Here is a 72,089-nt window from a genome sequence, read left to right on the forward strand (position 1 = left end):
TTGATCCATGAATCTTTGACCTAAGGCTGCTGCAGCAAACTTGTACAGATATGTTTGGTAAACAAATTTTATTAGTCAAGGTTGGCCTATTATTGTTTGGAATTGTGAGGAGTAATGGAGTTAAAGGTGGGGGTTCAGTTTGGTGTAGAGTTCAGTTTCAGAATCTAAAATGTAATTCAGTTTGCTGAATTTTTAGAAACCGTGAATTCCTCTCAGTTTTGGACCATTCTAAGTCTCAATTCTTGAAGTTTTGGTGGATGATCATTGCATTAAACTTGAAGATCTAATATTGGGGAGCAATTTTTTTTGAGAAGGATCTCCCTATCCTTGCTTTGAATTGGGAGAAAAGGTTATTCCAAGTTGCTCTGTTAGGTAGAGGGTGCTGAATTTAGTTCAGTTAGCTGAATTGTGTAGTTTGGTGGATTTCCAACTTTGGAGCTCTCTAACCTGAAGTCTGTTGAGTTTTAGCTAGTATCCGTTAAAGTAAAGTTGGAGAGTGATCATAGAAGAGAAGCTCCTAGTAAGAAAGTGTATCAAGCCAGCATAGGGAAATGAGAGAAAATCTGATTGGAAGTTCTAGGTTTAGGCTTGGTATAGTGATTTGAGCACAGTTTAAAATTCAGATTGGGAGCGGAACGATCCTCCCGCCTCTGTTGTGTTCCAATGTGTCAATCCAAGCTGAGGCTGAGGTTTGATATTGGAAAAGCAGGTAGTTGAAGAGGATTATAAGCCGATCCTTAACTGGGCGAATGGAGACTGGACCGGTTTCAGATTGGGCAGAGGGGGCCGGCATGCTCAGGCTACAAGTCAGCCGAAGCCTGTTTGCTACTTCAAGTTTGGTTGCACTGGTTAAAAAAAACCACCACCTATCCCAACCCAGCTGTCCCTGAGCCATCAAAATGCGGCCACGTATCTGCTTGTGTTGTGCAGTTTCTGCTGTTGCCATGTACAAGAGCTGCCACACAGCTGCTGGCATCGTATGCCAAAACCTTTCTCTGTCGTGATATGCACCAACGCAGCAAAGTGCTCCTTCCTTTTTCCATTGCTGTGCTCCCTGCTCCAAGTGAGAACTTTCGGTGTTCTAGCGCTCTAGCCCCTGGCGTCACCAGCCTTGACCTCACGCTCTGCCCAGCAGCCCACCTCGCCGCTTGCCTCTTCGTCCGTTGGTCGCGGTCCACAGAAAAGAATCCCCATCGCCAGGAGCCCTGCTTGTATCTCCACTTAAGGCTAGCGTCCATCTTTGGGTGAGGTAGGAAGGGTCTTTAGGCTAGAAATACTTCCATACGTTTATTGTTCTACCGAACTTCTAGGATTGTAATTTGATGCGGTTTTTAGTCAAGAAATTCGGGTGGCCAGCGCCCTCGTTCTGCGTTTGTGTAGAGTATTGAAGTTCAGTAAGTAGCTTCCTGGTAGTTATATATTTTTTTGAAAACTTAGTGCAGGAGCTCTGCTATTTCATTTAAGGAGAGAAGGGAAACAAGAGTCTTAAAAAGTTGCTATTACATATAACGAAAAACACTCAAACACAATCCAAAAAAGAGAAGACATTATACTACACATGGATGCCCAACTGCAGCTCGTCTCAACGCCATTTCTTGTTTGGCCAGATGAAAGACCACTTGTGTCGATGCTTGCTTGCCCTAAAAAATACGCCGATTCCGCTCCTTCCAAATATTCCAGGTGAAGTACATAAGCAAACCCGAAACAGTGAGTTGATCTTCTTTCGATTTGTTTTGGAGCACAACAGCCCACCACGAATCGAAGCTCTGAATATCTGAGCTGGGCGGCATGATCAGATTATTGGTCCACGACCTGACTAACTCCCACACTTCCAAAGCAAAAGGGCACTTGAGACAAAGGTGAATCGCAGTCTCCGGCTCTTGATCGCAAAGGACACATAGAGGATTGCATGGCCAATTTCTTTGACTTAGTTTATCTGCTGTGAGGATCTTTGCTTGAATGAGCAGCCACACAAAGAACTTATGTTTCCCTTCGGCGTGCGCCTTCCAGATAGATTTTGCTTTGAAAGCACTGTAAGAGCCCTTGAATTGTGCAAGATAAGCTGATTTGGAAGAGTACACTCCATTCTCGGTCCATATCCACCGAATGCAATCTTCCTGGTCATTGAGCTGCACCCCTCAATATGGTTCCACAATTGTATGAATTCAGCCATCTGTTGAACATTTTCCATTCTCCAGAGACCTCTCGTCCAATTGAGGTTAACCAATTGTTCAGCCACCGATCTATTTTTGCGCCATGCCAGGGGGTACAAGCTAGGTGCAATGTCAATCGGAGCTTTGCCTGAGAGCCAAGCATCAAGCCAAAAATTTGTCTTCAGTCCGTTGCCAACCGTTACAGATGTTGATGCCCGGAACAAAGCTGCATCTATTTTATCACAGGGTATCTGAGAACCAGCCCACGGCCTATTAGAATCAGTCCAGTTGAGCCAAAGCCACCTGAGGCGCAAAGCACGGCTGAAACGCTCTAGATCCAAGATGCCAAGGCCACCCAAGGATTTCGGTCTGGCAGAATTGGTCCAATTCACTAGACAGTGCCCACCATTAGCATTTTCAGCACCTCTCCAAAGGAAAGACCTCCTAATTTTATCGATCTTCTTAATGGCCCACTTCTTCAAAGGGAAAACTGTCAAAAAATGCACCGGGACAGCCGTGAGCACTGAATTTACCAGAGTCAGTCTTCCAGCTTTATCAAGCAGCTTCCCTTTCCATGCCGATAATTTACCAGCCAATTTGTCAAGCAGCGGCTGGAAATCCACTCGACGCAATGGTCGGCAAGTTAAAGGCAGCCCAAGGTACTTGCACGGAAAAGCTTTGATGGCACACGGGAAAGGCTGCATGATATGCTCTAGCTGCAGCGAGTCGCAGCGGATAGGATAGACAGCACATTTACTCAGATTGACAGATAAACCTGAGGCTTCACTAAAAGCTGCTAGGATCTGATTAGTGACTTGAACTTCTTCTCTGATCGGGTTGATGAATATGGCGGCATCATCAGCATAGAGGCTGACTCTCAATCTAGCAGAGCGGTGAAGAATAGGGCTGAGCAGACCCTCCCGAGAAGCAATGTCAAACAGCCTCTGAACAGGGTCGATGGCAAGAATGAACAGCAAGGGAGACAAGGGGTCCCCCTGCCTCAAGCCCCTTCCATGGTTGAAGAAATTCCCTCTGACTCCATTAATCATTACTGCAGAGCTAGCTGATCTGAGCAGGATGGACACCCAAGCTTTCCATCTATTTCCAAACCCCAAATGATGCAGGACCTCAAGAAGGTAGTCCCATCTCACACTGTCAAAGGCCTTAGCAATATCCAATTTCAGGAACAAAGTAGGGATTTTTGCTCTATTCAGCTCTTTAATTAAATTTTGCGTGAACAGGAAATTATCATGTATGCTCCGCTTCCGGATGAAAGCACTATGGCTTCTGGATACTAGATGATCAAGACAGGGTGCCAGGCGGTTAGCCAACACTTTGGAAATTATCTTTGCTATGCTGTGTGTGAGGCTGATGGGTCTGAAGTCAGAAATAAGTGCTGCCTCGTTGTTCTTCGGGATCAGACAAATATGTGCAGAGTTAAGTTTGTTGAAGTGTTGGTCATGCATATGATAGAAATAATTCACAGCCAGCAATAAATCCTCTTTGACAATTGCCCAAGCAGACCGAAAAAACACTCCAATAAAGTCGTCTGGTCCAGGCGCCTTCTCAGCATGAAGATCATTTATCGCTGCTAGAACTTCCTCTTCATCAAAAGGAGCCTCCAAGTGGGAAAGGTCAGCAGCCTGTAGCCCAAGAAATTCCCAGTTCAAAGAGTTCGCCCGCACAGGAGAAATGCCCAATAAATTGCTATAATGATTGAAAGCGAGCTGCGCTTTATCTTCCTGAGAGTAAACATTCCCTGTCTCAGTTACAAAATGCTGAATGAAATTCCTCCTGCGCCTGCCATTTATTCTGAGAAAGAATAGCCTAGAATTTGTGTGGGCTGCTTTGATCATTGTCAACCTGGACGCTTGTCGCGCCCTGAGTTTTTCTACCGCTGCGAGTCCCAAAAATCTGTTTTGAGTTGCTTATGTAACGTAAGCTCAAGGTTGCTTAGGGGTATGTAATCTTGGACCACATCAAAAATCCAAATCAGTTGCTTAGCCGCAAGCATCAGTAATTTATTATTCCCAATAAGAGCCTTGGACCACTTCCTGAGCGCTTTAGCAGTCCTCTACAGCTTTGTGTGCAATCTTAAGAAAGGATTAAAAATTGTGAGCTGCCTGTTCCACGCATTTTCCACCACATTGCTGTAGCCACTAAGCTTTGGCCAAAAAGATTCAAAACGGAATCCCTTGTATGGGCGCCTCAAGGTGTCACCAGATAAAAACAGTGGACAGTGATCAGATACTAAGGAGGATAGAGCCTGAACGGAGCAGCTAGGGAGCATGAGGTCCCAGTCATTAGAGCAGAAAGCTCTGTCGATTCTAGTGTGAGTCCTAGAATTAGTCCAAGTAAACCTCCTCCCTCTTAGGGGCAGCTCCTTCAGTTCTAGATCATTCAACACAGATCTAAAGGCCCCCATTAACCTCTTATTTAAATTGTTGTTGCTCTTATCCTCGGCACTGATGATTAAATTGAAGTCTCCAATAATTAACCACTTCTCTGCGGAGATGCTACCCAGCTGCCTAAGCTCATGCAAAAACTCTAACTTATGAGCGTCGAGCTGCGGCCCATAAACAACAATAATCCACCACTCGCTAGGTACACAGTTGGACTGAATCAAGGCAGAAATAATGTTGCTTGTACAGGCTGTCGAGAGGATCCGGAAGTAACTGGCATGCACAGCTAGCAGAATGCCGCCCCTCGTGCCATCTGCGGGGAGAAAAGCAAAATTCTGAAAGAAATCAGGTCCAAGCGTCTCGGACACCACGACGTTGTCAACCTGCTGCAGTTTGGTCTCTTGTAAACAGGCAATAGTGCACCTCGTATCCCTGGCCATATCTAAAACCACCTTCCTCCTGGCACTGTTATTTAAACCCCAGACGTTCCAGTTAAGGATTGAGCAGTTTTGTGGATCCATGAGAACCAGAACAAACACAACACAACAAATGGAAAACCAGGGACCACCACAAACAGCTGAACAAAGCTGTCCACCTTGCCCAAGCAAGGCACACCAAAAGTAAAGATATCACAAAAGCAAGTACTGAGGGGGGCACATAGGGAAAGATTATTACACAGGTACACAACCGATCAGATTAGACCGTCCCCAGGACGGCTAACGGCGCAAGCGGGTCAGAGTCAATTGAATCTTCCTCTCCCAAGCTGAAAAGTGATTGATAGCCAGCAGCAGCTTCTACATTCAGCTCATCCACAAACTGTGCTCTGAACCTCGCATGATCTTGTTCATTTGGTTCAGCATGATCAGGAATAGTGCCACTGCGCTTCATCAGCAAAGCAGTGGCCTGCTCCTCCATTGTGAGGTTGGATTTAGGCTTGCTGGCGATTCTGGCACTGGAACGTGTTGCCATCTTTTTCATAGTCGAGGCACGCTTAGTTTTGTTGACAGGGGGCAGAGGGGTGGGCAGGACCGCCGATGGTACGGGGGAGAGTAAAGAGGCAAGCACATCCCTGTCCCCTTGAACTGCCACCGCACCAGCAACATCAACAGCAATAACACCAGCATCATTAGAAGGCCCGGACTCAGAATGTGGGGGAGCATTGTCAACCACAGCTGTAACCATGGAAACATGGGCAGGGGCCAGTGCAGCACCCCGCACCTCGTCCAACATGGGGTCGCAAGATGAATCCCAGATTACCGGAGTGCTTGAAAAAGAGAGCAGGATAGGGTCGTGTTGGAGGACCAAGCTTGACTTGTTATCAGTATGTTCTGCAGCCCTGCGAAGATTGCACGATTGAAGCACCTTCATCATAGCAGCGATGATAGCACGTCTGAGCAGATCATGCTCAACACAGACTTCGCAATGATCTGCACGACTGAGCAGATCATGCTCATAAACCGTCATAGCAGCGGTGCACAGGACGCAGGCCTTCACGCCCTTCGTGCGGAAACCGGCCGCTCCTGACGCAAGCTTGGGGTCCTCCAATGGGGTGGTGGTGAGGGGAGGCGCAAGCTGGGGAGATGCAGGCCGGCAGTGCGGCGAAATGCGTGGAGGAGAGCAAGGCGGAGATGTGCAGGGAGGTGGGGGCGACGGCGAATCTGAGCGAGGCGAGGCGGAGGAGGAGCGCGGCGGCAGGTGGCTAGGTTGCGGCGACAAGGGAAAATCGGATTGAAATGGAGGACGGGCACAGTAGCGAGCTTTGTGGCCAGATTGGCCGCACAGGAGGCAGCGCGGCGGGTCACGACAACCAGAGATGCGATGGTCACGGGCGAAGCAGTTGAAGCATCTCCTGACAGCCTTCGACTTGAGCAGGGCGTTGAAGTCTACAAAGCGGGGACCCAGGCGGTCCCGGACCGGCGTGGCCCGCCGTGCAGCAGGAGGCTCCAGCGGACCAAGCCGAGAATGCACGGGAAGACGCTTCTTCCTCCACCAGTAACACGGTCTGACCTCGTGCCAGGTAGCGCCGCCGCCCCGGGGCGGAGGCCGCAGGGGCTGTTGGCCGCCATTACTGCCGGAAGGAGCACCAGCAGCCACATCCTTGAAGGAGAGACCCCGGTTGTCAACCAGCACCGAACGGAGACGCGGGGCAGCCGGCTCCTTGTCCTTCACGTGCGCAGGTAGACGAGCAGCCAGTGCTTCATCCACGGATTTGGGGGTAACCCGAGCCGCGTTAGATCTGCTAGCAGGGGCGGAGGACGGTTCACCTGGGCTTGAGGAGTAGTGGAGGTCGAGCGCTTCAAGGTCATTTGGGGTGGTGGGGGAGCGGGAGGGTGAAGGCTGGTGGCGCTCGGGGCGACCTCCTGTCGCCGGCGAGCGGGGCGGGGAAAGGGAAAAAGCGAGCTTTGCGTTGCCCATTATCAGCCAGCTCCTGGTAGTTATAGCTTGTTATTGTAATTTTGTAATGCTTCGTAATACCTTCCTTGCTAGTAGCATATACACAGGCATTCATAATCATGGCATTTCATGTAGAGTACCAAGAAGAAGTGATTTGTGAAGGAGCCCGTTCCAGTTCTGCTGATCAAGTGAAGGAGCCATCTAACTGTGTATTGGATAGAGGGATCTAGAGCCTCTTCACTGCAACAAAGGCAAGCCCCGGTGCATTTACCCCTTCCTTGTATTTTTAAAAAGACTTTTATACACATAAGTCTAGTGAAATGTGCATTAAGTTTATAGGAATTGCTTGGAAACTATTTGATGCATTGACTACCTTGATATCCATTCCTGTTATAGGTACTTCTTTGGAAGTATCAAATATTATTTACAAAAATGCTTAGCCCTGGTTAGATCTTGTGGATAGAGGTTGTCCTTTGCAATAATGCCTAGCTCAAGGGTTATCCTGAGGAAGGATGGCTTCTACCTGAAAGAATATTTTCAATGGGAGCAATGGTGGGATCTTACTGCAAAGTTCCCTATAATGCTCTTTTCATCCTAAGGAACACAAAACAATCCTAAGGATGGAAGTACTTAAATCGAGACTTGGGCTAGGAACAGGTGATGCTTCACCCAGGTTAATTAAGGATTGGATGCGTATGTAGGCCTGTATGATCAAGGACTATCTTAACTGGCCACATGCCCTAGATATGGGACAGGGTAAGCTTGAACCCGGCTATTCCATACGTGAAAAGACAACCACGCACTAGGCGTGGGAGATGGTGGGAGTAGCGTGTACCCTCCTGGCTAGAGGCTGGACGGAGGAGTACTGTGCTCTCGGGTAGCGAGGACCGGTTCACGTTGTGGAGGATCTGTGGGAACGGTTGACATATGCAAGGGTTAAGTGCTACATATGTCGTGTGATTAGAGATCCTCAGCTGAGTAAATCGATTTGGATCGCCATTATATCCCCGGAGAGTGGAGACTTAGTCACTGACCTGCAACCTAAGTCAGGATGAAAACATTATGAGTAAAAATGATGTTGTATTGATGAGATGGTAAGATTAGACTAGGTGCAACCAAAGTCTATTAATATTTAATCTGGTGTTAAAATATTGAAAGTAAGGACTCACTTTAGTAAGCTATTTCTGCAAAAGTATCTAAGTTGATTCTTGCTAAAGCCTTTTCCTTGATTCCTAAATCCAGCATATCCTTGAGAGTCTTTTTCCTTAGTCGGGTAAGACTTGCGAAAGTACACTCCGTACTCAGGGTTTTCGAACCCATGTTGTTGTAGGTGATGAGTACTCTATGTGTTCGTGAGGCTAGAGGGCGTTTCCAGTTCTGCAGGAGGATTAGTTAGGCTTATGTATAAGCTTTGGAGGGTTCCTACCTTCCTGCTAATGTAATAAGTTATGCACTTTGAGTATATCAGGACTTGTAATAAATGTAACTCTTCCAATGTAATAACCTTCAGTTTTAGAAATGAAAAGAATATTTTTGTAAAAGTCTTCCGCTCTTATCTTCGAACTGTGTGTATCGAATGTGATTACTGTAATATGCATGTATGGTGGGAGATCCTTGGGATGATGAGTTCAAGTTGTTGAACTCGTGATAGCCTTGTTAAGTTACATGGTACACGTGCGTAGCCATCTGAGGCCATCAAGGCAAGGATTGGTGCATGTGGGCCCGATAACTTGGGAGGGCTGCCACAGCAGCAATGCCTTCAGCATCACATGGATGGCCAGTTTCAAGGGATGATGACTCACATTGATGGGAGGTTTGATTATCCGCAGACCCACATGGATGGTCAGTACACTTCTCTGACCAACATGTTCGATGTCATGGATACACAGTTTGATAGCCTGCACCATGAGGTTGGTGGGCTTTGTGATCACGTTCATGAGAGTGTTCATGAACCCCTTATGACCAGGATGAACAACATGCCACAAAGTTTTTAGGACAATATGGGAGCTCTATCTAGTCAGTTTGAGACTCCATCCACCAATGTCAACTTTCATGCACTTGATCAGAGGCAACAATAGCTCTAGAATGACTTCAGTCAATTCTCATCCATATTCGACAGTTTCTGCTCCCATTACTACAACATGTATCCTCGACCCCACCTAGTGGACAGTGAGGCCCTCCTTTTTGGTAATTGATGCAAAAGGGGGAGAGATTCAAGGGGAGATTCAGGGAGAGATGGAGATGGGACAAGGGGGAGCTGGCTCATGTGGACATTTGTTGCATTTGCATGTTTATGACTAATTTCTGTGTTGAACTATGTCCTATGCTACTATTTAAACTATGTCCTATGTCCTATGAACAATTTATGTTTTGAACCATGCATTTTGATTTCTATATATCTATTGGTTCGAAATATTATGTGTAAGGTTGATCGAGGGGTGATAAAACGTGCAACACTTATTCCATATATGCTTTTACTCTTGTATGCCTTGATAACCATGATTGTAAAAAAATCTCCGCCAAAACTCCGATATTATATGTGTGTACAATCTTCAAATGGATATATCATGCACACATGTAGGGGGAGCTACTCCTACACCTTGAGTTTTGAATTGACTTATCTATCTATCAAAAGGGACTTCAAACCAAGATAAGTCACTTGAAACTCACCCCTCAAATCCTTCTTATACCTAGTGTATGAGAAAGATTGAAAATTTGAGACAACCTATGGAATAATTGTGTAGTGTTGTCATCAATTACCAAAAAGGGAGAAATTGTGAAGCATCTAGGCGCCTAAGTGATGTTTTGGTAATTAATGACAACCATTTGTGTACTAACGAATTCTTGGAGAAATAAGAATGCAGGTTGGACCTTAGTGAAAGTCTTAGAGACTTAAAACATTGGTCATGGAATGAAAAAAAAGGCAAAGGTACAATATAGGTTTTTTACTTTTGTCGGACACAAGGTGTTTAAAGAAGGAAATTGACCAGATTAGTAGGCTAGACAACCATACAATTTAGAGGGGTCAATAACAATTCTCTGTGTGAAACTTAGTGCCTCATAGAGCATTTAGATGTTGCATATGCATGAGGACTAACATCGATTCCGATTTCGACAGTTAGAACCTTTTCAAAAGCATGTTTGGAAAGTGGGCTAATTGTCTGTGTCGCGGACCGTTTGGGCCAGGTGGCGAACCATCTATGATCTACTTAGAAAGGTCCGAAGTATGGTTACTTCGGTGTGGTCCGAATACATTGTATTGCGGACCATCCGGGCCTTGGGGCTGGACCGTCCACAGTCCTAACTAGGGAAGTAACCGAATTGCACATGTCCTTGTGTAGTTGTGTGGACCATCCGGCCCGGGTCAGCGGACCATCCGCAAGTGCCAAAATGAATTTGGGCGGGGACTATGTGTTTTTGGTGGTTTGTACTACGGACTATCCGAGGTTTCAGCTCAGGCAGTACCGACTTTCAGTGGCAGACCATCCAACCTTGGTGGGTGGACAGTCCGCCCATAATAAAGGCTTGGTCAGTGCTTGGGTGCTTGCTATTGTAGGTCTCGAACCATCCCACCGGGGTCAGCGGACCATTCGGGTCTGCCTTTTCTGACAAGCTCTGACATGTTTTAAATCTAAAAGTAGTCATTACCTTGTATGCTGAACCATCTCGTGTTGGTCTATGGGGACAATATATGATCCTAGAGAGTTGTCAGGAGTAAGTACCAGTGGTCTAGGACTGGACGGGGTGTTACAAGTGGTATCAGAGCCGACCCTCGTGGTTTCACGGGCGTGTGTGGGCTAGGGGTTCAGGTATATGGCACATGGCGCATGTGGGCCCGGAGTGGTCACATGGCATGGCATATGATGACACTAGACACACAAACGTGACTAAGAGGGGAGGTTCCTGGCTTGGGGTTGACCGACAAGGACGTCGGTCTTCTAAGGGGGTGGATTGTGATATCCTGGCCCTAATGGATGGTTATATCCTGGCCGAAGGCTTAATAGAATTAATAAAGTACTCATATCAACAAGGTGCATCTTCTTTTTTGGAAGCCTATCTCAAAAGAACCTCCAAGTTAAGCGGGCTTGGCTTGGAGCAATTTGGGATGCGTGACTGTCGGGGACCATAATTAGGGGTACCCTCAAGACGCCTAATTCTCAGCTGGTAACCCCCATCAACATAAAGCTGCAGAGGCCTGATGGGTACGATTAAGTCAGGGATCAGTCCATATGAGCGACTCGATCACGCCTCGCCCGAGCCTAGCCTCGGACAAGGGCAGCCGACCCCGAGGGATTTCCGTCTCGCCCGAGGCCCCCCTCCAACGGCGGACACATCTCCGGCTCGCCCGAGGCCTTGCCTTCGCTAAGAAGCAACCCTGACTAAATCGCCGCGCCGACCGACCGAGTCGCAGGAGCATTTAACGCAAAGGTGGCCTGACACCTTTATCCTGACGCGCGCCCCCCGGCAGAGCCGAAGTGACCGCCGTCACTTCGCCGCTCCACTAACCGGTCTGACAGAAGGACAGCGCCGCCTGCGCCACTCCGACTGCAGTGCCACTTGACAGAGTGAGACTGACAGGCAGTCAGGCCCTGCCAAAGGAACCATAGGAAGCTCCGCTCCGCCCGACCCAGGGCTCGGACTCGGGCTAAGCCCCGGAAGACGGCGAACTCCGCTCCGCCCGACCCAGGGCTCGAACTCGGGCTAAGCCCCGGAAGACGGCGAACTCCGCTCCGCCCGACCCAGGGCTCGGACTCGGGCTAAGCCCCGGAAGACGGCGAACTCCGCTCCGCCCGACCCAGGGCTCGGACTCGGGCTAAGCCCCGGAAGACGGCGAACTCCGCTCCGCCCGACCCAGGGCTCGGACTCGGGCTAAGCCCCGGAAGACGGCGAACTCCGCTCCGCCCGACCCAGGGCTCCCACTCGGGCTAAGTCCCGGAAGACGGCGAACTTCGCTCCGCCCGACCCAGGGCTCGGACTCGGGCTAAGTCCCGGAAGACGGCGAACTCCGCTCCGCCCGACCCCAGGGCTCGGACTCGGGCTAAGTCCCGGAAGACGGTGAACTTCGCTCCGCCCGACCCAGGGCTCGGACTCGGGCTCAGCCCCAGAAGACGACGAACTCCGCTTCACCCGACCCCAGGGCTCGGACTCCGCCCTGGCCTCTGCCGAACGACCTCCGCCTCGCCCGACCCAGGGGCTCGGACTCGGCCTCGGCCACGGAAGACAGACTCGACCCCGGCTTCGGAGGAGCCTCCACGACGCCCAACCTAGAGCGCAGACCAGCCACGTCAGCAGGAAGCGTCATCATCACTCTACCCCGAGCCGACTCGGGCCGCAGAGAACAAGACCGATGTCCCATCTGGCTAGCTCTGCCAGATAGGCAATGATGGCGCCCCGCAAGCTCTGTGACGACGGCGGCTCTCAGCTCTCTTACGGAAGCAGGAGTACGTCAGCAAGGACTCAACCGCTCCGAAAGCTGTCCCTCCGCCAGGCTCCGCCGCTCCTCCGACAGCCACGACACCACTCCAGCTGGGTGCCAAGATCTCTCCGGCTGCCACATTGGCATGTACTTAGGGCGCTGTAATACTCAAAATTGTGTACAAGAAATACATAGAGGAATTCCTCATTTTATGCGCCTTATTTGCATCATAAAAAGAGCACCCGTATAATTGTGTGTGATTAATTAAAACCAATGATTCTAAAATAAACTAAAAGTGCATCATGTTGGAGTTTTACATGTTTGTGCATTAAATAAAAATAATAGGGATGATAAGATAATAAATACTAGAGGTTAAATCAAACCCTAAATTAAAATTTGGGTTTTGAAAAGGAGAAGATAAATGATATAAAAATATAAATGATATACTATTATTTCCAAAAATTTGTATTTTCATTTCACAATATGATGGGAGGATAAAAATAATTTCTGCACAATGTTCCAATTCAAAATCCAAATTCAAACTAAACCTTAGAAATGAAGAGAATAGAAAGAAAAGGTAAAAGAAAAAGAATAAAAAAGCCTCATGGGCCGCGGAGCATCAATCTGGCCCATCTCCACTTTTCTTCTGCTCGCCGCCATGCGGGCCCACGTCGCCAGCCTCACTCCTCATCGCACGCGCGCACAGCCCATGCTTCCGCCACCCGCGTGCACTACCTGACTCGTGGGTCCGCGTCGCAGCTTTTCCCTCTCGCTCTGCGTCACTGCCATGTGGGCCATATTGGTCGGCTTCTTCAACCGTGAGCTCAGGCTCCTAATCCTCGTAACAACTCGTCCGCCGCACCTATTCCCTCCGCGATCTTCGCCAGTTGGGTAATGAGATCCTCCGGTGAACTCGCATGGTGGTTGGGAGTCGGACACCTTCCCATGCATATAAATGCGGACCCGCTGCAACTCTCCCCTACTCCATTGAATCTCGAGCGCCGCCGCCGGGGGAATCCGAGTCTCCAACTCGCCGTCGACATACCGCACAGCTCAGAGCTCGGGCTTTGCCCTTGAAACGTCGCTGCGCCAGGAGGAAGGTGTTGCCCCGCATCTGAGTTACTCCACGGGCGGGGCAGTCCGGGAATTCCTCGCCGGTGCTCGCGCCCGATCTCTCTCCGCACCCCCATCGTGGCCTGCTTCCGCCATAGTTCCGCGCGCTCGGTAAGCCACATTACTGTGTTCACCATTGTGCTCTCACTGTTTAGGTAGTCTCGGTCGGGGGAATTAGTCGCCAGCGGGCCATTTTGGCCGTCGCCGGCAAGCTCGCCGCCGCGGAGGCCCTGTGCGCCGGCGCGTTCCGCCTGGTCGCCGCTCTGCTGGTTGGGGACGATCTTGTGGCCGTCTGATCGGCCGTGTGTGGCTGAGATCGGCTTACGGTGACCTGCCCAGCCGGAAACGTAATGGGCCGTCCGATCGGGATCGGATGGATCCAGGAGAGAAAACATAGTTTTAAATCCTGGCCGTGAATCTCTGGATCGACGGTCAATAACGCGTACCTCTTCGTCGTTATAACGGATTCGTCAGATCGGAATCTGAGGGCTCATAATCACCCAGATAGCTTCAGCCGAGCTCACTTCTAAAAGAGACCCCGGAAAATTTGCTATTGAACCCGCCGTCCTCGGATTCTGTTCACGGAGTCTTGGAATATTTGCGCCTTAGCCCCCTGCGCTTTGCAGTAATTGAGGCCCAGTCCAGAGTATTATAAAACAGAGAAAATAGTTTATAAATGGATTTTTAATAGATAAATAAATGCTAGAACTTGTTTAAATCATAGAAAATCCATTTTTAGTCCAAATTAATCCATTCCACTTTCTAAAATTTTGTAATTTTATTCTCTACCACCTAGAGCCTCTGTTTTGTCATGAAAACAATTAGAAATTTAATCTCTCACTTAATCCATTTTAAACACATAAAACCTTTGAAAATTCATAACTTAAAATCTATAACTCCAAAATTAATGATTCCTGATCCTATGATCTTATTTTAATATGTATATTATTAATGTGTATTTTGTTCTTATGTTTGGTGTAATGTTAATTTTGCCTATACCATGTTTGTTTGAATTGCTACGACTAGCAGTGAGGTCACGAGTCACCTGAAGATCATCCTGGTACCTGGAATCTCAAGTCCCAGGCAAGTTGTGCCCTTGATCACTTCTTTTTACCTACTCATGTTCTGATTAATCATAATGATCTGCATAGGTTAATTTTGATGGGACCCAATAGGTTACCCTAGTTTGTCTATCTTTATACCTTGTTTACCACTAAACTTTTTGGGTAGTACTTGCTAGTGCTTTATGTGGTTTTGGGTATGAAGATACATTATTCATGATCACACTTTTATTATCTGTTTATTATCACTGTTCATGATAAGATCATTATGTTAATTGGAACGTGGAGAACCACCCGGGAAAGCAGTGCTACCACAAGGGTTTAATGGGACGCCCTTGGCCGATTAATTAGGAAAGCTAGTGGAAGACTACCTTACCTGAAAGGGGCAAGGGCAGTAGGGGAGTGGTCAGTGTAGGGAGGCCCTCGGGAGGATTTTGCTGTGATGGCGGTCCTGCAAGGGATTCCTGGGGAGGCCCTCGGGAGGATTTCGCTGTGATGGCGGTCCTGCAAGGGATTCCTGGGGAGGCCCTCGGGAGGATTTTGCTGTGATGGCGGTCCTACAAGGGATTCCTGCATTGGAGCTTCCTATAAACTGTAGCGGGTTTTCTGAAGCTAGTGGAACTTTGTAAAGGCCTCGTAGTGTTACCCTGCCTCGCCTCCTCGGTAGAGGTGTATGGGAAGTCGCGATCCCTTGGCAGATGGGTAACATGACTTGTGGGTAAAGATGCGCAACCTCTGCAGAGTGTAAAACTGGTATACTAGCCGTGCTCACGGTCATGAGCAGCTCGGACACTCACATGATTAATTTATGGAACTAAATTCAATTTGTCATATGCATTGCATCGCAGGTGAGGTTGTTACTTTTGTTATACTACTTAATTGGGTTTGGTATTTACTTATACTTAGTAATTGCTAATAAAATTTTGACCAACTTTAAAAGCAATGCTCAGCTCTAACCATTCTCTTTGGTAAGCCTTACACTTCACATGAACTCCCACCTTTGGCGAGTTCATTCACATTATTCCCCACAACTTGTTGAGCGATGAACGTATGTGAGCTCACTCTTGCTGTCTCACACCCCCCACAGGTCAAGAGCAGGTACCACAGGATGAGGCGCGTGGAGGATGCTGTGATGAGTTCGTGAGTGGTCTAGGCCGTCGTCTCCCAGTCAACTTTGGGTTGCTGGATCGTTTCCTCATATGATGTAATTATTTAATTATTTTGTATAGAACTCCTGTTATATAGTAAAGATGTGACATTCGATCCTGTGCCACTATGCATCATATGTGTGAGACTTGGTCCCAGCACACCTGGTGTTTATGTTCGCGCCCGGGCTTTGGACCCCTAAAACCCGGGTGTGACAGAAGTGGTATCAGAAGAATGTTGACTGTAGGACGAAACCTAGATAGAACTGGACAACCATTACTACTTACCTTTGCTACTCTGATTCTTTTCTAAACTTTTCTTAATCTTTCTCATCTATTTCCGCTTACTCTGATTATTCTTACCTTTTCCTTCTAAAGACAAACTTGGATTTCACACTTTGAAATCCTATGTCTAAAGTGACTTTAGGAATAGGAGACCTACTCTTAGGAACAAAAACAAAACTATTTTTTTCTATATGCTTGAATGCTTGTTCTTATGATACATGTATGATTTGGATCTTTGATTGAGTGTGATGGGTTGTGGAGTAATGTCCACAATTACATTTACATATATATATAATGCTTATAAAAATAACTAGATAAACTAGATTATTCCCCAAAAAAAAATAATAAAATATCTAGTATTCCGTATCTATCTCATCTTACCAGATTCTATCTTACCTTTGGACATTCACCTCATACAACTAGTTACCCTAGTCTTGACATAAAATATCTGGTCAAGCCCTACCAAAGAATCTTCAGTACATAACCAACTATTAGCTTATTCATTCTGCCGACCAAATGATTCCCTTGCAAAACTATCTTACGATATGCTTCTAACTTAGATGGTCAATACCAGGAGGGGTGGTGGAATTGATTTACCTCCTAATCGACACACTCGGCAGATATATAGACAACCCCAGCCACAGCCAGCAGAGATGAATCCTCCTAATCCTCCACCAGGCGGAGTTGACCCACTGATTGCAGCTCAAATGAGGATGATGCAGCAAATGGCTGACACTATGGCAGATATGCGCGCCCAAATGCAGCAAGAACGCCAGGAAATGCGCCAGGAAAGAGAGGATGCACGTCGGGAGATGCACCAAGAGCGGGAAGAGATACGCCAGGAGAGAAGGGTGCAACAACAGCAGCTGCAACAACAACTTCAACAACAGCAGCAACAGCAACAGGTGCCATTGCCTCCACCTCCACCACCAGTTCCACCCCGAGATAAGCATCGGGAATTCATGAGCCACAAACCACCAACCTTCTCCAACTCCACGGATCCACTACAAGCTGATGACTGGCTAAAGTCTATAGAGAAGATGCTCAACATAGCTCAGTGCTCGGACCGAGAGAAAGTACTCTACGCATCAGGTCGTCTCGCTGGTCCTGCTGCAGATTGGTGGGATGCGTACTGCGCTGCTCATGCTGCTGTCGATACAATTGCCTGGGCAGAATTCTCCACACAATTCAGGAATTACCATATTCCTGCCGGGCTCATGAAGATTAAGAGAAAGGAGTTTCTCTCCCTCAAGCAAGGAAGTATGTCTGTGAGTGAATATAGGGACAAATTCATCCAGTTATCTCGATATGCTCCTAGAGATGTTGAGGATGATGAGCAAAAGCAGGAGCTTTTTCTGGACGGTTTGATTGGACCCTTGCAATATCAACTGGTATCGCACACATTCCCATCCTTCCAAAGGCTACTTGACAAAGCTATTGCTGTAGAAAACAAGAGGAGTATATTTGGAGAGAAAAGAAAGGCTGCTCACCAAGGGCAGGCTGGAAGTAGTTCCCGTCCTCGCTATACTACCACTCCAAGTACACCAGCTAGTGGCAGTTCTGGACAACAAACTCAACAGGCACCAACTGCTCCTCCAAAAGCAAGCACCCCCGCAGGACCTGTTGCTCCCAACACATCCACCAACAGGGCATGCTTCAAATGTGGACAACCGGGACACTACGCCAACTACTGTCCCAACAGGGCTGCCTACACTACACCAGCTCCAATGAAACAAGGTCAGGCCTCGGCAGGAAAGAGTCAGCCCCTATCTATCAACCGAGGACAAGCCTATCATGCAGAAGTAGAAGCTGAACCAGGTGAACTGGAAATTCAAGAAGAAGAGCCAGTGGAAGAGGAAATAGTCGGTGAAGAGGTCAATGAACAACAAGAATAGAGATAAACATAAACATAGATATATATTTTACTATTTGTAAGGCCTAAATATTAGTTTAGCTAGTAGCAGTATTTTACGCTTTTAGTAATAATAATAAGGTCTGTTGACCCTATGTGTTGCTAATGAGTTATGCATCATGCTCAGATTTCCTTGTTTGTGCATATGTTCCCACAACAATATGAGTATATATATCCTTTCTCTTACAAATCTCGAGGACGAGATTATTTTTAAGGGGGGTAGGATTTGTAATACTCAAAATTGTGTACAAGAAATACATAGAGGAATTCCTCATTTTATGCGCCTTATTTGCATCATAAAAAGAGCACCCGTATAATTGTGTGTGATTAATTAAAACCAATGATTCTAAAATAAACTAAAAGTGCATCATGTTGGAGTTTTACATGTTTGTGCATTAAATAAAAATAATAGGGATGATAAGATAATAAATACTAGAGGTTAAATCAAACCCTAAATTAAAATTTGGGTTTTGAAAAGGAGAAGATAAATGATATAAAAATATAAATGATATACTATTATTTCCAAAAATTTGTATTTTCATTTCACAATATGATGGGAGGATAAAAATAATTTCTGCACAATGTTCCAATTCAAAATCCAAATTCAAACTAAACCTTAGAAATGAAGAGAATAGAAAGAAAAGGTAAAAGAAAAAGAATAAAAAAAGCCTCATGGGCCGCGGAGCATCAATCTGGCCCATCTCCACTTTTCTTCTGCTCGCCGCCATGCGGGCCCACGTCGCCAGCCTCACTCCTCATCGCACGCGCGCACAGCCCATGCTTCCGCCACCCGCGTGCACTACCTGACTCATGGGTCCGCGTCGCAGCTTTTCCCTCTCGCTCTGCGTCACTGCCATGTGGGCCATATTGGTCGGCTTCTTCAACCGTGAGCTCAGGCTCCTAATCCTCGTAACAACTCGTCCGCCGCACCTATTCCCTCCGCGATCTTCGCCAGTCGGGTAATGAGATCCTCCGGTGAACTCGCATGGTGGTTGGGAGTCGGACACCTTCCCATGCATATAAATGCGGACCCGCTGCAACTCTCCCCTACTCCATTGAATCTCGAGCGCCGCCGCCGGGGGAATCCGAGTCTCCAACTCGCCGTCGACATACCGCACAGCTCAGAGCTCGGGCTTTGCCCTTGAAACGTCGCTGCGCCAGGAGGAAGGTGTTGCCCCGCATCTGAGTTACTCCACGGGCGGGGCAGTCCGGGAATTCCTCGCCGGTGCTCGCGCCCGATCTCTCTCCGCACCCCCATCGTGGCCTGCTTCCGCCATAGTTCCGCGCGCTCGGTAAGCCACATTACTGTGTTCACCATTGTGCTCTCACTGTTTAGGTAGTCTCGGTCGGGGGAATTAGTCGCCAGCGGGCCATTTTGGCCGTCGCCGGCAAGCTCGCCGCCGCGGAGGCCCTGTGCGCCGGTGCGTTCCGCCTGGTCGCCGCTCTGCTGGTTGGGGACGATCTTGTGGCCGTCTGATCGGCCGTGTGTGGCTGAGATCGGCTTACGGTGACCTGCCCAGCCGGAAACGTAATGGGCCGTCCGATCGGGATCGGATGGATCCAGGAGAGAAAACATAGTTTTAAATCCTGGCCGTGAATCTCTGGATCGACGGTCAATAACGCGTACCTCTTCGTCGTTATAACGGATTCGTCAGATCGGAATCTGAGGGCTCATAATCACCCAGATAGCTTCAGCCGAGCTCACTTCTAAAAGAGACCCCGGAAAATTTGCTATTGAACCCGCCGTCCTCGGATTCTGTTCACGGAGTCTTGGAATATTTGCGCCTTAGCCCCCTGCGCTTTGCAGTAATTGAGGCCCAGTCCAGAGTATTATAAAACAGAGAAAATAGTTTATAAATGGATTTTTAATAGATAAATAAATGCTAGAACTTGTTTAAATCATAGAAAATCCATTTTTAGTCCAAATTAATCCATTCCACTTTCTAAAATTTTGTAATTTTATTCTCTACCACCTAGAGCCTCTGTTTTGTCATGAAAACAATTAGAAATTTAATCTCTCACTTAATCCATTTTAAACACATAAAACCTTTGAAAATTCATAACTTAAAATCTATAACTCCAAAATTAATGATTCCTGATCCTATGATCTTATTTTAATATGTATATTATTAATGTGTATTTTGTTCTTATGTTTGGTGTAATGTTAATTTTGCCTATACCATGTTTGTTTGAATTGCTACGACTAGCAGTGAGGTCACGAGTCACCTGAAGATCATCCTGGTACCTGGAATCTCAAGTCCCAGGCAAGTTGTGCCCTTGATCACTTCTTTTTACCTACTCATGTTCTGATTAATCATAATGATCTGCATAGGTTAATTTTGATGGGACCCAATAGGTTACCCTAGTTTGTCTATCTTTATACCTTGTTTACCACTAAACTTTTTGGGTAGTACTTGCTAGTGCTTTATGTGGTTTTGGGTATGAAGATACATTATTCATGATCACACTTTTATTATCTGTTTATTATCACTGTTCATGATAAGATCATTATGTTAATTGGAACGTGGAGAACCACCCGGGAAAACAATGCTACCACAAGGGTTTAATGGGACGCCCTTGGCCGATTAATTAGGAAAGCTAGTGGAAGACTACCTTACCTGAAAGGGGCAAGGGCAGTAGGGGAGTGGTCAGTGTAGGGAGGCCCTCGGGAGGATTTTGCTGTGATGGCGGTCCTGCAAGGGATTCCTGGGGAGGCCCTCGGGAGGATTTCGCTGTGATGGCGGTCCTGCAAGGGATTCCTGGGGAGGCCCTCGGGAGGATTTTGCTGTGACTAGGTCAGTGCCCGTGCGTTGCAACGGAGACATATAATATCTCAATAACTTATATATGCACATATGTGTTATATAGTTATGAGATAGAGGATGACATATATGCGAGCTGTCCGGGATGATATAGAAGAGAAACTTAGACCTGTGACGCACGGACACTCACCTAGTGTATTATATAAGATAGGTCAGTACCCGTGCATTGCATCTGGAACATATAATATCTCGATAACTTATATATACATATGTGTTATACGATTATGAGATGGATGACAACATTCGCGAGCCGTCCGTAATGATATCAAAGAGAAACCCAGGCCTACAACGCACATGCACTCACCTAATAGTGTATTATATAAAATATAAAAACCTAAATGTCAAACAATATTATTTGCTAATCCATCTTACCTATATAGTGCTTTGCATCTTTCATTGATGAGCGATGTAGCTCATATGTTCATATCCAGCTATTATACCAATGCACCATAGTTGTCAGCTGAAGGGTGGTCCTTAGAGCCACTATCATATGTTGACCTAGCATTTCTACCATACACTGGTGGTGGTGGTGGTCTGGTGGATTGGAGGATTTATTTGGTTCTGCTTTCTTGATCTCCACCGACAAACAAAGCAAATGACCTAAGCCTGGTCAAAGTCCCTTCCATTAATTACTATTAATTTAATCAGTCATGGACCAATAGAAAATTGGTTTGGATTTGTGAGTGCGGTGAGAGGAAAATAACTTATGCATAATTCGTTAGCAAGTAGATTTAGAAGTGTAGAAAAATGAGAAGACACTTTGAATGAATTGTACAATAGGAATATAACATGCATATAATCGAATGGCATCAATGAATGAGACAATTCAATGTGAGGCATATAACTTAAGAAAAAAACACTATTCAACTGGTGCAATTCAAAGGTTCTTTGATCAATAGTTGACCTTCTCAATGTTTGTGACAGTAGATTCTTAAAGAATGTCAGCATATCCACTGGATAACAATTGACATGCCCGCTCATGTGTACTGTAAAGCTTGTCTCTCACATCACCGAGTATAATGCGATATGACTTAATCGAAGGAACCTTGTTCGAGAACTCTGTTACAGATGAAACAATGGTTAATAGGAATAGCCAAGTTTAGCAATCTACCATCTAAAAATTCTGAAACAAAAAAACCTAAATGTCAAATAATATTATTTGATAATCCATCTTACCTATAAAGTGCTTTGCATCTTTCTTTGACGAAGTCCGCGCGGCAGATCGTCGACCGCCTTGTCGTCTGCGCGGCCGCCGCGACCACGACCACGACCACGGCAACGCTGGGGCAGCATTGTGCGTGGGCGACGCGCTGCGCAAGGCCACCAAGGTGCTCGAGGACCGGCGGGACCGCAACCCGGTGGCCACCGTCATGCTGCTCTCCGACACCCAGCAGCAGCAACAGCAGTCGGCAGCGCCGGAAAACTCGTCAAGGAAGCAGTTTGGGCGGCCAGCGGTGGCCCCAGCAACGCGCTTCACCCATGTGGAGATCCCCATCGGCCCCGGCGACCCGCCTCCTCTTGTGTCCGAGTGCGAGGAGGAGCCTCCCGTGGAGCACGCGTTCGCCAAGTGCCTTGGCGGGCTGGTGAGCGTGGTGATGCAAGAGGTGCATCTGGAGCTGGCGTTCCCGACGGGGGAGATCACGGCGGTGTACTCGTGCAGGCCTGGGCAGCAAGCCGTGGCAGTCTTCGGTGGTGCGGGGGTGAGCATGCGGCTGGGCGAGATGTACGCAGAGGAGGAGCGCGAACTGCTGGTGGAGGTGCGGGCGCCGCTGGGCAGCCACCCGCACTCGTTGACGGTGCGGTGCATGTACCGCAACCCGGCGTCGCAGGAGACGGTGCGCGGCGCGGTGCAGCCTCTGCTGCTGCCCGCGCTCCATGGCGAGCGGGCGCCGTCATCGTCGTCTCGGCAATTGTTGACATCACTACAACAGTAAGATTTCTTAATATAAATATCACACTTTGCAAGTTGTGAACAACAAACCTTTCACAAAATATAAAATTCGCTAAGGTAATAGGAAGATAAGTCTGAATTAAAACTTCAATAATAACATCTGATAGATGGCATCTAGAGAAGGTCTCAGCGTCTATGTCAGCGGGGCAGTTGCATGGGCAGTGCAGCGAGCCGCGGAGCAGCGAGTACGTGTGTTTGTGTCAAGGTAATTCAAGCGAAGTGTATTCAGCTACTACTCTAGCAAAGTAACGCAAATGACCAAAGGCATATAAGAGGAGCATGTTTAGACTACATATTTTCATAAGCAAACAACCATAGCTGTTGCTAGGTAGGCATTTAGAACAGAAAATCTAGGAGCAACGCAACCTACAAATCTGTATCGTAGAGAAGAATTCGGTAAAAAGGTTGGAAACCAGAAAAACCATTTTAATTAGGACCAAAACAACCTGATAATGTGTATTCAAGACATGGGATCAGCAATCATAGACTGTCATGAATTGTGACCCCCAACAGAAAAACAATTGTTGACATCACTACAACAGTAAGATTTCTTAATACTAAATAAATATCACACTTTCACAAAATATAAAATTCGCTAAGGTAATAGGAGGATAAGTCTGAATTAAAACTTCAATAATAGCATCTGATAAATGGCATCTAGAGAAGGTGTGAACCTTGTACTGATGATCAGTTGTGTCTTCTGTCAAAGTAAAAGCATATCTAAGAACATCAGAAGCATCAGACCATGATTGCACTCGATCTTTTGTTTCAGGATGAGATAAAATGTATCCCATATTTTCTGGAATAATCCTACAAATTCAAAGGGAAAACATCAGGTGGGAAATCGTCAGGTATCAACCATAACGTCCTGTATATTAGGATCAGCATATACAGAGATCCTAAGAAATGACCATTGCATGAGGTAGCCCTACTCAGTTTAGCAAGTAACAACCAATCTGATCTAAAGGGCAGAACAAGCAAATGCTACCAATACGTGCATCGATCCATTCACAGAACGAAGTGAGCTTCAAGCATGCCAAGTACATAATTTCGAATAGATGGCGTTATTGTATCCAAAAAGCAGATGCCACCAAGAAAGACATGGAAGGCACATAACTGGCTATAGGTTCAGTAGTGACATGAGCAACAACTGATGGTCTTGAGATTGTGGGACTTTTGCATCGGGTAGATGTATTTCAGTATTTGATTTAACTTGTGATATAAGTTTATCTAATGACTTACTGCACTTATTTTTCCTTCAGATGAACGAGAGCTTGTTCACATGTGAACTTTCAAAACAAACCTTATCATCCGTCAAGGATACAGTTGAAATGGCTGTCAAAAAATGGGGAGAGAAATCATTAACTGAACTGGAAGCAGAAAAGCGGTTGTCCTACTCATGTGAGAAGGTAAGCCTATTTTAGGAACCATGAGAGGTCAAATTCTATATGTTGCTATTCAGTGTAGCGTAGTGTTCACATGATCAATTTTGTTCAGGTCATTACAGCAGGTGGTAGGAACAGAGCGCCATGAATCACACATAATTGACAATCATAGAAGGCGACATGAAACGGGCCTTCGATAGAAAGATTTGAGTCTGACAGACGTGAGGGTTACAAGCCTCATTAGTTTGAAGCTGTTACTGCAACTGACCAGGGCAATGCAGCCAAAAGGGACGTCCAACATGCATCACACAAGTTGCAGCCAAATCTAATTCAGCTAGGGAAACCAGAAATGCATGGACTAATTTTAATGGATCAGTGAGTAACAAGGGCATTTCTAGTTCAGGGTCAAGTCGTGTGGTTACAACCAATTGCATTAGCTGTTTTTATGTGAATTGCATTGTAAAGTTATTAATACAGTACTACTGGCATTAAGACACTTTATGAAAATCCACACAATTTTGCAGGCTGACAGTTATTGCAAGGTGCTATAATTTTTCTGCTCTAATATTAATGCAATTCTGTAAAATAATGTGAAATCCAGTTAAAAAAATCACTGAGCATGCAGTTTTGGTAAATCAAAATTGAATCCAGATGTTACTAAAATAGGGAACCCACTGATCATGCAGTTTTGGTAAATCAAATTGACTCCCCTGCAATGCTAACCCATCAGTGACTCAATTAGAAAATTTGAGTAACTAAATTCAGAGCATCTCTGAAAATTAATGCAAAAGAAAGGTAGAAGGTCAAGTAAATATAGCCTTCCTAAATCTGCCAGATCAGTGAGAAATAATTAATGCAAAATCATATTAAGGGTTTCAAGGGAATCGCTGGTGCATAGACACGAAGATGAGTTATCGCATACTTTTGGTCGTCATCAACAAAACAATTTCTGTGTACACAAGTGGAAAGCACTGGCATCGTAGTACTCATCGTATTCAAGGAACAAATTTTTTCATAGAACAAGGCATTTGACAGATCTAGCCATTTCATATTCACTGATCAAGGAACAACCATTTCGCAGATCATTCCATTGCACAGATCTACGCATTTCATATTCAAAGTCAAGGAAAGGGGAAGCAGTGTTGAACCTTTCGTATAGACGAGGCCGACCACACTGCGGACCGAGGAGACCACCACGCGCTGGCTCTGACCTCGATGAAGGCCTGCTCCAAGATTGTGTTAACCGCCACTGCCGTTGCCTACAGGGCCTCTTTCGAGCGTTGAATCCTCACCGGCCCCGCCTAGACTCTGAGCGCTTCGCCCGTTTCCTTACCTAAAATGTCGGCAACCATCTGTTAGGCAGTTTTACTTAACTAAAATGGAAGGATGCTGTAGAGCATGTATCACAAGAACCAAAGTCAAAACAACTCTAAAAACCAATGCAAGATCCTCAAAATATCTAGATGGCATTTGAAATTTGATGAACATGTGAAATACCTCTTTCCTCATGGGATCTTCGTTCTCTAACAGGAACAACTCAATGTGCAAGGTGAGGACATGTACGCTGCAAAACAGCAAAGTTAAATATGTTATTCAACATCATTACATGAATGAATGCCCATCCTTCAAATACATACTATCTATGTGTCTGTGCTGCTTCTGGGCTAGGTTCACCTGGATAAGTGAAACATAGAGGTTGTCCACAACCAAGTCTTTCACTAAAAAATAACAGAAATGCAAGGCAAACCAAACAGTAGAAAATCTTGTGCACATTTAAAAAGAAAGAGAAATAAGCTATACATCAGTGTTACTCTCAACATTCTTCAGTAAGTCCAAAATGAACCTAGCTGTTTAACAGACCAGTGGCCCTAACCATTGGAATGTCGAGACTATGGTTGTGTGGTGCGACCAACAACACCACAGTATCTCCGGAAGACAATTGACTGCCTGTGAGCAATAATATCCTCAAGGTATCGCTTAGCCTTGGCCATAGACAACTTGTGAAGCACAAAAGTTGTCTTCCTTATGTTCTGCAGTGAACGTATCAGTTTAGAAAAGATAATGGAAAGATAAGCCAATCTCAGATATGCCATTCGATATCAACTAATCACTGAACTGCACCACAATATGCCTACGTTGAATGTGGGATAGCCCAAAAAGGGTTTCAAGCTTACAGAATGCAAAAACCTTCAATTGCAGGTTCATAGGCTAGCCTTATGTGCCTAAGTTCTAATTACAATTACAGAAAAATAACCTAGAATATTATGCATAGTATATTTTTCTAACGACCACTATAAGGTATACCACATTGGTGATTGGTGGATGAGAAGTTGAACGAACACAAATATGAGAACTTATTGATATTTGCGCTAAACCAACTGATATGTTCCAATATTGCAAGTGCGGACAAGTTATTAATTATTGTAGTCATTTCACAAAGTAATGTTCATGTACGGTGTTTGTGAATGCACAAAAGGAAGCATCTGGCATCTGTTTAGCGATGTAACAAGTGTATAGAATCATTAAGGAAGTGAAAAGCATCACCTGACCATCAGGACCAGTCTGTGTCCATCATATCTGGGTTTGGCCTATACTTCAGGAGGTCTTCCTCATCCGAATGCCCATCCTTCCCATTCGCCTCTGCATTTCCTGATTTCTCTCGAGCAGTGGCATTGTCAGCCGCATTGGTGAGCTTCTGGATTTGGTAATCTACCTTCTTGTCACTCAGACGAATCTACAAGAGCGCAGCAGCAGAGCCATAGGTAGAAACCACATGCAGTTTAGCTTCATTCTCCAGTACCAAAAGTATCATCAACTCACATATTGTAAAGTTGATAACAAAGCGCGCAAGTTGCCCTGTTTTCCAGTAGACCACCTCTTAATTTCGAAGTCTAAAGTGTCTCCAATTCTCTGTAATTCACAATGTCCAAACAAACAAGTGGGTTGTTAGCATCCAAGCAAGTGTAGTTAAAGGACCAAGGCATGCTGTAATCACGGACTGAAAATGTGGTGAGATATGAAAGCTGAAAACAATTTTAGATAATAACAAATGTTGGTGAGATATGCTATAATCAAAGGTGAGTTGTTACTTGGTCTATTTCATCTCTGAAATGAACACCAGAGTGTAGACTACTTGGTCTATTTCATCTCTGAAATGAACACCAGAGTGTAGACTGTTTTGATTGTTGACATGGACTAAAGCAAGCATAATCAAGTTGATATGGATATGAAAAGCATATGTACTTACATCTCTCTCAGCCTGCTCCTTGTGAGCTTTTGCATATATCGTTCATTCTTCTCAGCCCGAGATTTTCATCCGAGACCATCACGAATCAAAAAGTGCCCTCCTTGCAGCAATGGGAAACTTGAAGGACGTTTTTAGTTGTATAAAGCCACGATGGCATTCCTCATGATGGTTGTATTAATCTTCTTGCAGCAATGGGAAACGAAAAAGCAAATAGCCATTGGGAAGCAGAGCTGCCTCCTAAATATGATAGGGTTGGGATAGAGAATTTCATCCGTGCAAAGTATGATTTTCCCAGATCTTTCAGTACCTTGAATATGTCATTCTTATCCTCCTACTCTTCAAACACTAATATCTACACGTAATATATTATGCCTGAAATGTAGATATGAGGACAAGAGATGGGTACCAAGGAATGGAACATTGCGACTTTCCTCCGGTGTTCGAGATGAGAAGAGCCAAGAGTCTCCAGCTAGTGCTAATTGGAGTGGACATCATAGATCTTCATTTGAGCAAAACCATGCTTCACCAGCTCTTCCGAGCAAAGTTGCACCTGTAGCTTCAAGGATACCCTCTCAGGTAATCCTTTGCTACCAAAGCTTTCCTAAACAACAGTCAATTTGTCAATGTGAAACTGGCAGATGTGTATTCAGACAGGACTCTTTTGAATATTTAGCTCTTGTTCTTAAGTCAGGCTAAGTAATCCACATTGCAGAAATCTTAATTCCAATTATTTTAACACAACAATGTAATCCTTTCTAATCTGGCATGATTGCATGGGAAGCAGGCATCACCTCAGCCCCCAAAGGTAGAACCACCAGTTCCTAAGGTGGTTTCACCTCCTCAGCCACAAAAATCTCCTGCCAAAGTTGAGGCAACACCCCCTAAAGTTGAGAAGCCATCAGTTGCGCCGCCTCCTAAAGTTGATTATGCTACTGATCTCTTTAACATGTTATCAATGGATGGAACAATAGAGAAAGAGCCAGAGTCATCTCCAAACGACGATAATGCCTGGGATGGCTTCCAGTGTAAGTTCTTGTGACTATTCGACTGATGAACTGTTCTATTTATGTGTTCATTTTATTGTGCCTTTCTTACTTTGTTGGATCTTAGTATGATATTTATGGATTTCCATGTCACTTTTTTGTACTGTTGCTCATGGAATATCAAAACTGTTCAGCTGCACAACCAGTACCTAGCTCCGAGGAAAAAGATTCTGCCAAACCAGCAGAAAGCAAGACCCAGTCTACATCTGGAATAGAAGACTTATTTAAAGATTCGCCAGCTGTGTCGTTATCCTCAGCTCCAGTTGTTTCCCAAGAAAATGCAAAGAATGATATCATGAGTTTGTTTGAGAAGGTGAGCACCAGCACTCCTTTGAAAAAAAAATCGTGAAAAATGGTTCTATATAAAAGAAAGGGCACATCTATGGTCTATCTAAGAAATAGCTATGTTTTGCAGTCCGATATGGCATCACCATTTGCTGTCCAACAGCAGCAGCTGGCGTTTATGTCTCAGCAGCAAGCTCTTCTAATGGCTGCTCTTAAAGCTGGAAATTCACCACAAATAGTTCCAGGGAATGCCAATCAACTAAACACTAACGTTTCTAATCCCCCTCTTGGAACCTTGCCTTTCCAAAACTGGACAAATCTTGGCTATCAAAATCCTGGGTTGACTCTAGCAGCAGCACAGAATGGTGCCACAATGAGGAGCATTTCAGTTTCCTGAGCACTCGATGCCTAATTATGACAGTGGAAAGGCTGCTAACAGTATGATCAAACAGAGAGCGAGGGAATGAAGGATCTAACTCTTTAAAATGTCGAGTATTAGAAGAGGGAAAGTAAGTAATCAGAGTGGTTGATGCAAAATGTTCTGAGCTGTCTAAATTTGAGTCTGAGTATCATGAGGTATGCAATTCCCTTTTACATAGTTTATTTATAAAGGTTCTCCATTTATCATAAAATTTTAGCAACAAACTACTAAAAGTAAATCCCAATTAAATTGAACCCTCCAGTGATTAGTGTAGTCAAGCATAACTAAGTTACCTTTTCAAGCCACCGACAATGGATTTGAAGAAGAAACTTAAGCTCGACAAATTTTGAATTAGATATTCCCTTCGTAACTGCAAAATTTTTAGACCTTTTTAAACTTCACAGCTAGAATAATGTCTGTCTTAAGACGCTCTACAATAGCAGATTCAGCACAACCCTTTCTAGATAACTTCTGGTGTAAGGATTTTATGTCAACCACATTAGTAAAAATATAAGTGCACATCAAATATATATAAGCAGAAATTGTTACTGATATTTCAAGAAATTCATCAAGATTAGTTGCAATTGTTTCCTAGTAAATATTGGTAACTGGTCTTGTCAAACAGCCACCCTTCCCCTTCCAATTCTACAGTTACATCTTCTGTGTATAATCTATGGCCGATAGTTCAGTCACTGTCATACCTAACAAGCAGGAGGATTTCATATGACAAGGCCAGGAAAAAAGACTATTAATTAAGATTTAAAATATAAATATGTATTCATATAAGGATTTCAAATGAACTATGTACTTTTTGGTTATCTTATTCCCATTATATAATATTGTTTACAGGCTCACGTCTTGGTGAAATGGAACGTGATTGTTTAATTGCATATGGTGCTAGAATGCTAATATTTGAACGCCTAGTGTTTTCAAATGATTCTTATAAAGTCCAGGTGATACCAGAAGTAGTTCGTGGTTTGTGTTTTTTCAGGTTTGCAGTATATGTGCTACCAGTAGTAGTTTGTGACGTGTGAATATTTTTCAGGTTTGCAGAACATGTGGCTTGTTAGGCTACTACAACCATAAACTGTTCAATGTGCAAAAAATGGGAAAATATAGCCTAGATGAGGCTGCCATATGCTTGCAAGCTTTTGTTAAAGGTACTGCAAAAGAGCAAAATGTGTTGTTGCTTCAATCATAGAACCTGAAAATTTGTCCTTCTCCTCGGCTTGATTCCTCAGCCTCCGAAGGCTTTATGTATTTGGCTTCATCCGAAGCTCGTATACGACGGTCGTCCAAAGCATTCTTCCCTGAACACCTGCACGTTCTATCCAAAGGCAACCTTCGGCATTAACCTTGCAGTGTACAGATAACAAAATAGAACGGTTAATGAGCGTTTTGAGGACCTTCGGGAGAAGGAGACCCCCAACATATACATACAAGAAGGATCCAGATACAACTTCAGTACTTGACTCCATAGTACGAATAACTCCTTTATCATGGTAGTTGTTTGCTGAGAACTTGTTAAAAGAGAATGGCTTAAGCTTCCAAGCAATTCTTAAAAGGGTATGATCTTGAGATGAGTTCTCTTCCTGTAAATAGAAATGAGAAATCATTCAAAACTATGTCTTGTGCTGCTCCACAAGATATTCATAAATGTAGCCATCAAACAAAGAACATAGTTTTGGCTCAAATACAAAATAGCTAGAATTTTAAGTAGCCAAGAAAGTGACATGCAAAGAACAAGCGACCCTACCCTTAGCCGTGAAACAAAGAATGCAACTAAGCCATTGATGCCACTACAAGGCCTATCGAGAAGTTGATGTGTCTTCAAACTGACCAGAGAAACCATTTTAATGAAAACCACTGCACCTAGGCATTTATCTTACCTGTCAAGTTCACCGAGCAAGTAAGCTCATGGGCCAGACAACCATGAAGTGGAAGAACCACAGGTACCTCCCATTGTACATCGACATACTGGACATCGGCTGGTAAAGCGTAGCCTTGCCCCTGGGAAAATTAGTATATCCATTATGCACTCAATGTTTGCTCATGTTATTCTCAAAAAAATTCAAACATCACCGGATCAACTATATACCTTCACGGTTGCAGATAGCACAGGGCATGCTATTCCAGGTTCATACATTTGGAAAGTGCCTCTTAGTCGTCACAAGAACACATTGCTGTCAACAAGGAGGAATAACCCTAGAATGGTGAGTTTGGATAGGTGAGAAATCCTTAAAATAATAGAGCTCTAAATATAAACACTTACCAATAAGAGGGGCTTGAAGTTCATTCAGTATGTGATGGAACAGATCAGAGTTTGTCGAAGTGTCTAGTGCCATATTGTTAAGATTAACCTCCACCAACACCAAATCAAGGTCTGCTTCTTTAGCAGCCCCACATTTAATCAAATCCAGGGCCGCTTTTACTGTTTGGAAGGAAAAACTACGCAACAATAAAGGTAATAAGATTAAAATATTTGGAAAATTAATATGTGTATTTAGCATTGTTCTACACTTAATGGACCCTGCAATTGACATCACTACACATATAAATATAGTCATAATATTAAGGAAAGCTTGGTGATGCTTATATAGAAAAATAAATAAATCCCATTACGAAGTCTTGGTGATGCTCACAGCTTGGTGATGCTCACTTTATATTTATTCATCCAGCTGACTTCTAGAAGTTCCAAAGAAGTCATTACAAAACACATAGTTTAAGGACCAGAAGCCTGAGATTGCTCACCATCTTAATTAGTTGTTGCCTTCGCTTCCTGATTGATGATTCCCTGCTATCAAGGTATAGTAACCATATTGTGCGACTATAAATTGCACCCAGCAGAACTGATTCTCCAAGAGCCTGAAGAAACAAGTGGATCATCAATTAACCCTACCCCATCATTGTTATTTCTACAGGTGTGTCAACACTTATCCCAAAATATCAGATGTGTTGTGCACTAAGCATTACTATAAAGTGGACAGTACTTCGCTAATGAAAATCTTCCCTTTCCTGGTTCTCTTCTCCCTCTCTGATTTACCTTTTTCAAACATAACGCTGGATATGGATTTATCAGATTAACTGGCAAGTAATAAACATTATTAAGGTAAAATGATGTCATATGTTTTCATTCATAGTAGCAAAATAGTATAGTAGAATCCTTTTAAAACCACCAAGGTCATACATAAGGAAAAAAACTACACCAAAAATACAGATAGATTACCAATTCATGACTGCATATTCTTTTTTAACGGCCAGGAAAGCCCATGAAAATACATGAGTTTCAGTCTTTCATTAGACAAAAAAAATAGGGCAAACAAAAGATCAGGAAACTTCTACATTGTAGGGGAAAACACTGAACAATAAGCTCATACCTGACTGAGCATGTGCATTACATCTAGACAATTATCCAAATCTGGACCCTATTCCTCTTTATAGTTCCCAGCCTCTGGAGAAAACAAGACAGGCACGCGCGCGCACAAATAAGGTCAACGAGAGTCGTCGATGTAAGGGGTGCTGCTTGAAGGGGTTACAGGGCTACCAAGAACGTGGTGGGAGTAAGGAGCAGTTGGGGCTGACGCTAAATTGAACAGGTCATGAGGTACAGGAAACTTGCGCTCGCCGAGAGTGTTCCAGAGCTTGATGGTCTTTTCACGGGACGCGGAGACGATCTGGCGGTTGTCGACTGAGAAGACGACGGAGAGAACGTTCTTCTCGTGGTCGACGAAGTGACGGGTGGTGAGGACGGTGGAGAGGTCCCAGAGGAGGAGAGGGACTCCTACGCGTCGGCCATGGTTGTCGTGGGGGATTGGGGCTGCAAGGGTTGCGGTGGCGGCGGCGTGAAACGATCGATGAGGGGGAGGAGGAGAGGGCATGGAGGCAGAGGTGGTGGTGGTGGGCGGTGGGGATGCGGCTGTTGCCGCGGCAGCGGGAGAGGAGGTGCCGCATCGTCACGTTCGGCAGCGCGGCGATGTGGAGAGAGAGGCAGATTGAGGCGGCGTCGGTTGCAGCTACGAGGGAGGCGGGGAGGGGTGGGTGGGCAGGTGATGCTCGACGAATGGACGGTGCAGCGGGGGCGGGAGTGGTGCTCGACGAACGGACGGTCTAGATTGGTGGAAGGCAGAACCAAAGAGAGGCAGCCTACCCCTTGGGTTCTTAATAGTAGTAAAGATGGCGGTCCTGCAAGGGATTCCTGCATTGGAGCTTCCTATAAACTGTAGCGGGTTTTCTGAAGCTAGTGGAACTTTGTAAAGGCCTCGTAGTGTTACCCTGCCTCGCCTCCTCGGTAGAGGTGTATGGGAAGTCGCGATCCCTTGGCAGATGGGTAACATGACTTGTGGGTAAAGATGCGCAACCTCTGCAGAGTGTAAAACTGGTATACTAGCCGTGCTCACGGTCATGAGCAGCTCGGACACTCACATGATTAATTTATGGAACTAAATTCAATTTGTCATATGCATTGCATCGCAGGTGAGGTTGTTACTTTTGTTATACTACTTAATTGGGTTTGGTATTTACTTATACTTAGTAATTGCTAATAAAATTTTGACCAACTTTAAAAGCAATGCTCAGCTCTAACCATTCTCTTTGGTAAGCCTTACACTTCACATGAACTCCCACCTTTGGCGAGTTCATTCACATTATTCCCCACAACTTGTTGAGCGATGAACGTATGTGAGCTCACTCTTGCTGTCTCACACCCCCCACAGGTCAAGAGCAGGTACCACAGGATGAGGCGCGTGGAGGATGCTGTGATGAGTTCGTGAGTGGTCTAGGCCGTCGTCTCCCAGTCAACTTTGGGTTGCTGGATCGTTTCCTCATATGATGTAATTATTTAATTATTTTGTATAGAACTCCTGTTATATAGTAAAGATGTGACATTCGATCCTGTGCCACTATGCATCATATGTGTGAGACTTGGTCCCAGCACACCTGGTGTTTATGTTCGCGCCCGGGCTTTGGACCCCTAAAACGCGGGTGTGACAGGCGCTAGCTCTCCCCTGCTAGACACGTAGCACTCTGCTACACCCCCATTGTACACCTGGATCCTCTCCTTACGCCTATAAAAGGAAGGACCAGGGCCTTCATAGAGAAGGTTGGCCACGCGGGGATGAGGACGAGACAGGCGCTCTCTTGGGGCCACTCGCTTCCCTCACCCGCGTGGACGCTTGTAACCCCCTACTGCAAGCGCACCCGACCTGGGCGCGGGACGAACACGAAGGCCGCGGGATTTCCACCTCTCTCACGCCCGTCTTCGGCCACCTCGCTTTCCCCCCTTCGCGCTCGCCCATGCGCTCGACCCATCTGGGCTAGGGCACGCGGCACATTCACTCGTCGGCTTAGGGACCCCCCGGTCTCGAAACGCCGACAGTTGGCGCGCCAGGTAGGGGCCTGCTGCGTGTTGACGAACAGCTTCCCGTCAAGCTCCAGATGGCAGTCTCCAGCAACCTCTCCGGCCCGGGACGGTGCTCCGTTTTGGGAGTCTTCAGTTCATGTCCTTCGACGGCAGCTACGACATGATACTCCTTCCACCGCCGCGCGACAACGACAATGGCGGCCGACAACCCGTCCGCCGGCGGCGGAATCGACGACATCTTCCCCGCGTGGTGGAAGAACAACATTCGAGCTCGCCCCATCCTCTCCCCCGCCAACGGAGGAGGAGGCGGGGCAACCAAGGCCAAGCGGGAGGCCGCGCTTCGTCGGCTGTCGAGCGAATCGACGTCCCCAGCGCCCCAACGGGGGGCGCGTCGGGCGTCGACCTCGCGTTTGAGACGAAGGCGAGCGTCGTCCCCCCGCGACACGCCAATCCCGAGCAAGTGGACGACACCAGCGCGCTCGCGGAGAGCTTGCAGGACGTCGCCCTCGTACCTGAGACGACGGTGCAATCAGTCCCCGACGTGACTATGTCGCTGCTCGTCGACCAAAAGGTACCGACCGATTCCCATCCTACGTCATTTCGACTCAGCCTCAACCCGCCTAGCGACCTCGCTTTGGCAGGCGCTCTCGTTGAGGCGAGTGCAACCCCTCTGGGGTTTCGTATGCGGTCGCCTTGGGACCGATTGACGGACATCTCAACCTACGGGCCCTCTGGGTCCGAGGAAGATGACGATCCCAGCATCTGTTGGGATTTCTCTGGATTTGGCAACCCCAGTGCCATGCGGGACTTTATGACCGCATGTGACTACTGCCTCTCTGAATGTTCCGACGGTAGCCGCAGCCTCGACGACGAGGACTGCGGCCCAAGCCGCGAATGTTTCCACGTCGAGCTAGGGGATCCCTCCGAAGGCAACCATCTCGGCATGCCGGAGGACGGTGATCTCCCTAGGTCGGCGCCTCACGCTGACATCCCGCGGGAGCTAGCTGTGGTCCCCGTTCCGGCGGGGGGTCACGACCCACAGCTCGAGCAAGTCCGCGGGGCGCAGGCCAGGCTCGACGAGGGAGCAGGAGCACTTGAGCCGATCCGCCAGGACGTCGGGCAGGTATGGGCGGGCCAACCCCCGGCCGGAGAAATACGTCACCTGCCCCAGGGTTTCCAGCACCGCGTCGCCAACGACGTTAGGGTCAGGCCGCCACCCGCATCCAGTGGGGTCGGCCAGAACCTGGCAGCCGCAGCGATGCTCCTCCGCGCGATGCCGGAGCCATCAACCACCGAGGGTCGGCAAATCCAGGGAGAGCTCAAGAATCTCCTGGAAGGCGCTGCGGTCCGACGGGCCGAGAGCTCTGCCTCCCGAAGGCAGGGATACCCCTCGGAACCTCATGCCGCGACTTCCCGATTCATGCGGGAAGCCTCGGTCTACACCGGGCGCACGCGCAACACCGCGCCTGCGGCCCCGGGCCACCTCGGCAACGAGCACCATCGTCGCGACCGTCGGGCCCACCTCAACGAAAGGGTGCGCCGAGGCTACCACCCCAGGCGTAGGGGACGCTACGACAGCGGGGAGGATCGGAGTCCCTCGCCCGAATCACCCGGTCCGCAGGCCTTCAGTCGGGCCATCCGACGGGCGCCGTTCCCGACCTAGTTCTGACCCCCGACTACTATCACAAAGTACTCGGGGGAAACGAGACCGGAACTGTGGCTCGCGGACTACCGCCTGGCCTGCCAACTGGGTGGAACGGACGACGACAACCTCATCATCCGCAACCTCCCCCTGTTCCTCTCTGACACTGCTCGCGCCTGGTTGGAGCACCTGCCTCCGGGGCAGATCTCTAACTGGGATGACTTGGTCCAAGCCTTCGCCGACAATTTCCAGGGCATGTACGTGCGCCCCGGGAATTCCTGGGACCTCCGAAGCTGCCGGCAGCAGCCGGGAGAGTCTCTCCGGGACTACATCCGGCGATTCTCGAAGCAGCGCACCGAGCTGCCCAACATCACCGACTCGGATGTCATCGGCGCGTTCCTTGCTGGCACCACCTGCCGCGACCTGGTGAGTAAGTTGGGTCGCAAGACCCCCACCAGGGCGAGCGAGCTGATGGACATCGCCACCAAGTTCGCCTCTGGCCAGGAGGCGGTCGAGGCTATCTTCCGAAAGGACAAGCAGCCCTAGGGCCGCCCATCGGAAGATGCTCCCGAGGCGTCAACTCCGCGCGGCGCCAAGAAGAAAGGCAACAAGAAGTCGCAAGCGAAACGCGCCGCCGCCGACGCGGACCTTGTCGCCGCCGCCGAGTACAAGAACCCTCGGAAGCCCCTCGGAGGTGCTAACCTCTTCGACAAGATGCTCAAGGAGCCGTGCCCCTATCATCAGGGGCCCGTCAAGCACACCCTCGAGGAGTGCGTCATGCTTCGGCGCCACTTCCACAGGGCCGGGCCACCCGCAGAGGGTGGCAGGGCCAGCGACGACGACAAGAAGGAAGATCACCAAGCAGGAGAGTTCCCCGAGGTCCGCGACTGCTTCATGATCTACGGTGGGCATGTGGCGAATGCCTCGGCTCGGCATCGCAAGCAAGAGCGCCGGGAGGTTTGCTCGGTGAAGGTGGCGGCGCCAGTCTACCTAGACTGGTCCGACAAGCCCATCACCTTCGACCAAGCTGACCACCCCGACCACGTGCCGAGCCCGGGGAAATACCCGCTCGTCGTCGACCCCATAGTCGGCGACGTCAGGCTCACCAAGGTCCTGATGGACGGGGGCAGCTGCCTCAACATCATCTACGCCGAGACCCTCAGGCTCCTGCGCGTCGATCTGTCCTCCATCCGAGCAGGCGCTGCGCCCTTCCACGGGATCATTCCCGGGAAGCGCGTCCAGCCCCTCGGACGACTCGACCTTCCCGTCTGCTTCGGAACGCCCTCCAACTTCCGAAGGGAGACTTTGACGTTCGAGGTGGTCGGGTTCCGAGGAACCTACCACGCGGTACTGGGGAGGCCATGCTACGCGAAGTTCATGGCCGTCCCTAACTACACCTACCTGAAGCTCAAGATGCCGGGCCCCAACGGGGTCATCACCGTCGGCCCCACGTACAAACACGCGTTCGAATGCGACGTGGAGTGCGTGGAGTACGCCGAGGCCCTCGCCGAGTCCGAGGCCCTCATCGCCGACCTGGAAAGCCTCTCTAAAGAGGTGCCAGACGTGAAGCGTCATGCCGGCAACTTCGAGCCAGCGGAGACGGTTAAGGCCGTCCCCCTCGACCCCAGTGGCGACACCTCCAAGCAGATCCGGATCGGTTCCGGGCTCGACCCCAAATAGGAAGCAGTGCTCGTCGACTTTCTCCGCGCAAACGCCGACGTCTTTGTGTGGAGTCCCTCGGACATGCCCGGCATACCGAGGGATGTCGCCGAGCACTCGCTGGATATTCGGGCCGGAGCCCGACCCGTCAGGCAGCCTCTGCGCCGATTCGACGAGGAGAAGCGCAGAGTGATAGGCGAGGAGATCCACAAGCTAATGGCAGCAGGGTTCATCAAAGAGGTATTCCATCCTGAATGGCTTGCCAACCCTGTGCTTGTGAGAAAGAAAGGGGGGAAATGGCGGATGTGTGTAGACTACACTGGTCTCAACAAAGCATGTCCGAAGGTTCCCTACCCTCTGCCTCGCATCGATCAAATCGTGGATTCCACTGCTGGGTGCGAAACCCTGTCCTTCCTCGATGCCTACTCAGGGTATCACCAAATCAGGATGAAAGAGTCCGACCAGCTCGCGACTTCTTTCATCACGCCCTTCGGCATGTACTGCTATGTCACCATGCCGTTCGGTTTGAGGAATGCGGGCGCGACGTACCAGCGGTGCATGAACCATGTGTTCGGCGAACACATCGGTCGCACAGTCGGGGCCTACGTCGATGACATCGTAGTCAAGACAAGGAAGGCTTCCGACCTCCTCTCCGACCTTGAAGTGACATTCCGATGTCTCAAAGTGAAAGGCGTCAAGCTCAATCCCGAGAAGTGTGTCTTCGGGGTGCCCCGGGGCATGCTCTTGGGGTTCATCGTCTCCGAGCGGGGCATCGAAGCCAACCCGGAGAAGATCGCAGCTATCACCAGCATGGGGCCCATCAAGGACTTAAAAGGCGTACAGAGGGTCATGGGATGTCTCGCGGCCCTGAGCCGCTTCATCTCACGCCTCGGCGAAAGAGGTCTGCCTCTGTACAGCCTCTTGAGGAAAGCCGAGTGTTTCGCTTGGACCCCTGAGGCCGAGGAAGCTCTCGGGAACCTGAAGGCGCTCCTCACAAAGGCGCCTATCTTGGTGCCCCCATCTGATGGAGAAGCCCTCTTGGTCTACGTCGCCGCGACCACTCAGGTGGTTAGCGCCGCGATTGTGGTCGAGAGGCAAGAAGAGGGGCATGCATTGCCCGTTCAGAGGCCAGTCTACTTCGTCAGCGAGGATCTCTCCGAGACCAAGATTCGCTACCCAAAAGTCCAGAAGCTGCTGTATGCAGTGATCCTGACGAGGCGGAAGTTGCGACACTACTTCGAGTCTCATCCGGTAACTGTGGTGTCATCCTTCCCCCTGGGGGAGATCATCCAGTGCCGAGAGGCCTCGGGCAGGATTGCAAAGTGGGCGGTGGAAATCATGGGCGAGACAATCTCGTTCGCCCCTCGGAAGGCCATCAAGTCCCAGGTATTGGCGGACTTCGTAGCCGAATGGGTCGACACCCAGATGCCGACGGCTCCGATCCAACCGGAGCTCTGGACCATGTTTTTCGACGGGTCGCTGATGAAGACGGGAGCCGGCGCGGGCCTGCTCTTCATCTCGCCCCTCGGGAAACACCTACGCTACATGCTACGCCTCCATTTCCCGGCGTCCAACAATGTGGCTGAGTACGAGGCTCTGGTCAACGGGTTGCGGATCGCCATCGAGCTAGGGGTCAGACGCCTCGACGCCCGCGGTGACTCGTAGCTCGTCATCGACCAAGTCATGAAGAACTCCCACTGCCGTGACCCGAAGATGGAGGCCTACTGCGATGAGGTTCGGCGCCTGGAAGACAAGTTCTACGGGCTCAAGCTTAACCACATCGCTCGGCGCTACAACGAGACTGCGGACGAGCTGGCAAAAATAGCCTCGGGGCGAACGACGGTTCCCCCGGACGTCTTCTCCCGGGATCTGCATCAACCCTCCGTCAAGATCGACGACACGCCCGAGCCCGAGGCACCCTCGGTCCAGCCCGAGGTACCCTCGGCTCAGCTCGAGGCACCCTCAGCTCGGTCCGAGGCGCCCTCGGTTCAGCCCGAGGTACCCTCGGCCCCCGAGGGCGAGGCACTGCACGTCGAGGAGGAGCAGAGCGGGGCCACGCCTGATCGAAATTGGCAGACCCCGTACCTGCAATATCTCCGCCAAGGAGAGCTACCCCTCGACCGAGCCGAGGCTCGGCGGGTAGCACGAGGCGCCAAGTCGTTCGTACTGCTGGGCGATGAGAAGGAGCTCTACCACCGCAACCCCTCGGGCATCCTCCAGCGATGCATCTCCATCGCCGAAGGTCAGGAACTCCTGCAAGAGATACACTCGGGGGCTTGCGGCCATCACGCAGCGCCTCGAGCCCTAGTCGGGAATGCTTTCCGGCAAGGCTTCTACTGGCCAACGGCGGTGGCTGACGCCACTAGAATTGTCCGCACCTGCGAAGGGTGCCAATTCTATGCGAAGCAGACCCACCTGCCCGCTCAGGCTCTGCAGACGATACCCATCACCTGGCCCTTTGCTGTGTGGGGTCTGGACCTCGTCGGTCCCTTGCAGAAGGTGCCCGGGGGCTACACGCACCTGCTGGTCGCCATCGACAAATTCTCCAAGTGGATCAAGGTCCGACCTCTAAACAGCATCAGGTCCGAGCAGGCGGTGGCGTTCTTCACCAACATCATCCATCGCTTCGGGGTCCCAAACTCCATCATCACCGACAACGGCACCCAGTTCACCGGCAGAAAATTCTTGGACTTCTGCGAGGATCACCACATCCGGGTGGACTGGGCCGCCGTGGCTCATCCCATGTCGAATGGGCAAGTAGAGCGTGCCAACGGCATGATTCTACAAGGGCTCAAGCCTCGGATTTACAACGACCTCAACAAGTTCGGCAAGCGATGGATGAAGGAACTCCCCTCGGTGGTCTGGAGCCTGAGAACAACGCCGAGCCGAGCCACGGGTTTCACGCCGTTCTTCCTGGTCTATGGGGCTGAGGCCGTCTTGCCCACTGACCTGGAATACGGCTCCCCGAGGACGAGGGCCTACAGCGATCAAAGCAACCAAGCTAGCCGAGAAGACTCGCTGGACCAGCTGGAAGAGGCTCGTGACAAGGCCTTACTACACTCGGCGCGGTACCAGCAGTCCCTGCGACGCTACCACGCCTGAGGGGTCCGGCCCCGAGACCTCCAGGTGGGCGACCTGGTGCTTCGGCTGCGGCAAGACGCCCGAGGGAGGCACAAGCTCACGCCCCCCTGGGAGGGGCCATTCGTCATCGCCAAAGTTCTGAAGCCCGGAACGTACAAGCTGGCCAACAGTCAAGGCGAGGTCTACGGCAACGCTTGGAACATCCAACAGCTACGTCGCTTCTACCCTTAAGATGTTTTCAAGTTGTTCATATACCTCGCACCCACGCAAAGTTTAGTCATCAAGGAAGGGTCGGCCTCGCCTCGGCAAAGCCCGACCCTCCCTCGGGGGCTAAAAGGGGGGAAACCCCCTCTGCGTTAAAATTTTCCTCGAAAAAAGATCTCTTCTGCCAGAATGTCTTTCGTGCTTTCTGACTACTTCGAAAAGTGGATCCTGAAAACGACGGAGTACACGTAAGCAGCCAAGGCTGACCGAGCCGAGGGACTCCTACGCCTCCGGGATACGGATACCTCACTCATCACCTTCTACGATAAGTAACTCGCATTCGGATAAAGTGATTCCGCGGATCGAACAAGTCTTTACGTTCGGAAGCTCTTCTGCCGAAGCGATCCTTCGAGCCTTCTCGACTGAGTCGGTGACAGGGCCTCATGGACGGGTGAAAGTACGCGTAAGCGGCAAGGCCGACCGAGCCAAGGGACTCCCACGCCTCCGGGATACGGATACCTCACTCATCACCTTCCGCGAGAAGCAACTCTCGCTCGCACAAACATCCCTGTTATCGACAAAAAAGTCTAGATACTCGAAATAAGAGGAAAAGAGACGCAGCTTTACAACGCGGCGAGGGTGTGTGTTCTGGCCTCGGCGGCCGCAGAAGGCACACGCTACAAGACAATCTGATCCTGCAGGCTCGGGTCTTCATGCTGGAAGGGGGCTGTAGCACCCTCGGCATCGACGACACCTTCAGCAAGGTCCGACCTAGCCTCGGACGGTGACGCGGTCCAGGAACTTCTCCGGGAATCCGGCCCAAGCAGGCGGCTCGGCCGGTTACCCTTGGGGCCTCGGCCAACCATATTCCAAGGGCGCCAGCCCGATCTGAGGCCTCGGCTGATCAACTCCGGCGTCGGTCCCGCTGACGGACAACCCGGCTAGGCTCCGGCCAACCAGGTTTTCATTTTCGAGCCAACTCTGCCTCTGTTCGTGCTGATATCGCTACCCCTGGCCTCGGCTCATCGAAGAGCGGCCAAGGGGTCTATTTAACTAAGCTAGAGGAGCCTCAGACAACAAGGCCGATCGAGCCGAGGGACTCCTACGCCTCCGGGATACGGATACCTCACTCGTCACCTTGACACGGGGCGACTCATGCTTGGTGAAGCGGTTCAGATAATCAACAGGCGAGTCTTAGTGCTCGAAAATGAGGAAAAAACACGGCTCCGTGCCAAAATTACATACATGTTCAGGCCTCGACAGCCACAATGAACAAAAAACCCTGGCATTCAAAGTGCCATTACAAACGGAACTCCGGTTCCCCCTTCGCAGGTACGAACAACCCCACTCCATGGGGGAAGGCCTGCGGAGCAACAGAAGACCGACGAACGGCGCGCCGTCACCTGCTCCAGCAGCGGCGACGACGACGACTTCTGCTCCGAGGGGGCGAACAGCGGCAGCACTGACCTCAGGGCGGGCGCTGCTGCTAGGAGGCCCCCGCCCATGCCCAAACTTGTGAGGCAAGGACGGGCAGAAGGCCGTAGAGTTGGAGGTCGGTCCGTGGGCGGCCCTGGCTATCTCGTCGGCGGAGGAACCTCTTCCAGCTGCCGTGGCAGACGCCGGCACCGCGAGCGGCTCCGAAGCCACTCGCGTCCGAAAGCCGGGCACGCTGCAGCTGCCAGCGCCACGGACGACGACCGCCCTTCCCTCCGATCACTGAGTGAAGGAGCGGGCCGCCGCCCACGCGGGGCCGACCCCAACTCGGCACTCCCTCCTCCCCAGCCCTGGTGATGAAAATCCTTGAGGCTGAGGGAGGGGTAGAGGCCGCAGCCCGGCTCGCTTTCCCCCACCATCAAGCCGGAAGTCACCATCTTGGGTGACCGCCGGTGGAGGGGTGCAGCTGGGCTGCATGATGAAAATCCTTGAAGCCGAACGATGGCTGAAGGGTACCAACTCCCACGGAGTTGTGTTCCTCCAACGATGAGGCGAAAAGACGGCGGGTACCCCCCATCCCGGGGCTTGGAAGGTGGAAAGACGCGATGCATAAGGGAGGGAGAAGACATGGTCGCCTTCCGAAAGGGGTCGCCCTCCTTTTAAAGGCAACTCTCCCTACGTGCGCCTCCAAACGTCTCGGACTGAGTCTTCTCCAACACGCTCCAAGGCCCTCCCCTGCGGCATGGGGGCTAGGTCCCGCATGTCATGCAAACCGACTCGGGGCAGAAGAAGCCAAACCGCCGCGCGTGGCGCACACAACCGCCCAGCGGTTACAAGCGACCCCCCACTTTTGCCCAGACCGACGGGCGGAAGGGGCGGGCAGCCATGCAGGCGGCATGCAACCGCGCCAGGTGGACGCGCTTCTCTGACTCCCAACACGCTGGCATGGAGGCCCAGGCCCACGCGTCACGCAACCGGCGCGCCGGATGCTGCATGCAAGAAACTGCACCGCCACTTGCGCCACCACCGCGCCTCTTCGGTTGCGGAACCAATGCCGCGACTCGAGGCGACCCAGCGCACGACCCAGCAGCGCCAGCATGGCGCGACGGTCAATGCAGCCGAAAGTGGGCCGGCAGTAATGACGGTGGCAGGCAGGCGGGAGCAGCGGTCACGTCGTCGGCCAGGCTCACGTACCATCCGGGGGCAGCAAGAGAACCCCCTCTCACGGCGTGAAGACAGGGCGCCCGTGATCCGTTCCTCGAACGGCTCGCGCACGCGCAATGGCCGCCCCACCAACCACTCGCCCCGTCGCATTAACTCCGCGGCGGGACAGGCGGCGCTTCTGGCGGGAGAAGCGGGCGACGCTTCGCCTTCGCCGTAATAACCGCGCCAAAAAAGGTACGCCACGTCGTTCGATTTCGTATCCTTTTCCTTTTTTCCTCTTTCTCTATCTCTTGCGACAGGGACCGGGAAAGGGGGATACCCCGAAAAGGATCCTTCCCTGTGAAGGAACCGGGCTCCGAGCCCTCCTACTGATCAGAGGTTCGAAGGCTGGCCCCCCGAGGGGTTCAACAGTCGCCTCAGATCGCGTGGGCCCTACACCCACTACTGGTCAGAGGTTCGAAGGCCGAAGCATTACGCAAGGCATTAAGACCTCGAAGGAGTGAAACCACTCCTCCGAGGCCTCGGGGGCTACACCCGGCGGGTGCGCTCGCGCGCACCCACCGGAACAAAATGCAACCGAGAAAGGCTGGTCCCCTTGCAAAAAAGTGCGATGAAAGCCTCCAAGCGAGTGCTAACACTCCCTTCGAGGCTCGGGGGCTACTGTCGGGGACCATAATTAGGGGTACCCTCAAGACACCTAATTCTCAGCTGGTAACCCCCATCAGCATAAAGCTGCAGAGGCCTGATGGGTACGATTAAGTCAGGGATCAGTCCATACGAGCGACTCGATCACGCCTCTCCCGAGCCTAGCCTCAGACAAGGGCAGCCGACCCCGAGGGATTTCCGTCTCGCCCGAGGCCCCCCTCCAACGGCGGACACATCTCCGGCTCGCCCGAGGCCTTGCCTTCGCTAAGAAGCAACCCTGACTAAATCGCCGCGCCGACCGACCGAGTCGCAGGAGCATTTAACGCAAAGGTGGCCTGACACCTTTATCCTGACGCGCGCCCCCCGGCAGAGCCGAAGTGACCGCCGTCACTTCGCCGCTCCACTGACCGGTCTGACAGAAGGACAGCGCCGCCTGTGCCACTCCGACTGCAGTGCCACTTGACAGAGTGAGACTGACAGGGAGTCAGGCCCTGCCAAAGGCACCATAGGAAGCTCCACTCCGCCCGACCCAGGGCTCGGACTCGGGCTAAGCCCCGGAAGACAGCGAGCTCCGCTCCGCCCGACCCAGGGCTCGGACTCGGGCTAAGCCCCGGAAGACGGCGAGCTCCGCTCCGCCCGACCCAGGGCTCGGACTCGGGCTAAGCCCCGGAAGACGGCGAACTCCGCTCCGCCCGACCCAGGGCTCGGACTCGGGCTAAGCCCCGAAAGACGGCGAACTCCGCTCCGCCCGACCCAGGGCTCGAACTCGGGCTAAGCCCCGGAAGACGGCGAACTCCGCTCCGCCCGACCCAGGGCTCCGACTCGGGCTAAGTCCCGGAAGACGGCGAACTCCGCTCCGCCCGACCCCAGGGCTCGGACTCGGGCTAAGTCCCGGAAGACGGCGAACTTCGCTCCGCCCGACCCAGGGCTCGGACTCGGGCTCAGCCCCAGAAGATGACGAACTCCGCTTCACCCGACCCCAGGGCTCGGACTCCGCCCTGGCCTCTGCCGAACGACCTCCGCCTCGCCCGACCCAGGGGCTCGGACTCGGCCTCGGCCACGGAAGACAGACTCGACCCCGGCTTCGGAGGAGCCTCCACGATGCCCAACCTAGAGCGCAGGCCAGCCACGTCAGCAGGAAGCGCCATCATCACTCTACCCCGAGCCGACTCGGGCCGCAGAGAACAAGACTGATGTCCCATCTGGCTAGCTCTGCCAGATAGGCAATGATGGCGCCCCACAAGCTCTGTGACGACGGCGGCTCTCAGCTCTCTTACGGAAGCAGGAGGACGTCAGCAAGGACTCAACCGCTCCGACAGCTGTCCCTCCGCCAGGCTCCGCCGCTCCTCCGACAGCCACGACACCACACCAGCTGGGTGTCAAGATCTCTCCGGCTGCCACATTGGCATGTACTTAGGGCGCTAGCTCTCCCCCGCTAGACACGTAGCACTCTGCTACACCCCCATTGTACACCTGGATCCTCTCCTTACGCCTATAAAAGGAAGGACCAGGGCCTTCTTAGAGAAGGTTGGCCGCGCGGGGACGAGGACGAGGCAGGCGCTCTCTTGGGGCCACTCGCTTCCCTCACCCGCGTGGACGCTTGTAACCCCCTACTACAAGCGCACCCGACCTGGGCGCGGGACGAACACGAAGGCCGCGGGATTTCCACCTCTCTCACGCCCGTCTCCGGCCACCTCGCTTTCCCCCCTTCGCGCTCGCCCACGCGCTCGACCCATCTGGGCTGGGGCACGCGACACATTCACTCGTCGGCTTAGGGACCCCCCGGTCTCGAAACGCCAACAGTGGCCAACCAAGAAGTTTTCTCGGGTGCGCATGAGTGAGGACAAAGTGCGTACAAAAGACTCATGTTGGTCTGTGGGGACAATATATTATCCTAGAGAGTTGCCAGGAGTAAGTACTGCCGGTCTAGGACTGGATGGGGTTTTACAAGAGGGCGTGGACCATCCCCATGTGCGCAGAAAGTGCATATAGCGGCTAGTATTGGTTGGAGGGCTATAAATAGAAGTGGTGCTCATGTGTAACAACTCTCTTGGCCATTCCTAGCACACATTGATGACATTTGTGATCCTCCAACTCACTCACTCACACACATTGCTTGACATTGCATCTTAGTTGGTGATTGAGTGTTCCTAGTGCATTTGCATCATTTGGTGATCTTGAGGCACTAGGTGGCACACCGAGCAAGCGTCGTTGGCTTATTACTCTTGGAGGTTGCCGCCTGCTAGACAGCTTGGTGGTGTCTCCATCGAGTTCTCTGTGAAGATTGTGGAGAAGCCGCAGTGGTGATTGTAAGGGGTTCGCGCCTACCTCACCAGAGCGACAAAGGCGACTCTAGTTGAATAGAGGTATTGAGTGTTTCCTTGTCTGCTTAGCTCGAGATCAAGACTATAGCACCCTGAATTTAGGGGTATAAAATTTCTTTGCTCATATCCACAAATTTATGTGTTACTCCTCTTTTCCCTTTCCTCTCAAACCCCTTTTTCTCTTTTCTCTAGAATAAGGAATATTGCTTCATTGGAAATGTAATTATATTCTAGAAGGCAAAACCTCAAAGGAGAATGGAATGTTACATCATGTTGAACCCTAAGTCTTGTCTTTGTTTGATGCATATGCTTGAGATGGTTGTATTTGAATTTGTGGCTCAATTGCATTTGAATTCAAAAGAGAAAAGAAAAGGAAAAGGGAACTAAAATCCAGGATAAAAGGAAAAAGGAAAAGGGAACTAAAATTCAGGATAAAAGGAAAAAGGAAAAAGGAAATAAGCCCGCGACCCCTCCCCCTACGGCCTCTCAGCCTAGTCGGCCCATCTTAGCTGCGCCCACGCCTGCCCCTTCTTTCTTTGCCTAACGAGCCTACCCTGTCGGCGCCGCTACGTCGACCGCGCTCTCTCTCTCACTCTCTCTCTCTCTTTCTCTCTCTCTGCGCCGTGGGCCCTGTGGGGGACAGATATCCCCCGGGTCCACTAGAAGGCTAGAAGACCTCGCGAAAGGCTTTGGGCCCATTGTTTCGCAAGGCCATCCCTTCGTGGGCTTGGGGAGGAATGTCTGGCAGAGTGGATCGACGCAAGATTGGATCAACCCGAGCCTAGGCGGCCCGTTGAATTTAAGCATTATCCACAATAGTGATCCGATTCTCCTGCGCTACGCCCTCAGGCGTCGGAACTAAATGATGATAAGTCGGCAGAATTATAGGAAGATAAGCTCAGTCGGTTCACTATTACTTAGGCGCACGTTGTTAACAAATCTGCATGTAACGCCCCACAGTCGAGTATATAAGGCCTAGGGGGCACCCCCTCAGACGACAACTCACTCATTAGCCGTCTACTCAGCTCTCTAGCATCTTCCATACTAGAGAACTCCCCTATAACCCACCACATAAAAGATCCACACCAGGAAGTAGGGTGTTACGCCTCTCTAAGAGGCCCGAACCTGTATAAAATTGTCCACTGTCTCTCGTGCATCTAGCACGAACCATCGAGCTACAGTCGGTAACACCGTCCTACTCCAAAAAGCACCTCGAGGGGCAACCCCGGGTGTGCGGTCGGACCCAAAACACCGACAGCTGGCACGCCAGGTAGGGGGTGTGTCACTGATCCAAGCTAGCTCAATGGCCATCACTTTCCAGCACAAGATCGATCTCCGCCCTGGATCCATGTTCTGCTTCGGAACCATCTCATCCGTGGCAGATGAAGAAGGAACTCTACATCGCATAGCGGATCTGTCGGAAAGAAAACCTTCCTCGATAATATCCGGGAAAGCCGGAGCGAAGCAGGAAATAGCGCAACCTCCAGCGCTCTGAGCGAAGACTACCACCTGCAAGCTAGGAGCGGAAAATTCATTCACCCGAAGAACCCCGTTGTCCACCTCATCCACAGAAGAGTGGACACGAATTACGAGGAAAAAAGAAACAAGGTCCCATCAAGCTGCCCTTCTGGTGCCTCAGCCCTCAAAGGAGAACAGAAAGAAGCTTGTCGTCACGAAAACTCCGTTCTACCCCGACGTCCTCTTTATTGGGGGAGTGTGGAATCGTCCCCCATCTCCGACGACGAACCAACTGTGCCTAGGGAAGAACCTCCTCGGCGGGAAGCTCGTCAACGAAGGAACCGACGCCATAACGCCCAGCGACATCATGAAACTGGAGAATGAGATCCGACGCAGCCTGTGTCGCGAGATGAGATCTCAGAGGTGGGAGAAACTCCAGATGAATGAGTCTTCAGGGAGAGAAGGAATTCCCGCCGACGTGATCGTTGGCAAGCTCAAGAGCAAGCCGAGTAGGAGGCGAGACAGCATCGAGAGAATCCTCTCTTCGGACGAAATCTGAACCCCGACTTCGCCCGAGCCATGAACACACCGAGCGAGGTCGGTGGAGTGTTGGCTCGGATAGCTGATGGCCTCCCCTAGACTCCAGACACCGAGGGCTATCGGCGGCTGCTTACTCGGGCAGTCAACCACCTTCTGCCTCTTGCTCATCCTCCGAGCGACCTACGACACGCCATCAATAGTCGACGGGACGCGTGGAGCTCTATCAATGCTTCGCGCGAATGACGACATGAGAATGAGATTCGGCGTCGAGAAGAGTATGATCGGGATCATGGCATCCCTGCATGAAGTCAGGCCACCAGGGTTGAGTCGGCAACAGCTTCAACTGGCGGCATGACCCGAGGACGGTCGAGGCAGCACATCGACAACTCCCCTCCCCAGGACCGACACCACAATTGTCGACAAGATGATATGTGTGGAGTATCGACGCTTACTCCATGTCTCAGGGCCATTCAGTGGCCCCCTAACTTCAAGGTCTCCAACATCGACAAGTACGAGCCCAAGCAGGACCCAGGACGCTGGTTGGCTGTCTACACCACTGCTGCCCGGGCTGCTGGGGCGACTGAAGATGTGATGACTGTATATTTGCCCATCGTCCTTGGGCAAGATGCGCTGCAATGACTACGACACCTGCCCCGACACTGCATCGACGATTGGAGCGACTTTAGTCGGTGTTTTATCGCCAACTTCCAATCCCTCTCCGACAAGCCGGCGCAGCCATGGGACCTCAAATCCATCAGGCACTGAGGGGATGAGACTCTCCGGTCATACCTCAAAAGGTTTTAGACCATGATAAATCGTATCCCCGAGGTTGTGGAAGCAGCAGTGATCGAGGACTTCTACCGGGGATCTAATGACTCGGTCTTCGTCCGAGCCATACTGCAAAAGGCGCCACTACCTCCAAGCAACTATTCAGGGAAGCGGACCTCCACATCACTGCCAACGAACGAGCTCAGGACCTCATCGGAGGAGCAAAGCCTGCACCGCCAGCACCACGACGTGACACAAACCAACAACCCGACAAGCGTTGGGAGAAGAGGCCTCGCGAAGAAGTCCACGCCGCCGGACCACCCGCCTCTCTCGCTCGAGGAGCACCCCGTGGAGGAGAACGTACATTGGACGACATCCTCGACATCCAATGTCCGTACCATAAGGACATGCGCCACACCCTCTGGAACTGCAGAGACTTTAAGCACTCTGTCGGGAACGGCCGACCCTTCCAGCCTCTGCCACCTCCCCCACCACGAGGAGGACCCGGAGAACCTCGACAACCTCAACAGCAGGAAGGGGGAGGAGGCAGAGCATTCCCGCGCGTCGATGGAGAAGTCAACGTCATCTTCGGCGGACATGGGTCACAAGAAAGCAAGAGGCAGCAAAAGCTCAACGACCGCCAAATACTGGTGGTGGCCACCGGTCCTCCCGCCCGTATCGATGGTCCGAACACCCGATCACCTTCACTCGGGCGGATCAGTGGCTCAACTTCAATCACCTAGGCAAATACCCGCTCCTCGTTGATCCGGTGATCCGAGAGAGCAGGGTAAAGAAGGTGTTAGTGGACAGGGGAAGCAGCATCAACGTCACCTTCCCTCGGACACTCCAAGGCTTGGGAGTCGCACTCAAAGAGCTCCACGAGTCAGACACTCCTTTCTTTGACATTGTGCCGACTGAAGGAGAATACCCACTCAGACACATCTACATGTCGGTCACCTTCGGAACTCTGGAAAACTATAGAACCGAGTTCCTAAGGTTCGAGGTAGCAAGCTTCGACTACGGATACAACACTATCATCGGCAGGCCGGGATTGGCGAAATTCATGGCCATTCCGCACTATACATACATGATATTGAAGATGTCGAGACCACAAGGGATCATCACCGTGCGTGCTGACTTCCAAGGCGTCGCAGAATGCTTCCGAGTGGCCATTCAGGCGGCCCTCACCACCAAACCATCAACGACTTCTTCCGCGTAGGCGAACTCAAAGCCTGAGGAGGACCTCGCAGTACCTGCAAACGAAGCTCAAGTCGTGACCTCTATGCGGCCGACTGAGGAAACGAAAAGAATCAACCTCGGGTTCGCTGATGAACGCAAAACCGCCATCATCAGCTCCAGCTTGGATGACAAATAGGAAGGTGCGCTCGTCCAGTTTCTGCAAGATAACCGAGACGTATTCGCATGGCAACCTGCGGATATGCTGGGAGTCCCGAGAGAACTGGCCGAGCACAAACTAAAGGTCTATCCCCAGGCGAGGCCGATCGGACAAAAGTTGCGTCGTTTCACGCCCGAGAAGAGAGAAGCCATCCGTGCCGAGCTAGCTCGCTTAGTCGTAGCAGGGTTCATTAGAGAAGTACTACATCCTGAGTGGTTAGCAAATCTTGTTCTTGTACTCAAAAAGAATAAAGTGGATTGGCGCATGTGCGTCGACTATACAGATCTCAACAAACACTGTCCGAAGGATCCCTTCGGACTTCCTAGAATAGATCAGGTGGTAGATTCAACCGCCGGATGTTCTATACTGTCATTCTTGGATTGCTACTCAGGATACCATCAAATCAGCTTGGCAAAAGAAGACGAGCAAAAAACAACATTCATTACCCCATTTGGAGCTTTCTGCTATACCTCCATGCCGTTCGGCCTCAAGAACGCTGGAGCGACTTACCAGAGAGCCATTCAAACATGCTTAGCCGATCACTGGGGCAAGCGGGTAGAAGCCTATGTTGATAATGTGGTGATCAAGATAGAAAGCTCAGAAAATTTCATTGAAGATTTGCAACTGGTCTTCAACAGTCTGAGGCAATATCGGTGGAAGCTCAATCCAGAAAAATGTGTCTTTGGAGTGCCAGCAGGGAAGTTGCTCAGATTCATTATCAGCCACCGAGGGATTGAAGCTAACCCGGAAAAGATCGCGGCTATCATGAGGATGGAAGCACCACGGTCACAGAAGAAAGTGCAAAGACTTACTGGATGCATGGTAGCTTTAAGCAGGTTCATATCAAGGTTAGGAGAAAAAGGCCTACCATTCTACAAATTGCTCAAGAAGGTGGACAAGTTCCAGTGGATCTCAGAAGCTCAGGAAGCTCTTGATGCACTAAAGAAGTTCCTGACCACACCGCCAGTGCTGAAGTCGCCACGCCGAGCCACACCAAACCAGCCGACAGAAGATCTGCTGTTGTACATCTCTTGCACGACTCACGTGGTGAGCACCGCGTTGGTAGTCGAGCGAGAAGAGGAAGGACACGCGTATCCAGCACAACATCCGCTCTACTTCATCAGCGAAGTTCTGGGGCCATCTAAGAAGAAGTATCCTCAAGTTCAAAAACTGTTGTATGCAGTACTTCTAACTGCACGTAAGCTCCGTCACTACTTCGACGACCACAAAGTGATAGTAGTCACTGGGTTTCCAATAGGGGATATTCTCCGCAACAAAGAAGCCATTGGAAGAATAGCCAAGTGGGCCTGCGAGCTGGGAGCTCACGACAACGAGTTTCGGCCTCGTACTGCAATAAAGACTCAAGCACTAGTTGACTTCATATCAGAATGGACCAAGCAACAAGTACCAGACAACCCGGAGACTGTAGAAGTATGGCGGATGTATTTCGATGGCTCGCTAAAGCTGCATGGGGCAGGTGTAGGGATCCTCTTCATTACACCTGGAGGTGAGCAACTCAAATATGCTCTTCAGTTGTTATTCTCAACATCCAATAATGCAGCAGAATATGAAGCTTTGGTCCACGGATTGAACATTGTCATATCATTAGGCATTAAGAGGTTGATGGTATACGGAGATTCACTGGTGGTCATAAGTTAGATAAATAAATAATGGGATTGCTCGAATGACTCCATGGGAAAGTACTGCACAGCCGTCCGAAAACTGGAAGACAAATTTGAAGGGCTGGAATTTCATCATGTGGAAAGAGATCGCAACGTGGCGGCAGACGCGTTGTCGAAACTAGGATCCAGTCGGACCCAAGTTCCACCTGGAGTTTTCGTCCAAGAGGTGCCACGCCCAAGCATTTCCTCAAATCAAGCAGAAGAGTGCAATGTTTTGAGCCAGCCAGAGTCAGACTCTAATGACTGGAGGGAGCCCATCATTAGATATATAAAGAATGAAGAGGAACCGGATGACAAAGCTACAACAGAGCGCATTGCAAGGCAGTCAGCCCACTACACCCTCATTGGGGATGCACTGTACAGAAGGGGCACAACAGGAGTCCTCATGAAGTGCATTCTTTCGGCTACTAGGAACCAACTGTTAGATGAGATCGACGTCGGACAGTGCGGGATACACGCAACATCTAGGACTCTGGTTGGGAAGGTCTTCAGGTCTGGTATCTACTGGCCAACAGCAAAGAGTGATGCAGCCGAGTTAGTCCAGAGGTGTGAAGCTTGCCAATTCTTATCAAAGCAGCAACATTTACCAGCACAGCAACTGCAGACCATACCCGTGACATGGCCATTTGCGTGCTGGGGATTGGACATGATTGGACCCTTCAAGAAAGCTCAGGGAGGATACACTCACGTGTTGGTCGCCATTGACAAATTCACCAAATGGATAGAATACAAACCCATGGCTTCTCTGACTTCAGCCAAGCCAGTGGAGTTCATACAAGATATAATATTCAGGTTTGGGATACCGAATAGCATCATAACCGACCTGGGATCCAATTTCACTAGCTCTGAATTCTTTGATTTCTGCGAACAACGAAGCATCCAGATTAAATATGCATCAGCAGCACATCCAAGGGCTAACGGTCAGGTAGAAAGGGCTAATGGAATGATACTAGAAGCACTAAGGAAGAAAGTCTTTGACAAGAATGAAAAGTTTGCGGGAAAATGGATCAGAGAGTTGTCGTATGTGGTTTGGAGCTTAAGAACTCAACCCAGTCAAGCTCTGCATGGAAATTGTTGCGGGCCTTCGTCCTTCGAAGATCGTCAAAAAACGTAATTTAACAATGTCTTCCAAGCATGGTTTATAGACAGGTACCTTCGGATTTAGGATTAAAAGCATATACGATGAGAAGGGCATGATCGTGACGAAGGTTGCCGTTGCTCCGAAGCTATGCGCAAGGGAGCTTCGGCTCAATCACGGGAAAAGGAACCGACTTAAAGGGGAAAAGGCTATTCAGTCCTCATAGATTTTTCTATAAGTCAATAGTAAATGTAAAGGGCATGACTGTAATTTCTCACAGGCTATGTCCTGTGCCTATAAATAGATGAACAGTACCCTCGTACTGTTCACGCTGACTGGTACTCGCTCGTGCGTCATACTTGTAATTTACCTTTTGTCAAGTCGAAGGTACATTTGTAATCCAGTATTGTTTTTATTTTTCCATAGTAATAAAATGAGAATGAATTGACAATGCTATACGATTATTCGTGTTGTCCCTTATATTTCATATGTTTCTCCTTTTATTAACATATACTGCGATCATGAAGGTATGTCCTTCATGACCTTCGTCTGAAGATCATTATATCCAAAGGGAAATAATGCCCTAAAGGACGAAGGGCATTTACATTTAACATTCTGTGTTGCCTTGTTCTTAATTCATAGCACTTGAGAACAAGTCCCCAACATTGGCGCCCACCACCGGTGAAACCTTTTCGACCACCTTCGGCAAGCACTGACCTTCGTCATGCCGCCGAAGAAAGCTTCAGCACCAGGGACCGCTACACTGCAGCCGTTGGATCCAAACCAAGAAACTCTTTCTCTTCGAGAGGCTCGAAGCCAGAAGAGGAAAGCCACCAGTCCAACACTCCAGGAGGAGGAGTTGGACCAAGAGATCAGGGATATGGAGATTATCCATCAGCAAGTACAAAGGAAGAAGGAGAAGATGGCGTGATTGGCTGATCTTCAAAGGAAGATCGACGAAGCCACTGAAGAAGTGTGTCATCTTGCTCAAGATGAACAAGATCGAAGGCCCCAACACAGGGAGCTTCGTCAAGAAGGCCTATTCAATGAGGATGCATGGTATGATGATTTTAATCATGATGCCTTTACTTTTGATGATGCTTCTCCCTTGGCAGTAGAACTGCAGGCTATCCCATGGCCCCCATCATACAAGCCACCTCAGCTCCCCATGTATGATGGACACTCAGATCCAAAGCAGTTTCTAATGAGCTACGAAGCAACTATATCTTTGTATGGGGCAACACTGCAGTCATGGCGAAGTCCTTCGTCATGGCAGTCCGGAATGTAGCCCAAACATGGTATTCCTCTCTTCGGCCAGGGACCATCATGTCGTGGCAGAAGCTTAAGGACATGTTGGTTACCAGCTTCCAAGGCTTTCAAACGAAGCCGGTCACAACTCATGCTCTGTTCCAATGTACGCAAGACCACAAAGAATACCTTCAGGCATACGTACGAAGGTTCTTGCGACTAAGGGCACAAGCGCCTACATTACCCAATGAGATTGTCATTGAGGCCATGATTAAGGGCCTTCGGCCAGGACCTATGGCTCAGTACTTCGCTAGGAAGCCCCCGCAAACTCTGGAGAAGCTGCTTCAGAAGATGGATGAGTACATCCGAGCTGACAATGACTTTCGCCAAAGAAGGGAGGAAGCTTACAGATTCTCCGAAATGACCAGGGGCTTCGGAGGAAGAATCCATCCGAGGCATGTCAGGTCAATCCATAACTCCACTCAAAGTGATGACAAAGGAAGTCATTCTCAGAGGTCACAATATGCCTCACAATCTTTGGGGCAACAACAAAGCTCCTTTAGGCCACCAGCTCCAAGGGGCAGAGGTGCCAGGGGCTTCGGAGGAAGGTTTGGGGATCAGCCTAGAAAGATCTACTGCTTATTTTGTGGTGAGGACAAGGGCCATACTACAAGAATGTGCCATGTCACCATTCAGAAACAAAAGGAAATAGCAGAAGCCAAAGCCCGGCAGAACCAGCCGAAGCAGGTCTTACACACTGCTTCATGTCACTCTCCTTACATACCAGAGTATGTGAACAATCATCCTGCAGCTTCTGTCGCTTCGGCTAGCCATTCACAGGCTTCCTGGCCACAACTCCCGCCTCCGCCACCACTACAACCGACCTATTCCCGAAGCCAACAGCCAGAAGGGCGCCAACACTCTCAACAGCAATGGGAATTCAGAGAGGAATCCAGAGCTCGCACAGTCAACAGTACTGTGCCAGAATCAAAACACATCTACTGAGAGATATCCTACCTCTGAAACATTTTTACGTTCATTGTCATTTTGTTTTCAATAAGAAACAATCAATGTAAACCCACTTTTAATTTCTTGTAATAGCTTTGTTCTTGTCAGAATGAAATATATCTTCTTCCTAGACTTACAAAGCTCAAAAATTGCTGAAGCTCAAAAGACGTTCCTAAGGGAATGCAGAGCTAAAAACCGTAGTGCAAGTTTCACCGAAGATACAAAAAGTCGTTCCTAAGGAGCGCAACGTAAGTTTGCCGAAGCTACAAAAAGTCGTTCCTAAAGGAGCGCAATGTAAGTTTTCTGCTCAAAAGTCGTTCCAAAGGGAATGCAGAGCCAAATACCACCAAAATATAAGGCGAAGCGCGAAAAGTCAACGTGAAAAATACCACCGAAATAGAAGGCGAAGAAGTTCAAAAGACGTTCCTAAGGGGATGCAGAACTTACACCAAAAAATAAGCGGTGAAGCCGAAAAATAAACGGCAAAGAGATTTTGATCGTTCCTAAGGGGACACAGAGATTGTGTGTTTTAGCGAGGGTGTGTGTCTTTGGCATTAGCATCATTCTTTGCATCATATCATCGCATCATATCACAAAGCATCACATCATACATCATATCACACCAATGACACGAATTGGAAACGAAGCCGATCTTCGGAGAATGCTTCACCAAAATGAAAAGGTGCTAAGGCACAGAGTAAGCTGAGAATTACAGCTTCATCAGCTTAGATATGGAAGAAGAGATCTACTGTTTACGAAGCATTGATATTTTTACGAAGCTTGGATATTCTTTACGAAGTATGGATATTGTCACGAAGCATAAATATTCTTCTTTACGAAGCATGAAAAGAAGGGAAGGTGTTTTTTCACCGAAGGCTAAAAAACGGTATGTATATAAAAGTTTCATGCATCGCAAAGAAGTGAATTGCAAAATAGTGTACATATCAGATTCAAAACTATACACATCAAATATTATAGACTTAGTCCAACAAATGTTACATTAATCACCTAAGAACGTTTTTACAATAACTACTACTCTTCCTTCAGAACCTTCTCCGCAACTTCGTTAAGCAATTTGTTGACGACTTCGTCAACAATATATTCGGATATGTTGATAATTTCTATTGCTTTCTTCATCTCCGGGTCGACCAGAGGGTCGAACGGCTCCGATGGAGGAGGTAATTCAGCTGCGATAGAAAAAATCAATCAGTTCGAAGCCACTAAAACAAACGACGAAGCTAAAAGCCATTAAATGATACCTATTCGTCTCTCGAGTTTTGCAGCTTTCTCAGCCTTTTTTGCTGCTTCTCAAGCGTCATGAATATCTTTTTCGCTCTTCTTCATTATTTCGTGGGCCATTTCTCGGCCACCATTCTCCCAGATGTCAGTGAAAAATTTTCCGCCCAGAAAGCTTGCTTCGGCCGAGGGATCCTTTGTGTCATCCACGGAGGGCAACTTCGGCCTGGGCCAAGGTTTTAACATGATTACAACCCGCCTTCTCCAAGATGGCTTTGTTTCAGCTTCGGTTTGCGCTTTTGAAGCCTCGGCAACTTTCCTTGAAGGAGTAGAGCTCAAAGTCTTTACTGTTTCTAACACATCTAGTACATTTGCCATCCTTCTCCTCTTGGGAGTTGCGACAGAACCTTTTTGTGCCTTCGGCACTGTTACTACTGATGAAGGGCTTAAAATTTCTAGCGCTTTTGTTTCTTCAATATTTGGCTTTTCAGCTTTATCTTTATCAGCCTTCAACTCAGCCAGCTCGACTGAGGGTACCTTCGGCATTATAACCGGCTCTTCAGTCTTCTGTGTGGGAGGAACAGGTTCTCTTGGTTCAGCAGCTGAAGAAGCCTCCCCACCAAACTCAGGCACCACAGCTGGTTCAATATAACGTGGTCGGTGGGTAAGTACCTTCATCTTTTTGGTTGTAGCCTTTGGCACAGGTTCGGCCGAGGCGACCACAGCAGTAGCTTTCCTCTTCTTCCCTTGCCCCCGCAGCGGATAGTGGTAGTCGGGATAGACGAAGCCAATAGCGTCAAAAACTCTGTTCAATCTCTTCTTTCCTCGACTCCCGAAGGCTGTGGACAATGCATTATCTTCTGCCTTAGAATATGGTCCAAGCAGTTCATCACTTGTCACTTCGATGCATTTTAACTAGTCATCGTTTGGCTCGTCGAACTTATCCCCATATCTGAAAGTATACTTCAGCCGGACCAGCTCACCTTCGCTAGATTCAGCGACAGTTTCCTTCAGCATTTCCCAGTTCTCTACAAGCGGCCATACTCTGAAGGATATATGCTCTTGGATTAAATCTCTTGTACCAATGAAAAAACAGACAGTACTAAATTCCTTCTGGCATGCTTCGGCGGCTTCGTCAATTTCAACCTTCGGCCTTCGGAGGCCGAAGCGGGACCAAATGGGGCGCATAATAACTTCCTTAATATCTTCTCTTGCCTTCAAGTCATTCTTTACATAAAACCATTGTTGGAACTTGCTCTCCTAGGCAAGATGATCCAACGGGGGAGTGAAAGGAATGCAGACAAGGTTTAATTCGAGATGGCAATTGCTCTCCTAATCCAGCCTCTCAAGGGCACAGTACGGGGGTATTTATAGGTGCCCAACGTCCTGATGTAAGGACGTTTGTGCCCTCAGGCAACTGGATTATCCCTAGAATATTCCCCTAATGGAGGGCTACAGACTGTCATTACATAAAAGTCATTACAAATCGGGCCCGTAACATGCTTCTCCCACTCGGGGCCTGTTACGATGGGTCACCATCCCACGTGGGCCTCCAGGCTGGACGAGGACGTGGGATGGCGGGACTTCATCGCGGGCCTTCATCTTGAGGATAGAAGGACGAAGGGTGGCCTGCGTCGGTCATCTAGCTTCCGTTGGTGCGTCGAGGTGATGAGGGCCTCGTGCGAAGGGTAGCATCTTTGCCTTCGCCCCAACATTTTCCCTCCGAGGGACTAGTTCGACTAAGTCATCTGGTGCCAAAGACGTCGCTAGATGGTGGAGACGCTGCCCTCGCTAGAAGTGGTTCCGCGGGGGTTTTTGATGTGACCGTTGACAGCCGTAGTACTGTTGGACTGCGTGTTTCCCGAAGCGTCACGTCCTGTGTATAAAAAGGGGCAGGGTGGCGCGCGTCAGGTTCTCTTACCTTTTTGTGCGCCGCGAAACCCTAGCCTCCTTTTGAAACCGTTCGCCCGCTTGCCTACCCTCCTTGCTCCTGTTTGTCGGAGATCTGGCCCGTGTCAAGCAGACAGCGCGCCACCACCGACGGTACGTAGCCATGCCGTCTTCTTCCTCGTCTGCAGCAAACACACCGTCGGCCGATTCATCGTCCGAGGATACCCTGAGCAATGTGGAGGCGGCGGAGCTACATCCGGGCGATACAGTGGAGTTCAGCGTGTCGAGGATTTCCTCGGTCCACGTGCAGGATATGCAGCAACTGGGGTATTTTGGCAGCGGAGTTGGGCGTGTCTCGGGGGTGGAGGAAGTTCCCGAGCCTGAGGGCGAGTTAATCGTGTTTGAGGCATTTTTCACCACTGGCCTTCGCCTACCTGCTCATCGCTTTGTGGCGGAGGTCCTGCAGAAATTCGAGGTCTAGGTCCACTAGTTGACACCTAACGCCATGGTGGCCCAGGCGAAGTATGTCTGGGCGGCGACTTCGTATGGCAGTCAGCCTTTTGTGGAGGTCTTCGCCAAACATTACTGTCTGCATTGGCAAAAAAGAAAAATTGGACACAAGATTGCATAGTTTGGATCGTGCACGTTTACACCGAGGACCGGAAAGACTTCGATGGAAGTCATGGAGTTAGTTCCCTGTGCCCGCAATAAGTGGGGCAACTGGTGGGATTTCTGGTTTTATGTTTTCGAGAGCGAAGTCGAAAACCACCCGGGGCTCCCCGTGGCCGTGATGTGCTCCCATTATTATGTGGCGTATCCGCAATTTGAGGTGGCGGAGGATGATGAAAATGAAGGAGCCCTTCGGTGCGCTGCCCGCATGAGTAGTGAAAGTCGCCTAGAGGGGGGGTGAATAGGGCGAATCTGAAATTTACAAACTTAATCACAACTACAAGCCGGGTTAGCGTTAGAAATATAATCAAGTCCGAGAGAGAGGGCGCAAAACAAATCGTGAGCAAATAAAGAGTAAGACACGATGATTTGTTTTACCGAGGTTCGGTTCTTGCGAACCTACTCCCCGTTGAGGAGGTCACGAAGACCGGGTCTCTTTCAACCCTTTCCCTCTCTCAAACGGTCACCTAGACCGAGTGAGCTTCTCTTCTCAATCAATTGGAACACAAAGTTCCCGCAAGGACCACCACACGATTGGTGTCTCTTGCCTCAATTACAAGTGAGTTTGATCTAAAGAAAGAATGAGAAAGAAAGCAATCCAAGCGCAAGAGCTCAAAAGAACACAACAAATCTCTCTCACTAATCACTAAAGCCTTGTGTGGATTGGGAGAGGATTTGATCACTTTGGTGTGTCTTGTATTGAATGCTTAGCTCTTGTAAGTAGTTGGAAGGTGGAAAACTTGGATGACTTGAATGTGGAGGTGGTTGGGGGTATTTATAGCCCCAACCACCAAACTTGACCGTTGGTGGAGGCTGCTGTCGACGGGCGCACCGGACAGTCCGGTGCGCCACCGGACAGTGTCCGGTGCGCCAGCCACGTCACCCGGCCGTTAGGGTTCGACCGTTGGAGCTCTGACTGGTGGGGTCGCCTGGCTGTCCGGTGGTGCACCGGACAGGTACTGTAGACTGTCCGGTGCGCCGTCTCGCGCGTGCCTGACTTCTGCGCTCTGGCGCGCATTAAATGCCTCTGCAGGTGACCGTTGGTGCTGAAGTAGCCGTTGCTCCGCTGGCACACCGGACAGTCCGGTGAATCATAGCGGAGTGCCCTTGGAAATTCCCGAAGGTGAAGAGTTCGGCCTTGAGTGCCTTGGTGCACCGGACACTGTCCGGTGGCACAACGGACAGTCCGGTGCGCCAGACCAGGGCACACTTCGGTTATCCCTTGCTCTCTTTGTTGAACCCTTTTCTCGGTCTTTTTATTGGCTTATTGTGAACCTTTGGCACCTGTATAACTTATAGACTAGAGCAAACTAGTTAGTCCAATTATTTGTGTTGGGCAATTCAACCACCAAAATCAATTAGGAAAATAGGTGTAAGCCTAATTCCCTTTCAATCTCCCCCTTTTTGGTGATTGATGCCAACACGAACCAAAGCAAGTATAGAAGTGCATAATTGAACTAGTTTGCATAATTGTAAGTGCAAAGGTTTCTTAGAATTGAGCCAATATAAATTCTCATAAGATATGCATGGATTGTTTCTTTAATTTTTGATATTTTGGACCACGCTTGCACCACATGTTTTGTTTTGCAAATCCTTTTTGTAAATTCTTTTCAAAGTTCTTTGCAAATAGTCAAAGGTAAATGAATAAGATTTTGAGAAGCATTTTCAAGATTTGAAATTTTTCTTTGTTTCAAATGCTTTTCCTTTGACTAAACAAAACTCCCCCTTAATGAAATCCTCCTCTTAGTGTTCAAGAGGGTTTTGATGTTAATTTTGAAGAGGGTATACCAATTTTGAAATTACAACACAAATAAGATACCAATTTTGAAAATCCTTCTTTAAAATCAAATTGAAAGTCTAAAATTAATTTTGAATTTGGTGGTGGTGCGGTCCTTTTGCTTTGGGCTAATATTTTCTCCCCCTTTGGCATGAATCGCCAAAAACGGATACTTTAAGTGAGATATAAGCCCTTTAAAACTACTTTCTCCCCTTTGGCAAACAAAGTATGAGTGAAGATTATACCAAAGTTGGAGAGTTGCTCGGAGCGACGGCGAAGGATGAGTTATGGAGTGGAGTGGAAGCCTTTTGTCTTTGTCGAAGACTCCAATTCCCTTTCAATACACCTATGACTTGGTTTGAAATCCTCTTGAAAACACATTAGTCATAGCATATATAAAAGAGACATGATCAAAGGTGTATTAATGAGCTATGTGTGCAAGACATCAAAAGAAATTCCTAGAATCAAGAATATTTAGCTCATGCCTAAGTTTGTTAAAAGTTTGTTCATCAAGTGGCTTGGTAAAGATATCGGCTAATTGATCTTTAGTGTTAATATATGCAATCTCGATATCTCCCTTTTGTTGGTGATCCCTTAAGAAATGATACCGAATGGCTATGTGTTTAGTGCGGCTATGCTCAACGGGATTATCCGCCATGCGAATAGCACTCTCATTATCACATAGAAGAGGAACTTTGGTTAATTTGTAACCGTAGTCCCTGAGGGTTTGCCTCATCCAAAGTAATTGCGCGCAACAATGGCCTGCGGCAATGTACTCGGCTTCGGTGGTAGAAAGAGCTACGAAATTTTGCTTCTTTGAAGCTCAAGGCACCAAGGATCTTCCCAAGAACTGGCAAGTCCCCGATGTGCTCTTTCTATTAATTTTACACCCTGCCCAATCGGCATCCGAATAACCAATTAAATCAAAAGTGGATCCCCTAGGATACCAAAGCCCAAACTTAGGAGTATAAACTAAATATCTCAAGATTCGTTTTACGGTCGTAAGGTGGGCTTCCTTAGGGTCGGCTTGGAATCTTGCACGCATGCATACAGAAAGCATAATATCCGGTCGAGATGCACATAAATAGAGTAAAGAGCCTATCATCGACCGGTATTCCTTTTGATCTACGGATTTACCTCCCGTGTCAAGGTCGAGATGCCCATTGGTTCCCATGGGTGTCTTGATGGGCTTGGCATCCTTCATCCCAAACTTGTTTAGAATGTCTTGAATATACTTTGTTTGGCTGATGAAGGTGCCCTCTTGGAGTTGCTTCACTTGAAATCCCAAGAAGTACTTCAACTCCCCCATCATCGACATCTCGAATTTCTGTGTCATGATCCCACTAAACTCTTCACATGTAGCTTCATTAGTAGATCCAAATATAATATCATCAACATAAATTTGGCATACAAACAAATCATTTTCAAGTGTTTTGGTAAAGAGTGTAGGATCCGCCTTTCTGACTTCGAATCCATTAGTGATAAGGAAATCTCTAAAGCATTCATACCATGCTCTTGGGGCTTGCTTGAGCCCATAAAGCGCCTTAGAGAGTTTATAAACATGGTTAGGGTACTCACTATCTTCAAAGCCGGGAGGTTGCTCAACATAGACCTCTTCCTTGATTGGTCCATTGAGGAAGGCACTTTTCACGTCCATTTGATAAAGCTTGAAGCCATGGTAAGTAGCATAGGCTAATAATATACGAATTGACTCAAGCCTAGCTACGGGTGCATAGGTTTCACCGAAATCCAAACCTTCGACTTGTGAATATCCCTTGGCCACAAGTCGGGCTTTGTTCCTTGTCACCACACCATGCTCGTCTTGCTTGTTGCGGAACACCCACTTGGTTCCTACAACATTTTGATTAGGACGTGGAACCAAATGCCATACCTCATTCCTAGTGAAATTGTTGAGCTCCTCTTGCATTGCCACCACCCAATCCGAATCTTGTAGTGCTTCCTCTACCCTGTGTGGCTCAATAGAGGAAACAAAAGAGTAATGTTCACAGAAATGTGCAACACGAGATCTAGTAGTTACCCCCTTATGAATGTCGCCGAGGATGGTGTCGACGGTGTGATCTCGTTGGATTGCCTGGTGGACTCTTGGGTGTGACGGCCTTGGTTCTTCATCCTCCTTGTCTTGATCATTTGTATCTCCCCCTTGATCATTTCCTTCATCTTGAGGTGGCTCATCTTCTTGATCTTCTCCTTCATCAATTTGAGCCTTATCCTCATTTTGAGTTGGTGGAGATGCTTGCGTGGAGGAGGATGGTTGATCTTGTGTATTTGGAGGCTCTACGGATTCCTTAGGACACACATCCCCAATGGACATGTTTCTTAGCACGATGCATGGAGCCTCTTCATCACCTATCTCATCAAGATCAACTTGCTCTACTTGAGAGTCGTTAGTCTCATCAAACACAACGTCACAAGAAACTTCAACTAGTCCTGAGGACTTGTTAAAGGCTCTATATGCCCTTGTGTTTGAATCATATCCTAGTAAAAAGCCTTCTACAGTCTTAGGAGCAAATTTAGATTTTCTACCTCTTTTAACAAGAATAAAGCATTTGCTACCAAAGACTCTAAAATATGAAATATTAGGCCTTTTACCGGTTAGGAGTTCGTATGATGTCTTCTTGAGGATTCGGTGTAGATACAACCGGTTGATGGCGTAGCAGGCGGTGTTGACCGCCTCGGCCCAAAACCGATCCGAGGTCTTGTATTCATCAAGCATGGTTCTTGCCATGTCCAATAGAGTTCTATTCTTCCTCTCCACTACACCATTTTGTTGTGGCGTGTAGGGAGAAGAGAACTCATGCTTGATGCCCTCCTCCTCAAGAAAGCCTTCGATTTGAGAGTTCTTGAACTCCGTCTCGTTGTCGCTTCTAATTTTCTTGATCCTTAAGCCGAACTCATTTTGAGCCCGTCTCAAGAATCCCTTTAATGTCTCTTGGGTATGAGATTTTTCCTGCAAAAAGAACACCCAAGTGAAGCGAGAATAATCATCCATAATAACTAGACAGTACTTACTCCCGCTGATGCTTATGTAAGCAATCGGGCCGAATAGGTCCATGTGTAGGAGCTCGAGTGGCCTATCATTCGTCATGATGTTTTTGTGTGGATGATGAGCACCAACTTGCTTCCCTGCCTGACATGCGCTACAAATCCTGTCTTTCTCAAAATGAACATTTGTTAGTCCCAAAATGTGTTCTCCCTTTAGAAGTTTGTGAAGATTCTTCATTCCAACATGTGCTAGTCGGCGATTCCATAGCCAGCCCATGTTAGTCTTAGCAATTAAGCAAGTGTCGAGTTCAGCTCTATCAAAATCTACTAAGTATAGCTGACCCTCTAACACTCCCTTAAATGCTATTGAATCATCACTCCTTCTAAAGACAGTAACACCTACATCTGTGAAAAGACAGTTGTAGCCCATTTTGCATAATTGAGAAACTGAAAGCAAGTTGTAGTCTAAAGAATCTACAAGAAAAACATTGGAAATGGAATAGTCAGGTGATATAGCAATTTTACCCAAACCTTTAACCAAACCTTGGTTTCCATCCTCGAATGTGATAGCTCGTTGGGGATCTTGGTTTTTCTCGTAGGAGGAGAACATTTTCTTCTCCCCTGTCATATGGTTTGTGCACCCACTGTCGATGATCCAACTTGAGCCCCCGGATGCATAAACCTACCAAACAAGTTTAGTTCTTGACTTTAGGTACCCAAATGGTTTTGGGTCCTTTGGCATTAGACACAAGAACTTTGGGTATCCAAACACAAGTCTTTGACCCCTTGTGCTTGCCCCCAACATACTTGGCAACTACCTTGCCGGATTTGTTAGTTAACACATAAGATGCATCAAAAGTTTTAAATGAAATGCTATGTTCATTTGATGCACTAGGGGTTTTCTTCTTAGGCAGCTACACGGGTTGGTTGCCTAGAACTAGATGTCTCACCCTTATACATAAAAGCATGGTTAGGGCCAGAGTGAGACTTCCTAGAATGAATTCTCCTAATTTTGCTCTCGGGATAACCGGCAGGGTATAAAATGTAACCCTCGTTATCCTGAGGCATGGGAGCCTTGCCCTTAACAAAGTTGGACAATTTCTTAGGAGGGGCATTAAGTTTGACATTGCCTCCCTGTTGGAAGCCAATGCCATCCTTAATGCTAGGGCGTCTCCCATTATAAAGCATACTACGAGCAAACTTAAATTTTTCATTTTCTAGTTCATGCTCGGCAATTTTAGCATCTAATTTAGCTATATGATCATTTTGTTGTTTAATCATGGAAAGATGATCATGTATAACATTAACATCAACATCTCTACATCTAGTGCAAATAGTGACATGCTCAGTGCTAGATGTAGAGGGTTTGCAAGAATTAAGTTCAACAATCTTAGCACATAATATATCATTTTTATCTCTAAGATCGGAAATTGTAACATTGCAAACATCTAATTCTTTAGCATTAGCAAGCAAATTTTCATTTTCATTTCTAAGGCTAGCAAGAGAAATGTTCAATTCTTCAATCTTAGCAAGCAAATCAACATTATCATTTCTAAGATTTGAAATTGAAACATCACAAACATTTGAATCAACCTTAGCTAATAAATTACCATTCTCATTTCTAAGGTTGTTAATAGTCTCATGGAAAGTGCTTAGCTCACTAGATAGTTTTTCACATTTTTCTACTTCTAGAGCATAAGCATTTTTAACCTTAACATGCTTCTTATTTTCTTTAATAAGGAAATCCTCTTGGGTGTCTAAGAGATCATCCTTCTCATGAATAGCACTAATCAATTCATTTAATTTTTCTTTTTGTTGCATGTTTAGGTTGGCAAAAAGAATGCGCAAGTTATCCTCCTCATTACTAGCATTATCCTCATCACTAGAGGTTTCATATTTAGTGGAGGATCTTGATTTTACCTTCTTCCTTTTGTCGTCCTTTGCCATGAGGCACTTTGTGGCCGACATTGGGGAAGAGAAGACCCTTGGTGACGGCGATGTTTGCGGCGTCCTCGTCGGAGGAGGAGTCGGTGGAGCTCTCGTCGGAGTCCCACTCCTGCCAAACATGGGCATCGCCGCCCTTCTTCTTGTAGTACTTCTTCTTCTCCTTTCTTCTCCCCTTCTTGTCGTCGCCCCTGTCACTGTCACTAGAAATAGGACATTTTGCAATAAAATGACCGGGCTTACCACATTTGTAGCATACTTTCTTGGAGCGGGGCTTGTAATCCTTCCCCCTCATTTTCTTGAGGATTTGACGGAAGCTCTTGATGATGAGCGCCATCTCCTCGTTGTCGAGCTTGGAGGCGTCGATGGGTGTTCGACTTGAAGTAGATTCCTCCTTCTTTTCTTCTGTCGCCTTGAATGCGAACGGTTGTGCTTCGGACGTGGAGGGGCCGTCAAGCTCGTTGATCTTCTTTGAGCCTTTGATCATCAATTCAAAGCTCACAAAATTCCCGATTACTTCCTCGGGAGTCATTAGTGTATATCTAGGATTGCCACGAATTAATTGAACTTGAGTAGGGTTAAGAAAAACAAGTGATCTATGAATAACCTTAACCATTTCGTGGTCATCCCATTTCTTACTCCCGAGGTTGCGCACTTGGTTCACCAAGGTTTTGAGCCGGTTGTACATGTCTTGTGGCTCCTCCCCTTGGCGAAGTCGGAAGCGACCAAGCTCCCCCTCGATCGTTTCCCGCTTGGTGATTTTGGTCACCTCGTCTCCTTCGTGCGCGGTCTTTAGCGTGTCCCAAATCTCCTTGGCACCTTTCAACCCTTGCACTTTATTATACTCCTCTTGACTTAGAGAGGCGAGGAGTATAGTTGAGGCTTGGGAGTTGAAGTGTTGGATTTGGGCCACTTCGTCCTCATCATAATCTTCATCCCCTACAGATGGTACCTGTACACCAAACTCAACAACATCCCATATACTTTTGTGGAGTGAGGTTAGATGAAATCGCATCAAATCACTCCACCTAGCATAATCTTCACCATCCAAACGTTGGTGGTTTGCCTAATGGGACGGAAAGTAAAGGCGTATGTTTAGGAATGCGAGGATAGCGTAGGGGGATCTTACTAAACTTCTTGCGCTCATGGCGCTTAGAAGTGACGGACGGTGCGCCGGAGCCGGAGGTGGATGGCGATGAGGTGTTGGTCTCGTAGTAGACCACCTTCCTCATCTTCTTCTTCTTGTCTCCGCTCTGACGCGACTTGTGTGAAGGGGATTCCTTTTTCCTTCCCCTTCCCTTTGTTGTAGGACTCTCCTGATGGAGCCTTCCCGTGGCTTGTACCGGGCTTCCGCCGGTCACCATCTCCTTCTTGGCGTGATCTCCCGACATCACTTCGAGCGGTTAGGCTCTAATGAAGCACCGGGCTCTGATACCAATTGAAAGTCGCCTAGAGGGGGGTGAATAGGGCGAATCTGAAATTTACAAACTTAATCACAACTACAAGCCGGGTTAGCGTTAGAAATATAATCAAGTCCGAGAGAGAGGTGCAAAACAAATCGTGAGCAAATAAAGAGTAAGACACGATGATTTGTTTTACCGAGGTTCGGTTCTTGCGAACCTACTCCCTGTTGAGGAGGTCACGAAGACCGGGTCTCTTTCAACCCTTTCCCTCTCTCAAACGGTCACCTAGACCGAGTGAGCTTCTCTTCTCAATCAATTGGAACACAAAGTTCCCACAAGGACCACCACACGATTGGTGTCTCTTGCCTTAATTACAAGTGAGTTTGATCTCAAGAAAGAATGAGAAAGAAAGCAATCCAAGCGCAAGAGCTCAAAAGAACACAACAAATCTCTCTCACTAATCACTAAAGCCTTGTGTGGATTGGGAGAGGATTTGATCACTTTGGTGTGTCTTGTATTGAATGCTTAGCTCTTGTAAGTAGTTGGAAGGTGGAAAACTTGGATGACTTGAATGTGGAGGTGGTTGGGGTATTTATAGCCCCAACCACCAAACTTGACCGTTGGTGGAGACTGCTGTCGACGGGCGCACCGGACAGTACGGTGTGCCACTGGACAGTGTCCGGTGCGCCAGCCACGTCACCCAGCCGTTAGGGTTCGACCGTTGGAGCTCTGACTGGTGGGGTCGCCTGGCTGTCCGATGGTGCACCGGACAGGTACTGTAGACTGTCCGGTGCGTCGTCTCGCGCGTGCCTGACTTCTGCGCTCTGGCGCGCATTAAATGCCTCTGCAGGTGACCGTTGGCGCTGAAGTAGCCGTTGCTCCGCTGGCACACCGGATAGTCCGGTGAATTATAGCGGAGTGCCCTTGGAAATTCCTGAAGGTGAAGAGTTCGGCCTTGAGTGCCTTGGTGCACCGGACACTGTCCGGAGGCACACCGGACAGTCCGTTGCGCCAGACCAGGGCACACTTCGGTTATCCCTTGCTCTCTTTGTTGAACCCTTTTCTCGGTCTTTTTATTGGCTTATTGTGAACCTTTGGCACCTGTATAACTTATAGACTAGAGCAAACTAGTTAGTCCAATTATTTGTGTTGGGCAATTCAACCACCAAAATCAATTAGGAAAATAGGTGTAAGCCTAATTCCCTTTCAAGTAGCGGGTGTGATTTAGTTGAGGAATTCATCGGCTATGGGGTGTGGCCCTTGGCACATGGCTGAGCGTTGGGCGAAGTATGCCCTCGCGAGATGCCCTCCCTAGGTAGGCAGCGAGTGCGAAGTCCAGCCTTCGCGTTGGATCTGCGCGACCGGGATCCAGCCGCATTCGTTCGTGAAGTGGAGGATGGTGCGGCGAGGATTGTGGGGCGCTACGTGCCGAGGACAGAGGGTCTGCGGAGCTAGGATATCCGGGGGTCCAATGTTAGATTGAATCGGGTCTTCGAATTGAACCGCTTGCCATACGGTGGATATCCCGGGGATGACACTGTCGACCGCCGTGGGAAGAAACCGGTGGACGTGGCCGAGGAAGGGCCTTCGCAGATGGCTGGCCCGGCCACTAAAAAGAGAAAAATAGGTACTGTAGTGGGGGACTGGGGGTCTCTAGTAGTTTTGTTGTGGAGTTGATGGGGACATGTGCGGCCCCCAGGGGAAGGATGTCTTCGCCCGAGCTCTGGGAGTCTTCGGCGCGAATGCTAGAGGTTACTGGGGGTCGATGGCCAAAGAATGTTCTGATCCCTTGGGTGGAGGGCGAAGGCATGTCTACATCTCGTATGGCTTGTGGCTTGAGGATTTTCCCTTACGGACGAAATGTTGCTTCTATTGTGTCGGCAGTGATGGAGAAGGATCGCCAAGACGCTGCACAGAAGCGCCAGTCGGTCGTGAGGATCGGGGATCCTTTTAGCGAGGTGAATAGGGCGCGGGGGAGCGCGAAGTCTGCCGCCGCCGGTAGTAGCAAGTCAGCGCCGGCTGCAAAACCGGCCGCCGCTGTGCCCAAGAAGTCTTCGGCGGGCGCGAAGGCTGGTGCTTCTGGCGCGGGCAAACCACCCTTGGGTGAGCCCGCCAAGGGGCGAAAGGTGCCCTCCACGGCGCGTGCTGATGAGGCGGGGGCGCGTGTCGCCGACTTCGACACGGTCATCAATGTGTCGGATTATCTTGGTGAGTTTTTTTAGGTCTTTAACCGATCTCATGGTGCAGGTCGGAAGTGGGGCAACTGGCTGTTGTCCCGCCTCCGGTGACGGACACTTCGCCAACGACGGTGGTTGGGACGAAGGGTGCCACGCAGGACCCGTGGGCCACCTTTTGCGTGAGCGTCGAGATTCTGTCGGCCGCTGCCGCTAAGGACGTGGCGGGCTCTATATCCGAGCAATTGAGGCAAGCGTCACAGCAACTGTTGCAGCAGCTGAAGCATGTAAGTTGTGTCGTACTTTGATGGTTGTTGTTTTTATGAGGGTGTGGGTCTCATGAGTTTTTGTGGTAGGCGGCCGACTTCGCCGACCACGTCGCATCAGGTGCCTTGACTGCGGAGTTTGCTGTCGAGGTCGAGAATCTCCGGGGCTCCGGGCGTAGCATGCGGATGCTGTGCGGGAGAAGTCGGCTACGGAAAGCAAAAGCCGCAGACTAATGGAGAGGGTAACCATTATGGAGGTTGAGAAGGCGGATCTCCGGCGTCAGTTGGTGGAGGAGAGAAGGGAGGCGAATAAGGCCATCGCTGATGCGCAGGCTGCGCAAGCCGAGGCCAAGTTGGCGTGGGCGGAGGGCAGTGTTGCCTGCCAACGCGCCGAGGAGCTGGAGGCAAGGCTAAACGCCCTGTGCAATCGCGTGGACAAGGCCGAGGCCTTGACACGCGCGGAGGTCGAGCGAACGCATGCACAGTTCGTGGACGCGTACCGGGAACTGGGTGCGTGGACCGCTGCCTTCGAATTGCCCGGCCAGGAAACGGGTCTTCGCTTCCTCGAATGGTTGCAGAAGGAGCTTGGGGTGCTCCCGACCATTGTGACTGGTCTCATGTCCTTTGCCTCCCTTGTCACCTGCGAGGGGGCCATCAATGCTTTTTCCCGCGAGGGGTGCAGGCATTACAAGGTCTTCAACCAGTCGGACAAAAATTTTGAACGTGAAATCTTCAAGGTCGAGGACCCTGTGCTGAAACAGTCGACGGGGGCGCTCTTCGACAGGATGTGGGGACCGCACGGCCGAGAGACAGTCCGGGAGCGGTCCGACCGGGAAATAGATCAGGTAAAGGCCCATTTGCATGATTATATGTGTGAGTATGTGTGGTTTTTTCTAAATGTGTGCTGCTGCTGCAGATGGCACATGCCGAAGATGTCGAAGACCTTGCTGATCTAGACGGCGCGCTACCCGAGGCCACGGAGATGAACCCGGCAGCGCCATCTGATGCCGGCGAGGGCCCCTCGTCGACCCCCGCGCCGACTGCAGCCGACGAAGACCACGCACCATCCCCTATGCCGATGTGTGAAGACGCCTCGAAGACGGTGGTCAAACCAGCCGCCGAAGACCCCGCGGCGGCGACCGAGCCTTCGCAGGTGTAGGAATTGGGGTTGCGGATTGCATGTGAACTTTTGTCTGTGTGATACTGAACCTCGGTTGCTGCGCAGGTTCCGACGTTTGGGCTTGCGCAAGCAACCACTACTGACAATAGTGATTTTGCGACGGAGACTGCAGTCATGATGCCTGCCGATGATAGTGTGCCTGGCTCTATGTCTGAATGTTTTGAGTCCGACGGTGAGTCTGGGAGTTCGTTTCCTTGGACGGAGGAGTCCTCGGATGAAGGCTTAGATTATTTTGTTGCATTGGATATGGCTACGGTAGAGGCTTCGCCGCGTGTGGAGGGTGCTGAGGATTTTCCTGGTATGAGTACTGGGTACAGGCGGCGAAGGGCGGTGGCGAAACGGAGAGTGAGTGAATTGTCGCGAAGTGGTAGGTGTCATCGAAGTGAGACGGAGGGTGGTCGTCTTCGCGTGGACGGAGCTAGTAAACGAGAATTGTTATCCTCGCCGATTGGGGCGAGTGTGGGTGAAGGGGAGCTGCGAAATCTTTTTGAGAGTGAGGAATTGAGGATAATGTTGTTCAACTACAGGGAGATGAGTATCATCCTGAAGGTTGAGCCAATGTAATATATGATGCCCTCGCTGTGTGTATGTAATCGTGCTTTGTATGATAAGGCTGCGCGCCTTCGTTGATCCGGCCGCGTCCGTAGGCGACTTCTGCACGGCGAGTTTGTTGGAAAAGGCTTCGATTTTGCGCACTTATTGTGCTATTCCGGCTCCACCCTTAGGTGACTTTTGCACGGAGAGTCTTTTGGAAAAGACTTCGATTTTGCGCACTTATTGTGCTATTCCGGCTACACCCTTAGGCGACTTTTGTACGGAGAG

The 72,089-nt window shown here is 49.3% G+C and overlaps 2 pseudogenes across 2 annotated transcripts; both read left to right on the forward strand.

Moving 5' to 3' along the window:
• Nucleotides 1-27,477: 27,477 nt before the first annotated feature.
• LOC109945822 (ADP-ribosylation factor GTPase-activating protein pseudogene) lies at nt 27,478-28,325 on the forward strand (annotated as a pseudogene). Its single transcript, NR_161264.1, has 3 exons — nt 27,478-27,566; nt 27,670-27,862; nt 28,071-28,325. The product of NR_161264.1 is annotated as an ADP-ribosylation factor GTPase-activating protein pseudogene (transcript).
• A 101-nt stretch (nt 28,326-28,426) lies between these two features.
• Nucleotides 28,427-29,011, forward strand: LOC109945823 (uncharacterized; annotated as a pseudogene). Its single transcript, NR_161265.1, has 2 exons — nt 28,427-28,642; nt 28,745-29,011. The product of NR_161265.1 is annotated as an uncharacterized protein (transcript).
• The last annotated feature ends 43,078 nt before the right edge of the window (nt 29,012-72,089 follow it).

This window comes from Zea mays, chromosome 4 (assembly GCF_902167145.1).
Source record: "Zea mays cultivar B73 chromosome 4, Zm-B73-REFERENCE-NAM-5.0, whole genome shotgun sequence".
NCBI lineage: Eukaryota > Viridiplantae > Streptophyta > Magnoliopsida > Poales > Poaceae > Zea > Zea mays.